A 72089-nucleotide genomic window follows, 5' to 3' on the forward strand; every position below is an offset into this window, starting at 1 on the left:
TGCAGAGTATCTCGATATGGATATAAGTCGGGGGGATTATTAGTTGAAGAACCAGAACCCCGCGATACAATAGGTTTAAATGTATATCATGGTGCGAAGGTTTTGAAGAGGCGAAATAACGTCGCAGTACAATATCATGGAAGACATCTACAGGTTGAGAGAAATCAATAGCCAGGTAATGTGGGAGGGGGAAATGAAATGACAGAAATGCAAAGGTTTATAGCTTCCCAAGGGTACGAAAATGCTAGACATCGAGCATTTGAAGATTGGCAAGTTCATCAAAACCAAATCATAGCTTATTGCCAACATATAGGTAGAAACTATATTCCTACTCCAACACCCATATTTCCTCCCTGGTCTATAGAGATGCAACCACCGTATCCTACTTATAACCCAGCTGAAGCATTTTATAACACATATGGTTATGCATGGAACCCCTTCTGGTATCAGTATCATCCCTAGTCTACTTAGTTTTATTTATTTTATTATTTGTAATGTTGATGCATTTAATACTTATGTTGGAATTGTATTAGTTTTTATAATTTACTAACTTTTATTTTTAGATTTTAATAATTTTTGAATGTGGGGTAATATACCAAACTTCAAAAATATGTATATATATTTGCAGTTTATCTTATGTACACAACAGGGTAAAACAACGTATTTTCAAAGACTGACATTAAGTTCAGCAAAAGCAACTAATTTTGACGACAAGATACAAAATATATGTGAAATAACAACAAGACGGAATGAACAAATGATGTGCACCATTTATCATTCAGTAAACAAACACCAATATGTTTGGAAACTTTGGTAAAATTTAATCAATTCTACGCTAATCACCCTCAATAATTTAAATGGTTACTGATTTCTTGCAAATGAGGGCATTGCAAGATCTTAAGTGTGGGAAGGGGTTAAATTCTTTCAGATTTTAAAATTTTTACTTTAGGCACTTGGTTACCATTAAAAATACTAGTAAAGCAGTAGTTGTATTAGAATCTAGTGCTCTCTGATAATAAAGAACAGCCCTAGTCTTATATACTGACTACCCAATTCTAGTAAAATTTTAAAAAAATTTCAATTAAATGAACTCAAAATCATGTTTATACATATTTATGAACGATAAAACAAGGTGTTAACACCGAAATTATTGTTACCTTGGAAAGGACATAAGTTGAGAAACAAACCAAAATGTTAGAATTCATTTAAGAATGGAATAGAGGACAATAAAAAGGAAAATAAAAGCCAAGTGTGGGAGATTTTCACCAAGTTATTCAAAATATATATCACATATTTTTGTACAAATAATTGAAAATACTTTTGCTTTGGACTAAACTAAATTTTTTTTACCCGATTTACTGTAAGAAAGATGGATCTACACGATGAATCAAACACCGGTGAAGGGTTATTCCGAAAAACTTATCTAGGGTAAAAACTAGATTGAATTTTCGAAAAGATCAAATGTTTTCATAAAGATCCAATTTCCTTAAAGGATCTAAATTTTTATAGTCATGTGGGACTGTAAACCATACCGTTACTACCATTGTTTATACCGCCGTAAATAAATCACTGATGTACAAAGTGGGAAGAATAAAGAAGTGATTCTAGTATTTCAAGACTATATTGCTTGAGGACAAGCAACGCTCAAGTGTGGGAATATTTGATAATGCTAAAAACGAACATATATTTCATAGCATTATTCCTCAAGAAAGACAAGCTTTTAGTTGCAATTGTCCTATTTACAAGTGATATTCGTTTAAATAATAAAAGGTGAAGACAAAAGACAGATTCGACGAATTGAAGACGCAAACGACCAAAAAGCTCAAAAGTACAAAATACAATCAAAGAGGTTCCAATTATTGATAAGAAACGTCTCAAAATTACAAGAGTACAAGATTCAAAACGCAAAGTACAAGATATTAAATTGTACGCAAGGACGTTCGAAAATCCGGAACTGGGACCAGAGTCAACTCTCAACGCTCGACGCAACGGACAAAAAATTACAAGTTAACTATGTATATAAATATAATATAATATATAATTAATTATATAAATTATATATATATATTATATTTATATAATAAACCGTCGGCAGACTAAGATCCAAATTGGAGTGAGCTGGAATTTCAAACTCCGCGACTCGCGGAGTTTGAAGAGCAAAAATGCCTCGAGTTGCGGAGCAGCCAAATTCGAAAATTCCTATAAAACCCAACGAATTCTGATCGTTTTTAATATCCAAAAATCTATCTCTCTCTCAATATAAACGTAAATATATATATATAATTTATATTTTAATTTTAATTTTAATTTTAAATCCTAATAATAAGGGTATGTTAGCGAATGTTGTAAGGGTGTAAGTCGAAATTCTGTCCGTGTAACGCTACGCTATTTTTAATCATTGTAACTTATGTTTATATTATTTTCATTAATGTCTCGTAGCTAAGTTATTATTATGCTTATTTAAAACGAAGTAATCATGATGTTGGGCTAATTACTAAAATTGGGTAATTGGGCTTTGTACCATAATTGGGGTTTGGACAAAAGAACGACACTTGTGGAAATTAGACTATGGGCTATTAATGGGCTTTATATTTGTTTAACTAAATGATAGTTTGTTAATTTTAATATAAAGATTTACAATTGGACGTCCCTATAAATAACCATATACACTCAATCGGACACGATGGGCGGGATATTTATATGTACGAATAATCGTTCATTTAACCGGACACGGGAATGGATTAATAGTCACTAGAATTATTAAAACAGGGGTGAAATTATGTACAAGGACACTTGGCATAATTGATAACAAAGTATTAAAACCTTGGGTTACACGCAGTCGATATCCTGGTGTAATTATTAAACAAAGTAATAAAACCTTGTTACAGTTTAAGTCCCCAATTAGTTGGAATATTTAACTTCGGATATAAGGATAATTTGAGGAGGACACTCGCACTTTATATTTATGACTGATGGAATTTTTTGGACAAAAACCAGACGGACATATTAAATAATCCAGGACAAAGGACAATTAACCCATGGGCATAAAACTAAAATCAACACGTCAAACATCATGATTACGGAAGTTTAAATAAGCATAATTCTTTTATTTCATATTTAATTCCCTTTATTTTATATTTAATTGCACTTCTAATTATCGTACTTTTATTTATTGTTATTGTATTTAATTGCACTTTTAATTATCGTACTTTTTAATTATCGCAATTTTATTTTATCGTTATTTACTTTACGCTTTAAATTAAGTCTTGTATTTATTTTTAATATTTTACATTAGTTTTTAACTGCGACTAAAGTTTTTAAAATCGACAAATCGGTCATTAAACGGTAAAAACCCCCCTTTATAATAATAATATTACTTATATATATATTTGTATTTTTGTAAAATAAAACTAATATAGCGTTAAGCTTTGTCTAAAAGATTCCCTGTGGAACGAACCGGACTTACTAAAAACTACACTACTGTACGATTAGGTACACTGCCTATAAGTGTTGTAGCAAGATTTAAGTATATCCATTCTATAAATAAATAAATATCTTACATAAAATTGTATCGTATTTAATAGTATTTTCCTGCTAAAATTTATAAGCTATTTTATATACACCTCGCATAACATCACACGTATTGTCATGGAACGTACCAAGATTATTATATATATATACAATCTCGGAATTAACATGTCTAAATATATATAGGATATAGGAAAAGTTAGCAAGGATATGGTTAATATAGTTTTTATAATATAAATTTTGTCCATACAACATTAATTTTAGCAGATTTTATTTTGCTCGCCAAATATTCATTACAACTCCGTTTAAAGTGAATCAAATTGCTATGGATTCCTTAAGAAGTAAATTATACAAAACCAATTCGAAAAGTTCATCCCAAGTAGTAATTTTTAGAACTTTACCCTCTTTTTGTGTCGGTGGACAGATTTAGAAAAATCCCGGCATCCACCCAATATATGATTTTTGATAAAATACTTCCACTTTGTCTAAAATCATGAAAAAAATACTGAAAGTCTTATTTATATATATTAACATATTTCCAAATTCTTAGCCTCGAACTCAAAGTCTAAGATAGGTTTTTAATTCCCAACCCAAAACAGTCCGCTTTTTACCGAATGGAGATTAAAGGATATACGTTAAGTTTCAAGGTGTTTTTCATATGTACAAGTTATAAGTTCTTATATTAACTTAATATAACATCATAATACATATAAATAAGTGTTACTAGAGTTAAGTTTTTTCAAACAAGTTTAGAATCAACTAAACTATGTTCTAGTTTATAAACTTTTATATAGATCGCTATAAACATATGAATTGAACAAGAGTTGAAGTAGAGTTTTTTTACCTCAAGTTTAGAATGTAAAGTTGCTGGAAAGAAGTAGTAGAACAAAACTTGAGAGAGTTCTTGCAAGTGTGTGTGAAAATTAGAAGTAGAATTTGGAAAATGAATGTGTAAAAATGAGTTAGAAATGGTGCTTATTTATAGGCTTGAAAATTTGGCTTTTAGTGAAAATATCTAAGATAAGTTAAAATGTATTAAGTCATGCATGAAATATTAAATTTATTAGGTCATGGATGACATATTACACAAATAATTGCATATTTCTATTGGTATATACCAATAGTAAATACTTCTAGAAACTGTGTATAATACGGGTAAAAATACCGTATGAATGCGAGTAAAATTCTTGAGGAAATTGAACAGAAATACTAGTATAGCTATCCTTTATATGTATTGGTATATTATTAAGTGTATTCAATACTTGTAAGGATGTATTTACACTCGTAATACGTTATATGTAAATACATTTTAACATAAGTTATTAAATAGTAACATATATATTGTTTGAAAATTCTTTAAATTAGTAGTATGAAAATATATATATATATAATACTTTGTTAGTATACTTAATGAGATATTTAATTACCATATTTTCAAGTTAAATATATATAAATCCATATATATACACAATAATTAAACAATTAAATAATTAAATCAAGTTATGACGTTCGTGAATCGTCGGAATAAAAGGGTGACCAAAAGCTTGTGTAAAACTCTTTCCGGAGATTCAAGATTTATTAAAAATTCATTGCTTATCAAGTCGGAATTATATAAAGATTAAGTTTAAATTTGGTCGGAAATTCCCGAGTCGTCACAGTACCTACCCGTTAAAGAAATTTCGTCCCGAAATTTGATCGAGGTCGTCATGGCTAACAATAAGAATGTTATTATGACGAATATAAGTTGATTCATAGGGTTTTATCATGATTGAGAAATATGGATAAAATAATTCGATTACTCGAAACGTATGAGTGAAGCTATCGTAAAAGAGTGAAATGAGAAAATAGGGATTCGTCTTATCTTTTGACGTCATCACGGTTGATCTCCGAATTAAAGAAAATCTTTGTAATCTATATAAGATTTGATTCTTCGGCGATTAAGAAAATTATGATCCTCTTCGATTTAATGCAATAATCTATCTCGATTTCTGTGTCGGATATTTTACTATAAATCAACCTCCTACGTTTCCTTATTTTCACATCTCCCATCTTTTATCCTTTCTTCCTTTCTTCGTACTTCCAAACATTCATCAATATTCTCCATCCAATTTTAATTCTTGATATATTCTTGACTATCACATCTGTCATTCTTCTTTTTCATCTTCCACCGGAGGAATCCGTTAATTTCTACTATGCTCTTGGGTTTATAGTGTTCTTAGTTTTTCCATGTCTTTAAATTGCTATACGCATCGATATACACAGTTTTTAATTTCTGTGTTGTCTTCGTGCTTATATTTTTCCTTATATTTTGGAGTTTCATGCTTCCGTCTTCTTTTCCCGACTTCAAGTCAAGCGAATAATGGTCTAGAATTCATAGATATGAAATTCAGAATGAACATAGCTAATGCTCTAAGAGAGAAATTGTAATAGCACAATTTGACTTATGAAATTACCAGAATCCAAAGGAAAAGATAGAACTATCAATAGAATATGTTCTTGATATGTTTAGAGATTAGATTGAATGTAGAAGTCATGTAACATGGCACATGATGACGTTATGGTCTGTAAATCGTCACGTTCCATTAGAAACTCAGCATGACTTAATATAATATAATCACATTGATCAAGTGTCATTATATTATACTAACTCATGCTTCAGTTCCCAACATTACTTCAAAAACATTCATACTTTACACTCAGAGGTTTCAGATATTTAGAAACTAAAACAGTTTTCTTTATGATGTAATACAGATAACGCGAAGGAATAAATGATTTCAAATAAGAATGGTTATGAAAATATCTTCAGACATATGAAGGATATTTATAATGGAAGATACGATGATATCTTAGAATATTTAAGATAAGAGGATGATGAAGAATATTGTACGCAAGGGTTTTAGAGTAAGGAGCAAGGTATTTGCTAAGAATTTTAGCAGACACCGAATCATTTGGATTCTTTGAAGTTAGATTTAGTCTTTGTGATTTGTCCACAGCCTCCTTCATTGTTTGCTCAATCCGTTTTCCAATTCCAAACCTTCTCTTTTTCTGAGCTTTGCCAATACACTATTCTTTATCATCAAACTTTTGACTGTTACGGTTGTCTACAGTTTTTGCTGCTTCATTCAGCTTTTTCAAAATTCAGGGTATTGATTCGTAGACTGGGTGCTTTTCAGAAATTCAGATCTGAAGATCAAAATTTCTAGGAGTTACAAATTATATGTATACATATAATTGAAGTGAAAACGCTGCAAGATTCGTGATTGATGATTGATGATTCCCGGTAATTGGTATGGTAATTATTGTTACAGGATGTAGGTGAGTACATGATGGGGTTTCATGAATAATATAGATATTTTTCAGAGAGACTAAAGCCGAAGTTGCTGGTATATCTGCTGATAATATAGTGGAATATAAAAGGCGCTCTAGTAACGATGGTGAAAGGGCAACGTATATATTGAGGTTATAATAAGGCTACACCAGATGAAAAGTGGAAGTTGTCTTTTTGGAGCTGTGACAAAATTCGCTATTTTGAAAATGGATTGTAAAGTTATTTTGGGTAATAATAATGCTAAAGGATCTGACACGGATACATGTTGAACCTTTGCTTAGGTTCAAGTGTCCTCCGAATGCATATCTATATGCATATATTCTTCGTATGTATCGTGTGATTGGTTCATTCTCTCGATTGTTCCTTAGTTGAGATGTTTTCAAGAATTTTGAAGGGTTTAGACGCAGGTTTTCATCGTCAATATCCGTATAATGAATTCGTCGTGAATCTTGAATGATACGAATATCTTTATGAGTTCTGTGAATGAAAGTGATGTTCTAGTATAGTTTAAATTTAAAGTATGATTTTGAAGGATGTAGGAATTTAAGATTGATGGCACTTCTTAAATCTTGACTTGAATTTTGATCTGTCAAAATCAGAATATGTAATTGAATTGGTATGGAAAATGGTTGTCTTGAATTTTGTGAAATGATGTATATTGCTATGAAAAGAGAGAGTATAATTAACGATTGTCGAAACATCATTGAAAATGTACAGTGTAACATATTAATGTGAACTTAAGTATTTCTCGGGTATTACCTACCCGTTAAAATAAAATTTCACAAGTAATATTTTCTACAAAAGAATTTTTATTACAGTCTTTATGAAAATATATGTATGTATATTTTCTTCAGATGTAATATGGATTTAATGAGTTAATATTATATTAATCTCATTTGGTTTACGGTTGGAACTAAAAATGAATAATCCCTAAAACTTTAGAGATTACATAATCGCTGCGGAATATTTCTTCAACGTAAATGAAATAATGAATTAATACTTCATCACTCATTATTGTTGGTATCCCTCAGTGCCTGAGGTGCGTATGGTTTTGATGCTCGTAATGCGGCTTGCGATGTTGAGGCTTGTGATGTTGTTGGTACTGCTACTGGTGGTGCTAGTAGTGGTTTGATGTGAGTATAGATGATGAGAATTTGTTTTGTTTTGTATTGTGAAAGAAGATGTTTAAAGTTTCTTGAATAAAAAGAGAGGTCAAGAGCTTTATAAAGGGAATGAAATAATGTAGGATGCACTTGCTAATGAAGTTTTGCTTTTCATGACAGTAATTTTTTTTTAATAAATAATTCACCATGCAAGATACGGAGTAAAGGTTGGATAGCCTCAATAATATTAGTAATATTATACTCGTTGCGGCATATCCTGGAAAGGAGAGAGAAAATGGTGTTACGAACGGGTTCGCCGGTAAGTGCCTCATGTTCTTCACCAAGAGGGCAATGTGGTGGATGGAAGGGATCACCTTCTTCTTGTCTCCAATGATTAAGTAGACTACGAACCCATCGCCAATTCATCCAAAATAAGTGATGGCTAATTGGTTGACCCATTCCGGTCACACTGCTTTCGGAGCTCGAGTGAAACTTCATATCGGAATTTGAGGGACTTGAACTAGTGGAGAGTTCCATTTCGTACGATTGAATAAAGGATTTTTCGATATGAAATGATTTTCGGCTATCGGATGGTATTCTAATTACATAGAATATCTATATATATATAGAACAAAAGATTTCATAGATTACGGAGGAATTTACGGAATATGTTAGGCAAAGTTTACAGTAACAGATACGCTAAGATATGAATTAGCACATACGCTAAAATATGAACTTTGTCTAGACACTATTTATGCAATCAATGTAGTAAGATGTGTCTAGACTAAGAATGATAAGCATGTAATTTTCTAAGGGTGATAAGCAGATAATTTCCGACTAGAAATGATAAGCAAAACTTTTGACATGCAGTTAAGGTCGAAGTCCAGACTCACTAATGCATCTTAATAACTATCCGTTAGACACACTAATGCAAGACATGGTTCGCTAAGACCACCGCTCTGATACCAACTGAAACGACCCGTCCATATTACTATAAACGCAGTACGTTCTCATTGGTCCCATAGCGAGGTATTTGACCTCTATATGATACGTTTTAGAAAATATTGCATTCGTTTCAAAAAAAGCACATCATTATTATACATAATGCATGTTTTAAACAAGTGGGCCATTATTTAAGAAATAATCCCCAAAATACATCGATTTCCAAATACTACACACGTGACGTAACAGTCGAATATAATACATGACGTAACAGTCGAATATAATACATGACAAAGGTTTTATTGAATGCAATACTTTATTTAAATAGAAGTATGAGACTCCATGCACAGCTTGCTCAGATAATGCAACATCGGAAGACTTTCTTAAGGACCTGAGAATAAACATGCGTAAACAGTCAACACAAAGGTTGGTGAGATATAAAGGTTTATCATTGATATAAATATAGACCACAAGATTTCATAGTTATAAATATATGTACACTCGCAAGTGTATAAAAGTATTCTATAAGTTGTTGAGCGCTTCGGTAGACATACTTAACCATTAATGTGGCATATTCCCTTTATTATGAAATCTCCCCACACTGTACCAAGTGTAGTAAAAACGAAGTACTATGCAACCATTTACGATACTAGAGCGACTAGCCCGGTTGGGGTTGTTAAACCCGATAGATCTATCAATATGATTCGCGCTTACATGTTCTTACAACATGTAAATATTAGTTACCAAGCTATTAGGGAAAAATATGCAAAGTGGTACAACTCAACGTAGAATATATTTTAAGTACTTGTGTCCATAGCTTAAAACATAAAATGCATGTATTCTCATCCCAAAATATTTTTAGAGTTTAGAAATGGGACTATATACTCACGGTAGTAAAAGTATATTAATAATAAGTTTTCAACTTATTAAAAATATGGCCGTCGTCCTTGGATTCACGAACCTATAAAAATAATAATGATTCAGATAATAATACGACATATGAAAAAAATAAGTTCATATAATACTTATATAATAATTTTTAACATTTTATGTTAGTAGTCCAAAGTAGTTCGAAAAGTCCAACAGTCCATTAATCGGTATATATATATAATCTTAGAATTATCCCACGGCGTATTATGTACGTATTGTCTTGCATCAATCCAGAGACGTGTTGTATACGTATTGTCTTAGAATTAACTAAGACGTATTGTGTACGTATTATCTTAGGATTTATCAAAACGTATTGTGCACGTATTGTCATGGAACGTACCAAGATTATTATATATATACAATCTCGGAATTAACATGTCCAAATATATATAGGATATAGGAAAAGTTAGCAAGGATATGGTTAATATAGTTTTTATAATATAAATTTTGTCCATACAACGTTAATTTTAGCAGATTTTATTTTGCTCGCCAAATATTCATTACAACTCCGTTTAAAGTGAATCAAATTGCTATGGATTCCTTAAGAAGTAAATTTTACAAAACCAATTCGAAAAGTTCATCCCAAGTAGTAATTTTTAGAGCTTTACCCTCTTTTTATGTCGGTGGACAGATTTGAAAAAATCCCGGCATCCACCCAATATATGATTTTTGATAAAAATACTTCCACTTTGTCTAAAATCATGAAACAAATACTGGAAGTCTTATTTATATATATTAACATATTTCCAAATTCTTAGCCTAGAACTCAAAGTCTAAGATAGGTTTTTAATTCCCAACCCAAAACAGTCCGCTTTTTACCGAATAGAGATTAAAGGATATATGTTAAGTTTCAAGGTGTTCTTCATATGTAAAAGTTATAAGTTCTTATATTAACTTAATATAACATCATAATACATATAAATAAGTGTTATTAGAGTTAAGTTAGAAAGATTAGATTAGTTTTTCAAACAAGTTTAGAATCAACTAAACTATGTTCTAGTTTATAAACTCTTATATAGATAGCTATAAACATATGAATTGAACAAGAGTTGAAGTAGAGTTTTTTTTTACCTCAAGTTTAGAATGTAAATTTGCTGGAAAGAAGTTGTAGAACAAAACTTGAGAGAGTTCTTGCAAGTGTGTGTGAAAATTGGAAGTAGAATTTGGAAAATGAATGTGTAAAAATGAGTTAGAAATGGTGCTTATTTATAGGCTTGAAAATTTGGCTTTTAGTGAAAATATCTAAGATAAGTTAAAATGTATTAAGTCATGCATGACATATTAAATTGATTAGGTCATGGATGACATATTACACAAATAATTGCATATTTCTATTGGTATATACCAATAGTAAATACTTCTAGAAGATGTGTATAATACGGATAAAAATACCGTATGAATGCGAGTAGAATTCTTGAGGAAATTGAATAGAAATACGAGTATAGCTATCCTTTATATGTATTGGTATATTATAAAGTGTATTCAATACTTGTAAGGATGTATTTACACTCGTAATACATTATATGTAAATACATTTTAACATAAGTTATTAAATAGTAACATATATATTGTTTGAAAATTCTTTAAATTAGTAGTATGAAAATATATATATAATACTTTGTTAGTATACTTAATGAGATATTTAATTATCATATTTTCAAGTTAAATATATATAAATCCATATATATACACAATAATTAAACAATTAAATAATTAAATCAAGTTATGACGTTCGTGAATCGTCGGAATAAAAGGGTGACCAAAAGCTTGTGTAAAACTCTTTCCGGAGATTCAAGATTTATTAAAAATTCATTGCTTATCAAGTCGGAATTATATAAAGATTAAGTTTAAATTTGGTCGGAAATTTCTGGGTCGTCACATTCCATTGGATTATCTATGTAATGTTTAACTCTGTGACCATTAACCTTAAATTCAATCTCATTTGAATTTATTAACTCTATTGCTCCGTATGGGAAAATTCTTTTGACTATGAATGGTCCACACTATCTTGATTTCAAATTTCCAGGAAATAGCTTGAATCATGAATTGAAAAGAAGAACTCGGTCTCCTTCCTTAAATTCTTTTGAACTTCTGATTCTTTTACCATGCCATTTCTTCGTTCTTTCCTTATAGATTAATGAATTTTCATATGCCTCATGTCTTAATTCTTCTAATTCATTTAGTTAACTTAACCGTAGACGTCCAGCTTCATGCAAATCAAGATTACATGTCTTCAAAGCCCAAAATGCTTTGTGCTCAATTTCTACTGGAAGGTGACATGCTTTTCCGTAAACGAGTTTAAAAGGTGTGGTTCCAATTGGCTTTTTGTAGGCTGTTCTAAAAGCCCAGAGTGCATCCTCCAATTTCATGGACCATTCCTTCGGATTTGATCCTACGGTTTTCTCTAGAATACATTTTAATGCTCGGTTGTTATTTTCAACTTGTCCACTTGTTTGTGGATGATAAGCGGTTGAGATTTTATGAGTTACTCCATATCTTTTGAGAACTTTCTCAAGTTGATTATTACAAAAATGAGTACCCCGATCACTTATTAAAGCTTTTGGTGTTCCGAACCTAGCAAAAAGACGTTTTAAGAAGTTGACTACAACTCGTGCATCGTTAGTTGGGAGAGCTTGTGCTTCCGCCCATTTAGATACATAATCAATGGCTACGAGAATGTAGAGATTATTATGAGATTTTGGAAATGGACCCATAAAGTCAATACCCCAAACGTCAAATACTTCACATACTTGAATGACATTTTGTGGCATTTCATCACGTTGACGTATTTTTCCAGCCCTTTTACAAGCATTACATGATTTACAAAGAAGGTGTGCGTCTTTGAAAATTGTAGGCCAATAGAATCCAACGTCGTAGATTTTTCTTGCTGTGAGTTGAGGCCCATAATGCCCTCCTGTTGGTCCTGTGTGACAATGGTTTAAGATTTCACTAGCTGCATCTCCGAATACGCATCGGCATATTATTCCATCAGGACAACTTTTAAACAAATGTGGATCTTCCCAAAAATAGTGTTTTATATCACTAAAGAATTTCTTTCGTTTTTGGTACGACAACCCTTTTTCAAGGAATCAACATACTAAATAGTTTGCATAGTCTGCAAACCATGGAATTTCATTATAATCGGTCCTCAATAGATATTCATCAGGAAAGTTATCTTGTATGGCCGATTCATTTAGAACTTCTAATTCGGGATTTTCAAGAAGGGAAAGATGATCAGCGACGAGATTTTCTGCTCCCTTTTTGTCTCGGATTTCAATATCGAACTCTTATAAGAGTAAGATCCAACGGATTAATCGTGGTTTGGCATCTTGTTTCGAAAATAGGTATCTAAGAGCAGAATGATCGGTATAGACCACCGTTTTTGCTAGAACGAGATATGAACGAAATTTGTCAAAAGCAAAGACAATAGCAAGGAGTTCTTTTTCAGTAGTTGTGTAATTTTTTTGTGCTCCTTGTAACGTCTTACTAGCGTAATAAATAAGTTGAAATCGTTTTTCAATCCTTTGTCCTAAAACGGCTCCCATTGCAAAATTACTTGCATCGCACATGAGTTCAAATGGTAGATTCCAATTTGGAGTTATCATGATCGGCGCATTAGTGAGTTTTTCTTTAAGAATATTAAAAGATTTGATGCATTCATCCGAAAAGATGAATGGGGCATCTTTTTCTAGGAGTTTATTCTTAGGAGTGGCAATTTTAGAAAAATCTTTTATGAGACGTTGGTAAAAACCGGCATGCCCTAGAAAACTCCTAACTCCTCTAACATTGGTGGGATGTGGAAGCTTAGCAATTACATCTACTTTAGCTCTATCCACTTCAATTCCTTCCTTTGAAATTTTATGACCAAGAACGATGCCTTCTTTAACTATGAAATGGCATTTCTCCCAATTAAGTACTAGATTTGATTGTTCGCATCTAATAAGCATTCGTTCAAGATTAACTAGACATGTTTCAAAAGTATCACCGAAGACTGAAAAGTCATCCATGAAAACTTCCATGCATTCTTCTATCATGTCGTGAAAAATCACCATCATATACCTTTGAAAGGTTGAAGGGGCGTTGCATAGTCCAAATGGCATGCGTTATTAAGCAAAAGTACCATAAGAGCACGTGAAGGTGGTTTTCTCTTGGTTCTTGAGTGCGATTTGAATTTGAAAGTATCCGGAGAAACCGTCAAGAAAACAATAGTAACTATTCCCGGCTAATCTTTCCAACATTTGATCAATGAAAGGTAAGGGAAAGTGATCTTTTCTGGTGGCGTCATTTAGTTTTCTATAATCAATACAAACACGCCATCTTGTTACAGTCCTAGTAGGAATAAGCTCATTTTTTTCATTTGTGATGACAGTCATGCCACCCTTCTTAAGTACACATTGAACTGGGCTTACCCATGGACTATCAGAGATTGGATAAATTAAACCTGCATCGAGCAGTTTAATAATTTATTTCTTAACAACATCTTTCATATTAGGATTTAGTCTTCGTTAGCGTTGCACATATGTTTTATGACCTTCTTCCATAAGGATTTTATGTGTGCAATACGAAGGACTTATACCCTTAATGTCATGAATCTTCTATGCAATAGCTGGTTTATGGGCCTTTAACACAGAAATGAGTCAAGATTTTTCATTTTCCGCAAGAGAAGACGATAATATTACAGGTAATTCAGATTCTCCATGTAAATAAGCGTATTCCAAATGGTTTGAAAGTGGCTTTAACTGTAATATCGGTGGTTCTTCTATCGATGATTTATATCGATATATGTCTTCCTCTTTTAGCATTTGAAGTTCTTCTGTTGTTGGTTCGTAATCATTAGCCATAAGTGCGGCTAACAATTCAGCTTCATTAATTGGTTCAGTTCGTTCTCCTAAAGAACATTCTCCTGTTCTTTGTAATTCTGGAAATTCTTCTAACAATTCTGCATGTGAATCTATAGTTTTTTTTTTAACGGCAAAGAATGTATTATATATATCAAAAAGAAATAATTACAATAATGTCACAATTACAATAAATAAATAAAAAAAAGGGAACTATATCTAGGAGAACAAAGCGATAAAATATAACCGAGACAGTAAGACTCCACAAGTGTGCAGGAAAACGCCTTAGTCCGTTCATTATAGTTAAGGTCTAGATTGGACTTGAGAAGAATTAACCAAACAAGCTGAAGTGGGGACAGAGCACAGTGTTGGCAATTCAACGACAAAGCACCATGATCCACCCCAAATTCTCTCGACCAAAATGACTACTCCAGGAGTGGGGCAAAAAACCTGCGTGGAGAACAATTAATTAACCTATCCCAGATCTCCTAGACAATAAAGCTAATGAATCATAAACTCGTGGATTTGCAAGCCAGACATCCCATTCAATATTGGTACCTTCGATCCTATTAGAGAACCATTCGAAGCATTTAAGTTAGATGTCTTTGAAAACCATTGCGCATGTCGGTTTTATCTTAGTGAAAGTGAAAGCGTTCCTATTTTTCCAAATCATGTATCCCGTAACCCATTTCGTAGCTTGCCACAACTGTTTTCCCAAGTCGGAGGTGAAGTTATATCCATTCCCAAGAAAAGATTCATTTATACTCAAGTTTGTAAAAGGGCCGAGCTTCCACCAATCATATACTCGATTCCAAATGTCAGAAGCGAACATGCATAAGATGATGGAGTGCTCTACTGATTCCAAACCATTGTCACAAATCGAACAATGTACATTACCCAAGTCCATACCTCTCTTGTCCAATTCAACTCTTGTAGGCAACCTTTTATGTCGAGTACACCAAATAAACAACTCAACTTTGAGGGGGACCAGTTTGTTGCGGAGCGACTTTATGCTCACGGGTGAGATGTCAGGGCTGCTCCGGATCAGAATATCCGTAAGCTTGTGAACCAAAAATGGGCCATCCTTACTCCAAGACCATGACCATTCTTCTCGACCTGAGCTGCACGGGACAAAACTAGATAAAAGATTAGTAAGAGTGGTGAGGTCCCCGGACAATCTCCCCGAGATATCACGGGACCAACACCACGTGGCATGAAAGTTCCCGCCGTCCCATCGAGCCCGATCAAGAATTGTGGCAAATTTATTTGTGTCAAGTCTATAAAGCCTATTAAATTTGTCTTTAAGAACCATTTCCCCAAGCCATAATTCATCCCAAAAACGTGTAGTAGACCCATCTACGACTCTTTTTTTGAAAGAATTAGCGAAAGCGGAGTTTGCATTAAAGATGTTTTTACCCACCTTAAGGATACACGCCCAAGTGGAAGAAGCTCGTGAGGAATGGGGAGAAAAGGGAGTGCTAAGGCCCCCATCCTCACCGTATATATTTTTAATAATAGACACCCACATGTTTAAACCGCCACCACCATTTTGCAAGTAAGGTACGATTTTTAAAAATAAGAGGGGCAATATCTAACCCACCAAATTCATGAGGCTTAAGACAAGTATCCCATTTAACCCATGCCATTTTTGAGACCTCGGAAGATCCGCCCCAAAAAAACCGACGTCTCAAACCCTCAAGTTTATCAATAACACAAGATGGGGATAAGTAAAGCGAAAAGAAATATAGAGGTAGACTAGATAATACCGATTTAATTAATGTAAGGCTACCACCATACGAGAGGGATCTAGCTTTCCAATCCGCCAGCCTCTTATCAAACTTGTCAAATACCGGATCCCATGACTTCGAGAGTTTCATCGACGATCCAAGTGGAAGCCCAAGGTAGGTAATAGGGAGTGTACCTGCTGCGCACCCAAGCCAGGCCGCCATATTTTCCGTTTATACTTTTGAGACCCCAAGTCCATAAACACAGCTCTTATGAAAATTGATTTTTAATCCCGATGTCAATTCAAAGCACTTAAGAAGTTTGGTAAGATTTTGCACATTATTCCTATCCCATTCACCAAAAAATATAGTGTCGTCTGCGTATTGCAAATGCGTGACACGTAAGTTCACCCGTCCAATTGGGATCCCTGAAAAGCGGCTATGAGGTGCAGTAGATTTAATTAGATGGTTCAAACCTTCGGCTACCATGATAAAAAGATAAGGGGAGAGGGGATCCCCTTGCCTCACGCCTTTCTGAAGAGAAAATTCTTTAGTTGGGGAACCGTTGAGCAAAATCGAAATGGAAGCAGATGAAAGACATGCGAAGATCCATTGTCTCCATCGAAGACCAAATCCCATTAACTCCATGATTTCCATTATAAAGTCCCAACTAATGCTATCAAAAGCCTTCTCAAAGTTAACTTTAAATAGGAAGCCTTTTCTTTTGGTTACTTTGATATCATGAAGGACTTCATTCGCAATTAACACGCCATCAAGAATATATCGATTCTTAATATATGCACTTTGTTCGAAACCGATAACCGAAGAAATAACCCTTTGTAGCCTTTTGGTCAAAACTTTAGATAGAATTTTATAGAGGCTCCCGATTAAACTGATTGGACGATAATCCCCAAATCTTTGTGGGTCATTCTTTTTCAGGATTAATGCAACAAAAGAGGAATTACAGCCTTTAGAGATCTCACCAACCTCCCAAAAACAAGTGAATACCGCGAGAAGGTCTTCTTTGACAACGACCCAATATTTTGAGAAAAAAATTCATGTTAAAACCGTCGGGTCCCGGGGCCTTTTCACCACCACAGTCTAATATAGCATCATGGATTTTGGAGAGTGTAAAAGGAGATTCAAGGTTCGACGCCTCCACATTATTAAGTCGTTTGTTCCGGGGGCCACGAATTTTAAAGGTATGAGAATTATGTTCACTAAAACGATTTTTGAAGTATGTGAATGCCGCCATTTTGATGTCCTCCGGGTTCTCGATCCATAAGCCATTTGAATTTATACCCCTTATGTTGTTTTTGTTTTGCCTCCTTTTAATACATGAATGAAAAAATTTGCTATTTTCCTCCCCTTCCGTAACCCATTTAATCCTTGCCTTTGGTTTTAATATATCGCCTTTCTCCCTATCTTTTTGAAACCACTTTTTTCGAGTCTAACCAAGATGCAATTTCAACTTCCGAAAGGTCACGAGTACCGATGATGTTTTCCCATTTAGAAATTTCTTTATGAAGTGAGTCGATTTCGGCATTTAGACTATTATATTTAGGATTACATTTTTCCTTCAACACCCCTTTTACGTTCTTAAGTTTATGATGTTATGCGAGGTGTATATAAAATAGCTTATATTTTTACAGGAAAAAACTATTAAATACGATACAATTTTACACAAGATATTTATTTATTTAGAGAATGGATATACTTAAACCTTACAACAATTATAGGCAGTGTACCTAATCGTACAGTAGTGTAGTTTTTAGTAAGTCCGGTTCGTTCCACAGGGAATCTTTTAATCAAAGCTTAACGCTATATTAGTTTTATTTTATAAAAATACAAATATATATATAAGTAATATTATTATTATAAAGGGGGGTTTTTTACCGTTTAATGACCGGTTTGTCGATTTTAAAAACTTAAGTCGCAGTTAAAACCAAATGTAAAATATTAAAAATAAATACAAGACTTAATTTAAAGCGTAAAGTAAATAATGATAATGAAATTGTGATAAATAAAAGTGCGATAAAATAAACTTGCGATAATTAAAAAGTACGATAATTAAAAGTGCAATTAAATACAATAACAATAAATAAAAGTGCGATAATTAGAAGTGCAATTAAATATAAAATAAAGGAAATTAAATATGAAATAAAAGAATTATGCTTATTTAAACTTCCGTAATCATGATGTTTGACGTGTTGATTTTAGTTTTATGCCCATGGGTTAATTGTCCTTTGTCCTGGATTATTTAATATGTCTGTCTGGTTTTTGTCCATAACAGTCCATCAGTCATAAATATAAAGTGCGAGTGTCCTCGTCAAATTATCCTTATACCCGAAGTTAAATATTCCAACTAATTGGGGACTTAAACTGTAACAAGGTTTTATTACTTTGTTTAATAATTACACCAGGATATCGACTGCGTGTAACCCAAGGTTTTAATACTTTGTTACCAATTATGCCAAGTGTCCTTGTACATAATTTCACCCCTGTTTTAATAATTCTAGTGACTATTAATCCATTCCCGTGTCCGGTTAAATGAACGATTATTCGTACATATAAATACCCCGCCTATCGTGTCCGATCGAGTGTATATGGTTATTTATAGGGATGTCCAATTGTAAATCTTTATATTAAAATTAACAAATTATCATTTAGTTAAACAAATATAAAGCCCATTAATAGCCCATAGTCTAATTTCCACAAGTGTCGTTCTTTTGTCCAAACCCCAATTATGGTACAAAGCCCAATTACCCAATTTTAATATTTTTAGCCCAACATCATGATTACTTCGGATTAAATAAGCATAATAATAATTTAGCTACGAGACATTAAATTAAAAAGGTTGAACATAACTTACAATGATTAAAAATAGCGTAGCATTACACGGACAGAATTTCGACTTACACCCTTACAACATTCACTAACATACCCTTATTATTAGAATTAAAATTAAAATTAAAATTAAAATTATAATATATATATATATATATATATATATATATATATTACGTTTGTAAGATAGAGAGATAGGATATATATGATACACTGAACCAACACGCGAATTTATAGGCCTTGTGATCTGAAAAAGTTGGCCATGCGATCGCATGGGATTTCTTCCTCCAGGCCATGCGATTGCATGGCCGTCGGTGACAGCTCAAAGTTCTTGTTTTCTTGTTTGTCGACGTTTTAATTAAATAAATATAATATATAAATAATTATAAGAATTATTTAAATATTATATTATATTTATGTGCATAGTTGACTTGTAATTTTTAGTCCGTTGCGTCGAGCGTTGAGAGTTGACTCTGGTCCCGGTTCCGGATTTTCGAACGTCCTTGCGTACAATTTAATATTTTGTACTTTGCGTTTTGAATCTTGTACTCTTGTAATTTCGAGACGTTTCTTATCAATAATTGGAACCTCTTTGATTGTATTTTGTACTTTTGAGCTTTTTGGTCGTTTGCGTCTTCAATTCATCGAATCTGTCTTTTGTCTTCACCTTTTATTATTTAAACGAATATCACTTGTAAATAGAATAGTTACAACTAAAAGCTTGTCTTTCTTGAGGGATAATGCTATGAAATATATGTTCGTTTTTAGCATTATCAGTTTATCACGAAATATACAATCGGCCCTTGGATTATGAATGGTAACTTTCCATGCATCTTTTATCAAATCATCACTTTTTCATCTTCGAACCAATTGTTGAAAATCCTAATAGGTTTCGGCCCGAAGTCGTTATTCACATCCTTCAAAACGATGGGGCAATGATCAGAGTAATCCCTATCGAGAGTACATGCAGAAATTCCATCCCATGATGCATAACACGCTTTCGAGACTAAGAACCTGTCAAGTTTACTATATTTCAAACCGTCGTCACTAATCCTAGTAAACTTCATTCCCCCTAATGGAATTTCAATAAGATTAGCCTTGTCAATGAAATCGTTGAACATCTTTGCTCTACTTTCGATAAATTCGCAATTTTTCCTTTCCGCTCTTCGCCTTACTTCATTAAAATCGCCACAAATAACCCAATCATCAATATCCACCTGCATAATATTGTCAAGACTATCCCCAAATTTATGTTTCAACTGATCATTATTTGGCCCATAAACGTTTAATATAATAGAGTCCGCCATTTTGCCCACCCATCGACCACGTATTCCCAAGAAAAATTCCCTTTCAACCACCCCGGACACACAAAATCTAGTAGGGTTCCAAATTAAAATTGACCCGCCCGATAATCCCACTGATGGTTTAAAGATATATTCAAAAATTTTATTTCCCCATAACAACTCAATCATAAAATCAGTAACTCATTTTATTTTGGATTCTTGAATTGCAAAAATGTCCGGATTATGAAAATGAATTAATTTTTTAATCCAATTAAAATTTTCTTTTTCAACTTTCCCAAGCCCACGTACGTTTAACGATATTATCGTCATTTTAAACACATATATAAAGAGAAAACGAAAGAAGGGTAAAGTTACTTCCCTGACGGAGCCCCGATCCACTCAAGCCCAATATCGTGGCCAAATTCTTTTAAGCCCATGCTACAATTCAAAAGCAATTGTTCGTTGCTAGAAGTAGGATTGTTTGAAGCTCTTATCCTTGAAACCTTACATTCCTTCTCATAATTGTTTGAACCGGTCCTATTGGAACACCCCTTACAGTCCTTTGCTAGATTTTGATTGACAGGACCCTTGACAGAAACATTCGGCTCAGCCTGGGCTGGAACACAATTAATATCAGTTGGAGTGTTGGTGTCGACATCTTTATTATTCTTGGTGTCAATGAGCTCGTTGTCACTTTCTTTAATTCGTTGTGCCGGGAGCCACTTATATAATTCGTGCGTATGTCGTGGGGTTGGTTGAAAACCCGGGGGGCAGTCAACATCCACATGTCCCACAACATTACCCTGAATGTTATCATTATCACCTGTAGGATTAGGGATAGAAGTGTCCTTTTTTCAACGTACGGCACATATGGTGAGTCGGGTGTGAACGTAGGAATGGGAGGAGGCCCGTCTTGAAGTTCTGGCGCGTAAGAATTGTTGGGCTGGACATTTGCATTATTCTCACCACCTTTTGGAACATTATGGGTAGAAGACGTCTGGGCCACAACATCATCGAATATTATTTGTTCCGACACAAAATTATCATTAACAGTAACATTTCCCGAACCTGTAACATTGTCGCAAGCCTTCTGGGCCAGCCCTTCAGCAGACATTTGGGCTAATCCAATATCACTCATTTTTTGGTCGACCTCATTTAAATGTTCATTAACAGAATCCTTTACATGATTATCGATATTGTTAACAGAGGATGTACCATTCACCTGTTCTTTATTAGGACCAACAAATGAGCTTTCAGCCACCCAACATTTTGAATTGTTGTCACCCGGTTCAACCTCATTAGACTTTAGATTCGGGTTATGATCAAAGAAGTCATCGGAGAAATCTGATTTTGTTTCATCATCTATATTTGCATATTCGACATTACCCGTAACTCAGACTCCAATATCCCATCACTTCCATCACTTTCCACGTGATCCGGGTTAACATTAACTTCGAAAATCCCATTGGTTTCTTCCATTACATAAGTAAAAGAGATGGAACTATCGGATTTAACACGCACAATGTCATGTACCAAGTGTGCATCACGTAACTTAACTAATACTTTTGCTACAACGAGATTTTGGTTACCTTTTAGAGAGCAATTTGAGAAGTCAATTGGTTCGCCCCACCATTTTGCGATGGCAGTAAATGTGTTTTCATTCCAAAACGGGACAGGAATACCCGTGATGTTTAACCATGTAATTCGACCTTAGTATGAGTGGTGTTCATCCCATTTGCGAATGTTGGACATCCATTTGTGGATACAATGGTGTTTCGCATTAAGAATGGATGAAGCTTGCTCCTCGGACTTAAAGATGAACATAACTTCCATCCCACCAAGGTACTTTACCTGCACATTATCCAGATTCTCCATTTCGCACAGAAATAAGATATGTTCAAGATATTCAAGTTTAAGGATGGTACCAATAATAGCTTTATTCAGGATTTCAGTGTCATTACGTCTACCCACAACAGAGATTTCTCTAAATTTACCATTGCAGTCCCAATGATTAAACCACCCGATGCTCGTTAATTCTTTCGTAATATCACTATTGTATCCGTCCATATTCCCAACCACCATGTTAAACGGACGTCCATCAGTGAACCGCTTATTCGGAATGGTATGATGATTAGGTAAAGATGATGAAACGGGTTTTGTATAAGGGGGTTATATAGGTTTATCATTTGAGGCAGAAGCTTTTCGATCAAGGGCCCTATAAGCCTTTAGCCACCCATTACCAAGATATATGGAGTTTAGACGTTTAAGCAAGAAATTAAGGTCGGTAACATCCATGAATTTAACAAAAGCGAATTTATTACCATTTCTTAATCTTTTCATGAAGGGTATGAAGATGTCGTGTACATTCCCATACCTGCTAATGAAGCAACGAAGATCAATCTTGCTCCATGAATCTGGGAATCCGAAAACCATAACCGATGTGATAGACGTTGATACCGGGATAGGTTTTGGGGTGAAAGGTTCGTGATCACGAGAACTAGTGATAGTGCTCCAAATGAACATATATTTAGTAGCAATATCCTCCCAATATGTAAATTATTTAGTTGTAATTGTCCTATTTTAAGTTGTAATCGTTTATATTAAATAAGTGCGAAGACAAAAGGCGAAAACGATGATTTGAAGACGCAAATGACCAAAAAGCTCAAATGTACAAGATACAATCCAAGTGGTTCAATTTATTGATAAGAAACGTCTAAAAATGACAAAAGTACAAGTTACGGAACGCAAAGTACAAGATATTAAATTATACGAAAGGACGTTGGAAAATCCGGAACCGGGACATGAGTCTACTCTCAACGCGCGACGCAACGGTGCAAAAATTACAAGTCAACTATGCACATAAATAAAATATAATATTTAAATAATTCTTAAAATTATTTATATATTATATTATTATTTAATTACTTCGACAAGCTAAGATCCAAAAAATTGTGAGCTGAAAAATCAAACTCCACGACTCGCGGAGTTTGAAGGCCAAAAACTCCACGACTCGCGGAGCTGTCAGAAATCAAAACGCCTATAAAAGGCCATGCATTCGTTCGATAAAAATAATAAATAATAATAATAATACTCTGTAATAAATAAATAAATATATATATATATATAATATATATAGTATAGGGTAGTTTTATATTAGATTAGTTCGGGTTATGTAAAGGTTATTTTACGGGTTTTTGAAGTCGAAATTCTGTCCGTGTACCACTACGCGATAAATAATCAATGTAAGCTATGTTCTCCTTTTAAAATTAATGTCTCGTACTTAAGTTATTATTATGCTTATTTAATACAAAGTAATCATGATGTTGGGCTAAAATACTAAAATTGGGTAATTGGGCTTTGTACTATAATTGGGGTTTGGACAAAAGAACGACACTTGTGGAAATTAGACTATGGGCTATTAATGGGCTTTATATTTGTTTAACTAAATGATAGTTTGTTAATTTTAATATAAAGATTTACAATTGGACGTCCCTATAAATAACCATATACACTCGATCGGACACGATGGGCGGGGTATTTATATGTACGAATAATCGTTCATTTAACCGGACACGGGAATGGATTAATAGTCTATGGACTTATTAAAACAGGGGTGAAATTATGTACAAGGACACTTGGCGTAATTGTTAACAAAGTATTAAAACCTTGGGTTACACGCAGTCGATATCCTGGTGTAATTATTAAACAAAGTATTAAGACCTTGTTACAGTTTAAGTCCCCAATTAGTTGGAATATTTGACTTCAGGTATAAGGATAATTTGACGAGGACACTCGCATTTTATATTTATGACTGATGGACTGTTATGGACAAAAACCAGACGGGCATATTAAATAATCCAGGACAAAGGACAATTAACCCATGGGCATAAAACCAAAATCAACACGTCAAACATCATGATTACGGAAGTTTAAATAAGCATAATTGTTTTATTGTATTTTTCATCGTACTTTTATTTACTCGCTATTTTATTTAACGTCATTTATTTATTGTCATTTATTTTTCGCTACTTTAATTATCGTCATTTATATTTTGCATTAGGTTTTAATTGTAACTTAAAATATAAATCGACAAACCGGTCATTAAACAGTAAACCCCCTTTTTATATATTATTATATATATATATATATATATATATATATATATATATATATATATATATATATATATATATATATATATATATATATATATATTGTACAAATATAGTTGTTTAAAAATATAGTGTGCAATAAGCCCGCTTCCTGTGGAACGAACCGGACTTACTAAAAACTATACTACTCTACGATTAGGTACACTGCCTATAGTGTTGTAGCAAGGTTTAGGTATATCCATTTTGTAAATAAATAATTAAAACTTGTGTAGTTTGTATCACTTTTCGTAGTAAAATATAGTACTATCACGTACCCCCACGCTACCACATCAAGTTTTTGGCGCCGCTGCCGGGGAAGTCGGTGAAACTCTATATTTTTAATTTATTTTTGTATAAATATATATATTTTTAGAAAAACAATATAAAACTTAAGTAAAAAAAAAAAACCAAAAATGCAAACTCCACGACTCGCGGAGTTTGCAGGCTTAAAATGCCGCAACTCGCGGAGCTGCTCTGACGCGCTGACAGAAACCCTATTTTTGCTTTAATTACGGAGTAATATTATTTATTATTATTTTTAAACCCTAATTACTTTATTAGTTTAATATAATTAGTTTTAATTTTTAATTAAATTGTATTTTAAATTTTAATTAGTTTTATTTATATATAAATTAATACTTTTATAAAATAAAAATATAAAAATAATATTTTTATAAAAATTGTACTTTTTACAACTTTAAGATTATTTTTATATTTTGTATCTTTTTATTTGTTTTAGCGTAATATTTGTATTTTATCGCTCGTACTTAGTTTTAAGTCATAGTTTTTGCCGTAGTTATTTTTATTTCTAGATTTTTAGGCTTTGTCATAAAATCCCTTAAGAGCTTTTTCTTTAGACTAAGATTTAGGTGCTTTAGAATTTTGCGACGCCGTTTTTATATTTTAGTACCTTTTTAAGTTATTACCATTTGGGATATAGTTTTTCTTTTAAGCTTTAATATTTTTAGACGCAACTTTTAATTCTTAGTTTTTAATTCCTTTTTAAGTTTCGAAGCGCTACTTTCTTATTTTTATTTTTCGACGCCTATTATTTTTCGACACTTTTATTTTTCGATATTTTTCGACGCACTTCTTTTTCTTTCTTATTTCTCGACGCTTTAGTTTTTTTTAGGACATAGAAATTTTCTCTATTTCTTATCTAATATCTCAAACGGAAAGAAAAATTATTTAAGTGGTTAAATTAATGGACGTTGACAATTTTCTGCTTCGTAGTAATAGTTGGATTTGTTAGTGGCTGAGTTGTGAGCTTCCGATTTAAAGGGTTCTGGCTCCCTGCTGCATCTTTTGGCTATTCGAAACGTGGGCAAAAGTAGAAAAGTCTATTAATTGGACAACTTATATAAGTTTTTCTATTTTTATAACTAATAGGATAATTAGTAAATGCACCACATTGTAGCTAAAATTTGGCCATCGCAATAAAATGGAAAATTTTGAAAACAAGGCTATGGAAACTCTTTTTGATATCCAAAATCAATTTAATCAATACTCTCAAACGGGTGTTGATGACAATTCGTTCGGTCAATCTTGGATCACGAATGACGAAACAATAACTGGTTGTGAAATTTGTGGAGATTATCACTCAACATGGGAATGTTACTATTACGTTCCTATGGAAAATTACGCACCCATGGAACCTGAATGGAATGATTACGAAGAATACAATTCAAATTGGGATTATTTCCAAGAATATATCCAAACTCAACAACCAGTAGACGAGGAAAATTACGTGTCTGAAAATTTATTAGACAATATGAAAATCAAACTCGAAGAACTCAATGCTCAAAATGAACAAATGAGAGAGTTTGTAAACCGGCAAGCTGAAACTCTATCAGACTACATACCTGTTAATCTGAGGAGTATTGTGCAATAAAATCTCATATCATCGAATTTTGATGAATTCGAGAGCTCCGAAATCACCAACTATCCCGATGATACTTTTTATTCAGCTTTACCAATTTCACAACATATCGACACATTAGCCTCTACCGACGAAATCAACGATCCATCAATGGATGAAGAAGAAGAAGAAGAAGTAAGGGTGACAAATTGGTACTCTTGGGAAAACGATAACGTTGAAAATTTTACCCCCGAGACCAAAATGGAGGGACTGATAAGGACCGTTAATGAAGAAGAATTTACTTCGATCCCGAAATTCACTATTCAACAACCTTCCAACCCAATATTCTCAATAGACGAGTCATCTACCGAAGATGAACTACGAGCTTTAATAGATAATGACACCTCGGGTTTCACCCAAATGGGTAATAGAGGTGAAAACTTTGATCCCGAGAATAAACGGAAGGAAATGTTAGGAATTGTCCACCCTATAGTATGTATGTCGGTGTATAACGATCCATTTGACCAAGAACCGGAAAAGAGACGTATCCATTTACTGAAAGCTACACTTAAAAAAGAATTAAGTAGTGACAATAGGGCGAGTCTAAACTTTAAACCCATTGATATATTATACACCACCCGAGATGTAAATAACTGGCTCACTATTCTAATTCGTGGAACTTATTCTACCGACTTCACATGTCGTCAGCTAAGTGTGGGGAAGTCTAACCCCACTTAACGATAAATTAGGGGTTCGGGTTAGTGCATAACTCGTTAATAAACATGCATAATAAGTTAGGGTAAAAGACGCATTTTCAAAAATTATCAAACAGTTCAGAAAAGCAACTGTTTTTGAAGAAAAACATGTGTGATAAAACAAGAAGGAATGAACGATGAGGCGCGCCATCTATCAATCGACGAGCTTTGTAATTACAAACTGGGTATTTTCAATCACTTTTCTACACTAATCACCCTCATGAATTTATAATTATAGTCTGATTTCATGAAAATGAGGGCATTGCATGATCTTAAGTGTGGGGAAGGGTTATAAATTCTCTCAGGTTTGCACTTAGTTTATTTGCCAAATTTTGTGAAAATTTTAAAAAAAAATTCAAATAAATGAATTCAAAATCATGTTTATACATATTTATGAACGATGAAAATTAGGTGTTAATACCGAAATTATCGTTACCTCGGAAAGGACATAAATTGAGAAACAACTAAAACGCTTGAATTTATTTATTAGGATATAAAAAGACGCATGAAAAAAGCCAAGTGTGGGGAGAATATACCAAGTTATTCAATAAAAAATTATCTATCACATGTTTCTGTAAAGTTTATTGCAGGTGCTTTTGTTTTGGACTAAATTAACTGTTTTACCCGATTTACTGTAATGAAAGATGGATCTACACGATGAATCAATTCCATCATTAAAAGGAAGTAAAGTCTTCCGAAAAAGACACGCGCTTCTTGATTTAGGTCAAGAAGTTGTCGTCCAGACCAGCTGTAGGTTGACGAAAAATCTAGAAAAGTCATCTCTAAAATCAGCAGGAAATCCACGGACCTCAGCATAAAACAGGGTCGCCAAGTGGTCAGATTTATCCTAATCATGAGAGGATCTGTCTCGTAAAATGGGGAGGGCGCCGTGAAAATTATCTTGATAAGACTAATGAATCAGATCCCCAGAAAGGATAATCTCCTTAAAGATTAAAAATCGGCATTTAAGCCTGATATTACTCAATCCTTGAGATTGATTTTAAAGATTGAGAATTACAAACTCATGGAATTCAATGATATCTAAACTCGAGCTTGAACGAGAAAATATTTTGATCAAATTAAAACCGATTTGTTTTCTGAAAACCTATTTTCAATACGTTCATTACCATTGAATGTAAAATCCTGAGAATTCATTAGAATTCATTAGGTCACTTGAACCAAATCGGGTGTCAATCGTAAGAACGGTGGTTGCATAGCATGGTCGAAGACAGGACCTTGTGCCAGACCGAAAAATTATAAGGGTGAGCTTTACTATTGCTCCTACAAAGGATAGTACTAGCATCCGACACGTTTATAGACCATAATCAAAAGCATGTCACGGGACATTGCCTTAACAGTTGCTTGTTCATCGCTTTCCTTTACAACCGGACGGTAGTTTGCCGAAAGGTAATATACGGGACAAGTAAACTGGATGTGTTGCTTTCCTAATATAAGGATAGCAAGTGGGTGACACAAAACCATAAGTTTTGAGCTAAAATTTTCAAATCTGAAACCCACAAAACCCACAAAAATATTTTGCAAAAACGGTGAAGGGTTATTCCGGAAAACTTATCTAAAAGCTAGATTAAATTTTCAAAAAGATCAAATGTTTTCATAAAGATCCAATTTCCTTAAGGATCTACATTTTCATAGTCATGTGGGACTGTAAACCGCCTTTCAAATGTGCACTTTGCTTTGGAAACCGAAAGTAAATCGGCTATTTGATTGCAAGTGTCGTTGACCTAAACCCGAGGCAACTGTGGATGACACACCCACCTTTAACCATCGTTACTACCATTGTTCATACCATCATCTCAAAATCACTAATGTATAAAGTGTGAAGAATAAAGAAGTGATTCGTGTGATGTATTATATTATTTCAAGTTATGTATTGCTTGAGGACAAGCAACGTTCAAGTGTGGGGATATTTGATAGTGCTCCAAATGAACATATATTTAGTAGCAATATCCTCCCAATATGTAAATTATTTAGTTGTAATTGTCCTATTTTAAGTTGTAATCGTTTATATTAAATAAGTGCGAAGACAAAAGGCGAAAACGACGATTTGAAGACGCAAATGACCAAAAAGCTCAAATGTACAAGATACAATCCAAGTGGTTCAATTTATTGATAAGAAACGTCTAAAAATGACAAAAGTACAAGTTGCGGAATGCAAAGTACAAAATATTAAATTATACAAAAGGACGTTCGAAAATCCGGAACCGGGACATGAGTCTACTCTCAACGCACGACACAACGGTGCAAAAATTACAAGTCAACTATGCACATAAATAAAATATAATATTTAAATAATTCTTAAAATTATTTATATATTATATTATTATTTAATTACGTCGACAAGCTAAGATCCAAAAAATTGTGAGCTGAAAAATCAAACTCCACGACTCGCGGAGTTTGAAGGCCAAAAACTCCACGACTCGCGGAGTTGTCAGAAATCAAAACGCCTATAAAAGGCCATGCATTCGTTCGATAAAAATAATAAATAATAATAATAATACTCTGTAATAAATAAATAAATAAATATATATATAATATATATAGTATAGGGTAGTTTTAGATTAGATTAGTTCGGGTTATGTAAAGGTTATTTTACGGGTTTTTGAAGTCGAAATTTTGTCCGTGTACCACTACGCGATAAATAATCAATGTAAGCTATGTTCTCCTTTTTAAATTAATGTCTCGTACTTAAGTTATTATTATGCTTATTTAAGACAAAGTAATCATGATGTTGGGCTAAAATACTAAAATTGGGTAATTGGGCTTTGTACTATAATTGAGGTTTGGACAAAAGAACGACACTTGTGGAAATTAGACTATGGCCTATTAATGGGCTTTATATTTGTTTAACTAAATGATAGTTTTTTAATTTTAATATAAAGATTTACAATTGGACGTCCCTATAAATAACCATATACACTCGATCGGACACGATGGGCGGGGTATTTATATGTACGAATAATCGTTCATTTAACCGGACACGGGAATGGATTAATAGTCTATGGACTTATTAAAACAGGGGTGAAATTATGTACAAGGACACTTGGCGTAATTGTTAACAAAGTATTAAAACCTTGGGTTACACGCAGTCGATATCCTGGTGTAATTATTAAACAAAGTATTAAGACCTTGTTACAGTTTAAGTCCCCAATTAGTTGGAATATTTGACTTCGGGTATAAGGATAATTTGACGAGGACACTCGCATTTTATATTTATGACTGATGGACTGTTATGGACAAAAACCAGACGGGCATATTAAATAATCCAGGACAAAGGACAATTAACCCATGGGCATAAAACCAAAATCAACACGTCAAACATCATGATTACGGAAGTTTAAATAAGCATAATTGTTTTATTGTATTTTTCATCGTACTTTTATTTACTCGCTATTTTATTTAACGTCATTTATTTATTGTCATTTATTTTTCGCTACTTTAATTATCGTCATTTATATTTTGCATTAGGTTTTAATTGTAACTTAAAATATAAATCGACAAACCGGTCATTAAACGGTAAACCCCCTTTTTATATATTATTATATATATATATATTTATATATTTTGTACAAATATAGTTGTTTAAAAATATAGGGTGCAATAAGCCCTCTCCCTGTGGAACGAACCGAACTTACTAAAAACTATACTACTCTACGATTAGGTACACTGCCTATAGTGTTGTAGCAAGATTTAGGTATATCCATTTTGTAAATAAATAATTAAAACTTGTGTAGTTTGTATCACTTTTCGTAGTAAAATATAGTACTATCACGTACCCCCAAGCTACCACATCAACTAGATTGTTGGTTTAGTGGAATGTTGTTAGGAAAGGTGGCTGCACTTTTAGGATTTGTAGGTTTGGTTGCTTGTTTAGGGTTTGTGGTATTAGGGTTTGTAGTATTTTCTGTGCGGTTAGGGTTAGGGTTAGCCGATGAAGATGGCACCCATTTCTGTTTGTAAACTGGATGATGTGTGTTTGGATTACCAAAATGGTGGATCAGGTTTCTTGCAAACGAGTGATTATTAGTGAGTTTTGTGTTGCCTTTTCGCCTTCTTTCAACCAAAGTCCAAACCTCATCAGCCGAGGGATTAGGAAAAGTCGATGGGGGATTGTGATTATTATGATTGTTATATTGACGGGATGATTGCGCAGGTAGTGGACGGAGACGACGACGGCGGCCAACAGTGGCCGGAGTAAAAGGCGAGGTTGGAATTTTAAACGCCATATTAGATTGGAGATAGATTGGACAAGGTTTTGATTAGAAAAAAGATTGCAGATGAAAAAAAAGATTGATTGGAAGAGATCGATTACTGTTTGAAATGGATTTAGAGAAGTTGCTTATGGTTGCCGGAAAATTTTTCTGGAAAGTTCATTGTCGCCTTGCCGGAAGAACTCAAATGTACAGATAATTGCTCAAATCAATACAGGTAATGAGGTGAGAAATTGGTTGATTGAAATACAAATCGAGAAGCCATTGAAGAAAGAGGAAAAAGAGATCTGATGATATTATTTGTTTTTTTTGTATCCACACATGGCTAACGATAACATGTAGATATTTTTTTTAAGAGGTTCTAGGAAGGAATTAAAGGAATTAAAACAAAAATTACCTGATTTGATGTACTGATTGAAATACTGAAGTTTGAAATGATGATATGGACTTACTATCAGAAACTAGAAAATGATGAGATGGAGTTAACAATCATAATTCTTAACTTGTGATTGACGATTGATCTTGTTAATCACCCTTGATTGATCTTAGATGTTAATCGGATTTGCATATACAGAGGAGATAAGATGTATGTGAATCTATAGTTTGAATATAATAACATTTATCATCTGCAGATTGCTGTTGTTGCATGGCTCTATCAACAGAAAAGGTAACACTCTCGTCCTCTATACTTAGGGTCAGTTTCTTACCAAACACGTCTATTATTGCTTTAGCCGTGTTTAAGAATGGTCTTTCTAATATGAGAGGAACTCGAGAATCTTCTTCCATGTCCAGAATAACAAAATCTACTGGAAATACTAAAGTACCAACTTTAACTAGCATGTTCTCCATTATCCCTCTAGGATATTTTACTGATCGATCGGCTAGTTGTATGCTTATTCTTGTTTGTTTCAATTCTCCAAGGTCTAGTTTAGCGTATAGTGAATACGGCATTAAATTTATAGTAGCACCTAAGTCTGCCAATGCCTCTATTGAACTAAGACTACCCAAAAAACATGGAATTGTGAAACTTCCTGGATCAGAGAGTTTTTCTGGTAGTTTATTCAACAGTACTGCAGAACAATTAGCATTCATAGTAACAGTCGAGAGTTCTTCCATTTTCTTTCTATTTGTGATTAGATCTTTCAGGAATTTAGCATATCTTTTCATTCCTGAAATCACATCAATGAAAGGAAGATTGACATTTATTTGTTTAAACATATCCAAGAATTTGGATTGCTCGGCTTCAAATCTTTCTTTTCTCATTTTACTCGGGTAAGGAAGTGGTGGTTGGTATGGTTTAACATAAGGTTTCGCCTTAACTGTGTAATCTTCATTAACCTTTTCAACTATCGGTTCTGTTTCCTTATCTTGCTCAGATTGTGGTGCATGTGTAGTAGGAATAGAGTCATCAAAAATTACAGGTATTTCAGGTGGTTTGAGTGTAATACCACTTCTTGTGGTAATGGCTTTAGCTGTTTCATTTCGGGGGTTAGCATTTGTATCGCTGGGTAGACTCCCTGGTTTTCTTTCACCTATCAACCTTACTAGGTTGCTCACTTCTTGTTCCAGATTTTGGATAGAAGCTTGTTGATTTCTAAATGTTTGAGCATTTTGTTCATTGGTTTGTTTCTGAGATGTGAAAAAATGTGTTTGAGATTCAACTAGCTTCGACATCATATCTTCTAAATTTGGCTTTTTATCATCGGTTTGTGGTGGTTTATTTGGAAAAATAGGTCTTTACTGGTTGTAAGTATTATTAGATACTTGTTGATTGGTAGGACCTTGTTGGTTGTTGTATGGAACATTTCGGTTATAATTATGATTTTGATTGTAGTTTGGTCTTGGCGATTGATAATTATTCTGATAATTATTTCCAGGTCTTTGGTTTATGTATGAAACATTCTCTCTTTGTTCCATTATTTGTTCAATACTGAGACAATCTTTTGTCAAATGTGGTCCTCTACACTGCTCACAACTAATGCGTATTGCGTGAATATCTTTAGTCATCTTTTCCATTCGTCTTTCGAAAGCATCTAACTTTGCGAAAATGGAATCAAAGTCATGGCTAGAATTGGCTCTAGCCGCTTTAGATGATCTAACGATATCTTTTTCTTGATGCCACTCATGTGAGTGGGAGGTTGTGTTATCAACAATTTTGTAAGCTTCAGTTGCGGTTTTCTTCATAATGGAACCACCAGCTGCTATGTCGATGTCTTTTCGTGTAGTAGTGTTGCATTCTTGGTAGAATATTTGTACTATTTGATAAGTGTTTAAACCATGTTGAGGACATCCTCTCAACAACTTTTCAAATCTTGTCCACGCTTCATATAAAGTTTCATTTGGCTTCTGTGTGAAAGTAACAATTTCTCCTTGAAGTCTCACGGCTTTAGATGCCGGAAAGAATCTTTTAAGAAATTTCTCAACTAAAACATCCCATGTGTCAATCGCCCCTTCAAGTAACGATTCTAACTAATCTTTGGCTTCTCCCTTTAAAGTCCAGGGAAATAACATGAGATAGATCTGTTCATCCTCAACTTCTCTGATTTTAAATAGAGTACAGATCCAATTAAAGGTACGAAGATGTTCGTTTGGATCTTCCTTCGGCGTACCACTAAATTGGCATTGATTAGTTACCATGTGTAGGATTTGTCCTTTGATTTCATAATCTGGCGCATTAATATCCGGTTGAGTAATGGCATGACCTTGGCCAGTGCGTGTGGCTCTCATTCGATCTTCCATACTTAGAGGTTCCTGATTTTCTATGATTGAATTGGTTGAATCTGAATCACTAGAGGATTCTGATTTAATGGTTTCTTCCTCGACAATCTCTGGTTGAATGATTTGTGGTTCAGGAGGAATGATTAGTGGTTCAGGATCTCTGAATTGTCCTTGAATATCCTCCGGGTTCTCAATTGTGAGGTCGGGTTCAAAATATGGATTATCGGAAATTTGAATTGGAGTACTTGGTCGACTAGATGTCGATTCTAAAGAAAAATGAACGGTGACAATATTGGCTAGATGTCTTGATCGAGTTACAGGAGCTGAACGTATGAAAGGTGGTGAACGTTTTGCTCGGTGCATTCACTGAATATCCTATTAGTTATAAAAAAAATTATATAAGTTATCAAATTAATAGACTTTTCTGATTTTGCCCACGTTTCGAATAGCCAATAAATGCAGCAGGTAGTCAGGACCCTTTAAATCGGAAGCCCACAACTCGCCACTAACAAATCCAACTATTACTACGAATCAGAAAATTTTGGATGTCTATCAATTTAACCGCTTAAAATAATTTTTCGTCAAAATTTAAAGAAAATAAAGAAAATTCTATGTCCTAGAAACTAGAGCGTCGAGAAATAAGAGAGAAAAAACGTCGAAAAAACGTCGAAAATTAAAAGGTCAAAAAATAAGCGTCGAAAAACAAAAATAAGAAAATAAAGCGTCGAAACTTAGAATTCTAAAAACTTAAGACTAAAAGTTGCATCTAAAGGTATTAAAGCTTAAAGGAATTCTATATCCAACACGGTAATAACTTAAATAGGCACTAAAATCTATTAAATATTAAAGCGATAAGTGACGTCGTACAATTCTAAAGCGTCTAAATCTTAATCTAAAGAAAAAGCACTTCAGGGATTTTATGGCAAAGCCTAAAAATCTAGAAATATAAAATAACTATGGCAAAATACTAAGTTTAAAACTAATTACGAACGATAAAAATACAAAATACAAATAAAAGATTAAAATATACAATTTATAAAAAGAGACAAAAAATGATAAAATTACTTATTTTTATAAAAATATTATTTTTATATTATTATTTTATAAAAGTATTAATTTATATATTAATAAAACTAATTAACACTTAATATACAAAATTAAATAAAACTAAAACTAATTATTAAATAACTAAACCCTAATTTGGTTTAATGATAATAATAATTAATAATACTCCGTAATTAATGCTGTACGAGGATCAGGTCAGGCGTGTCAGACCTTTCCATGCGGTCGCATGGCCTTAATACTCCATTCTCATGCAGTCGCATGAGAAGCAGGTTCAGATCAATGCAGGTTCAAATTTTGCAGGCTCAGATTTTTTTTTTTAATAATAATTTTAATAACCTATTTCTGATATTAATTTATATAAAATATTATATGACTTTACTTAAAACTAAAAAAAAATTACTTATTAGTTTTTATAACTCAAAAAAATACAAACTAAAAAAAATATAGATATATATACTTTTTCTTTTTTTTATGTTTTTGTATTTTTATATTTAAAACTTATATAAATATATTTTTACAAAAATAACTTAAAAACTAATTTTTTTATAGCGTTTCGCTTCGGCGTGGAGTGTTCTCCGGCAGCGGCGCCAAAAATACTTGATGTGTGCGAGGTGTAGTACGAAATAGATTATTTTTTACTACGAAATACTATTAAATACGATACAATTTACACAAGTTATTTATTTATTTATTGAATGGGATATACCTAAACCTTGCTACAACACTTATAGGCAGTGTACCTAATCGTAGAGTAGTGTAGTTTTTAGTAAGTCCGGTTCGTTCCACAGGGAGCTAGCTGAGTTTAACGCTATATATATATATATATATATATATATATATATATATATATATATATATATATATATATATATATATATATATATATATATATATATATATATATAAACTATATTTGTATCAATATATATATATATATATATATATATATATATATAAGTAATATTATTATTATTATAAAAAGGGGGTTTTACCGTTTAATGACCGGTTTGTCGATTTTGAGTCTTAAGTCACAATTAAAATCTAATGTAAAATATTAAATATAAATACAACTTAATTTAAAGCGTAAAGTAAATGACGATAAATAAAAGTGCGATAAAATAAAAGTGCGATAATTAAAAGTGCAATAATTTAAAGTACGTTAAATAAAATGACGATAAATAAAGTGAGATGAGATATAAAATAAAGGAATTATGCGTATTTAAACTTCTGTAATCATGATGTTCGACGTGTTGATTTTAATTTATTACCATGGGTTAATTGTCCTTTGTCCTGGATTATTCGATATGTCCATCTGGTTTTTGTCCATAACAGTCCATCGGTCATAAATATAAAGTGCGAGTGTCCTCGTCAAATTACCCTTATACCCGAAGTCAAATATTCCAACTAATTGGGGACTTAAACTGTAACAAGGTCTTAATACTTTGTTAATGATTACACCAGGTTATCGACTGCATGTAACCCAAGGTTTTAATACGTTGCTAACAATTACACCAAGTGTCCTTGTATGTAATCCACCCCTGTTGTAGTGAGTCCATTGACTATTAATCCATCCCCGTGTCCGGTCAAATGAACGATTATTAATATTTATAAATATCCCGCCCATCGTGTCCGATCGAGTGTATGTGGTTATTTATAATTACCTCAAATTGTAAATCTCTATATTAAATTAACGAACTATCATTCAGTTAAACAAATATAAATCCCATTAATAGCCCATAGTCCAATTTCCACAAGTATCGATCTTTTGTCCAAACCCCAATTATGGTCCGAAGCACAATAACCCAGTTTTAATATTTAGTCCAACATCACGATTACTTCAGCTTAAATAAACATAATAATAATTTAGCTACGGGACATTAATTTAAAAAGGTTGAACATAACTTACAATGAGTATTAATCGCGTAGTGTTACACGGACAGAAATTCGACTTACAAACTTAAAAAATTTGCCACTATAACCTTATTATTATTAACTTAATATTAAAATTATAATAAAATATAAATATAAATATATTGAGAGAGAGTAAGAGATCAGTTGATGAAGGTGTCTTGAATTCGGCAGAAAACGTTCCAATTTATAGCACTTGGCCACTCTTTTCTTCCCATGCGATCGCATGGAGATAAGGCAGCCAGGCCATGCGATCGCATGGCCTCCTGATCCAGCTCACAATCACTTGTCTTCTTGTTTGCCGATGGTTTTTAATAATATAATATAATATATAATTTTATATAATTATATATATATTATATTATATTATATTCATGTGCATAGTTGACTTGTAATTTTAGCTCCGTTGCGTCGCGCGTTGACAGTTGGTTCATGTCCCGGTTCCGAATTTTCGAACGTCCTTTCGTACAATTTAATATCTTGTACTTTGCGTTTTGCGGCTTGTACTCTTGTAATTTCTAGACATTTCTCATCAATAAATTGAACCACTTGGATTGTACTTTGTACTTTTTAGCGTTTTGGTCGTTTGCGTCTTCAAATCGTCGAATCTGTCTTTTGTCTTCACCTGTTAATAATTAAACGAATATCACTTAGAAATAGAACAATTGTAACTAAAAGCTTATCTTTCTTGAAGGATAATGCTATGAAATATATGTTCGTTTTTAGCATTATCAGCGACTGCCGACACCATCATCTTAGTACAACACAACTAACTTAACATTGGAGTTAGAGAAGAGCGTGTGACCATCAATATCCGAGAAGCTATGAAGCAACCGAGTAACACTGATGATGATGAGTGATATGCCTTTGAACATGTTGACCTTTATGTGCATGATGAACTTGAAAAACTTTTAAAGGTTGATACTTTGGAGTTCGACCAAACTTGTGATAATGAGATTGTGGATTTAGAGGCCGATTTTAAGGAACTAATGAATGTTAATGTTGATGATTTTGAAAGTAAAGATGAGACCATTCGGGAAGAGCCATTTGCGTCCATCCCTCATGAAGATAGATTTCGAATCAAGTCTTCTTGGGAGGAGCCTCAGACTCTTGAGCTTAAAGAACTCCCCGAACATCTTGAATATGCATATCTTAAGGAAGAAAACCAAATCTCGGTGATTATCTCTTCGAAACTCACCAAAGACCAAAAGACCTGACTTGTCTCGTTACTTAAGTCCCACCATAAGGCCATAGCATGGAAAACTACGGACATCCTGGGGATCAATCCATCATATTGCACACACAAAATCCTCATGGAGGAGAACTACAAACCGGTTGTCCAACGACAACGAAGACTTAACCCAAACATGAAAGAGGTTGTCAAGAAGGAAGTGATCAAAATTTTAGACGCGGGGCTTATTTATCCAATATCCAACTCGCCATGGGTGAGCCCCGTCCAAGTGGTGCCCAAAAAGGGTGGGACTACAGTGATCTTAAACGACCAAAATGAACTTGTCCCAACCCGAACCATCACGGGATGGCGCGTATGCATTGATTATAGACGTCTAAATGATGCAACACGAAAAGACCATTTCTCACTCCCCTACATCGATCAAATGATTGAACGTTTAAGCGGTAGAGAATTCTATTGCTTTCTCGACGGGTTTTTGGGATACTTCCAAATTCCGATAGACCCCGAGGATCAATAAAAGTTGACCTTTACATGTCCCTATGGTACATTTGCGTATCAGAGGATGCCTTTTGGGCTATGCAATGCCCTAGGGACATTCCAACGATGTATGCTTGCTATTTTTTTGGATATGGTTGAGATATTATGGAGGTTTTCATGGATGATTTTTCGGTATTCAGAGATTCATTCGATCATTGTCTTAAAAATCTTGATAAAATGTTAACACGTTGTGAAAATGCAAATTTGGTTCTTAATTGGGAAAAATGCCACTTCATGGTTAACGAGGGGATAGTTTTGGAACATAAAATTTCTAAGGCATTAATTGAGGTTGATAAGGCTAAAATTAGTGTGATAAAAGATTTACCTAGACCATCGGATGTAAAGGCCATCCGAAGTTTTCTTGGGCATGCGGGGTTTTATAGACGATTCATAAAAGATTTTTTAAAAATAGCCCGCCTATGACCAAATTGTTAGAAAAGGACCAACATTTCTTGTTTGATGATGAATGCATCGAGACATTCAATTTGTTGAAGGAAAAGTTAGTTAACCCACCTATTCTTATCTCTCCCGATTGGGACAAAGATTTTGAATTGATGTGCGATGCGAGCGATTATGCACTAGGTGCGGTTCTTAGTCAAAGAGTTGACCAACACTTTAAACAGATTTACTATGAAAGAAAAACCCTAAATGGGACCCAATTGAACTACACCACTACCGAGAAAGAGCTTCTTGCAGTAGTATTTGCTTTAGATACGTTTCGATCTTATCTGGTACTTTCAAAGACAACCGTCTACACGGAACACTCCGTGCTAAAGTACCTTTTTCAAAAGCAAGATGCAAAGCATCGTTTGATTCGTTGGGTGCTACTTTTGTAAGAGTTTGATATAGAAATTAAGGATAAAAAGGGAGCCGAAAATGTGGTGGCCGACCATTTGTCGAGGTTAAACAACCCGGGACTCCAACCTTTAGATGAGACCAAAATTAGGAACACATTCCTGGATGAACACTTAATGAGAATCGACCTAATTGATGAAGTCCCATGGTTTGCCGACTATGAAAACTATTTAGTGTCAAATGTTTTACGAAAAGGTTTGTCCTATCAATAAAAGAAAAAAAAATTCAACGATTTACGATATTATTTTTGGGATGACCCACACTTTTTCCGCATTGGGGCGGATCAAGTAATTAGGAGATGCGTTTATGGGCAAGAGGCCCGGGATATTTAAAGAAGTTGTCATAATGGACCAGCGGGGGGCCACTTTGGTCCAAATCACACCGTGAAAAAGGTTTTCGATTCGGGGTTTTATTGGCCCACTATCTTCAAGGATGCACACGATTTAGTTAAGCGATGTGATTCATGCCAAAGGTCGGGATCCATCTCCAAAAGGGATGAGATGCCCCAAACCAGCATTCAAATATGCGAGGTGTTTGACGTTGGGGTTTAGATTTCATGGGACCATTCCCGAACTCGAATAAGTGTGTTTATATTTTGGTGGTGTTAGATTATGTCTCGAAATGGGCCGTGGCTAAAGCCTTGCCAATAAATGATGCGAGAGTAGTTATTAAGTTTTTAAAAGGGTTGTTTGCTAGGTTTGGTGTGCCAAAAGCATTGATCTCGGATCGAGGGACACATTTTGCTAATAGCCTTATGGAGAGAGTCATGGAAAAATATGGTGTAAACCATCATTTTTCGACCCCTTACCACCCCCAAACTAGCGATCAAGTTGAGAATACTAATCGGGCCTTAAAAGGATTTTGGAGAAGACGGTTAGTAATAACCCTAAGATTTGGTCAACCAAACTAGATGAAGCATTGTGGGCGTTTAGAACCGCTTACAAGACACCCATGGGAACTACACCTTTTCGTCTAGTGTATGGGAAGGCATGTCATATTCCGGTTGAAGTTGAACACAAGGCATTTTTGGGCAATTAAGGAGATAAACCTAGACCTAGAAAAAGCTAAGGAAAAACGGGTGACGCAATTGCATGATTTGGAGGAGCTTAGGTTAGAGGCATATGACAACTCTCTAGTATACAAAGAGAAAACTAAGCATTGGCACGATGCTCGACTCAAAGTTCCCAAAGAATTTAATCTCAACGATAAGGTCTTAGTTTATAACTCCCGCTTTAAGTTTTCACCCGATAAGTTGAAATATAGATGGACGGGTCCATACATTGTTAAGAAAGCTTATCCTACGGGTTATGTGGAGTTATATGGGAATGAGAACACTTTTAAGGTTAATGGTCATAGATTGAAGTTTTATAGGGATGACATCAATGCTATTAAGCTTGATGACATCAAGCTCTACCCAAAATGACATCTTTGCGCTAAAACGGGTCAAGTGATAGACCCGTGAACAAAACAATCACGTTCGTGTATAATTGTTCATTTAGGATTGCATTTCATTTAGATTTTTATGATATTATGTTTTTCATGGTTTACATTTGCATATAGTTGCATTTCATGCATTTGGGTAAATTCGAAAAACGTCAAAATAGCTTTTGAATGAGTTGAAATGAATTTTAAAACTGCAAACTGCTTCAGGTACAAAAGCGACGCTTTTGTCAAAGGAGCGGCGCTTTTGGTCTTCCAAGAGCGACGCTTCTGCTTCAATAGCAGCGCTTTAACCTGTGATTTTGGACCAAAAATGGACAATAGCCAAGAACGACGCTTCTCTTTCTAAAAGCGACGCTTTTGTTTTCTTAAGAGCGACGTTCTAAGTTTGAAAAACTGGCGCTTTTGGTACTGAAGGAACGACGCTTTTACTTCAAAAGCCGCGCTCCTGTACCTGAGCTGTCAACTTTTAAAAAGGACTCAAACACTTCATTTATTCCACCCACTTCATTTATTCTCACACATTGCGACCCAAGCTCACCTACTTTGACCTCTAACATGAAATTATCATCTTTTGTGAAGATTTATTGCATTCTAATCATCATCCAACATGAGTAAAGTAAGATTCATGCTTTATTTACACTTACCTTCCATTATTTGCATTATTCTTGCCATGTTCTTATTTCTTCTTTTTTTCTAGATCTAGATGCAATTGATGATGATTATGGTAGATTGGTGTTGAATCCTTGTGATATTGCTCCAAACGAACATATATTTAGTCGCAATATCATCCCAATATGTAAAGTTTTTAGTTGTAATTGTTCTATTTTTAAGTTGTAATCGTTTAAATAAATAAATGCGAAGTCGAAGCACGAAGATTAAAGAATTGAAGAAAAAGTGCCACTAAAGCTGAAAAAGTGCCACTAAAGCCATAGTGCACTCAAAAGTGCCACTAAAAGTGAGTTAAAGACTTGCGCGAATTTTGGGAGTTAAGGAAAATAATTTTTTGTGCAACTTATAAATTGCGAAACATAAAGTACAATATATTAAAGCGTACGAAAAGACGTTTGAAAATCCGGAACCGAGACATAAACCGAGCATCATCGCGCGAGTCAACGGAGCTAAAATTACAAGTCAACTATGCACAAGAATATAATATAATATATATATAATTATATAAATTATATATATTATATTATATATTATATAAATCGAGCAGCCCACGTTTTAAATGAAGGATGGGTGCATGCCAGCCTGGCCATGAGATCGCATGGCTCTCAAAGTATGGTCAGGTCTATAAATTGGGCAGAATTTCGACGAATGAAACACACACCAATATCATATATCTCTCCCTATGTATAATTAATATATATATATATATATATATATACACATATATATATATACATATATATATACATATATATATATATATATATATATATATATATATAATATAGTTTAGTTTTATATTAGTTAGTTTGGGTAATGTAAAAGTTATTTTATGGGTTTTAAAGTCGGAACTCTGTCCCTGTAACACTACGCGATTAATAATCACTATAAGCTAAATTCTCCCTTTTTAATTATGTATCGTACTTAAGTTATTATTATGCTTATTTGAGCTAAAGTAATCGTGATGTTGGGCTAAATATTAAGACGGGGTTATTGGGCTTTGGACCATAATTGGGATTTGGACAAAAGATCGACACTTATGGAAATTGGACTATGGACTATTAATGGGCTTTATATTAACTAAATGATATCTCGTTAATTTAATATAGAGATTTATAATTTGACGTATTTATATATAACCACATACGCTTGACTGGGTACGATGAGCGGGATATTTATAAATACGAATAATTGTTCATTTGACCGGACACGGGGATGGATTAATAGTCAATGGACTCATTAAAACAGTGGTGGATTACATTCAAGGGTAATTGGTGTAATTGTTAACAAAGTATTAAAACCTTGGATTACACGCAGTCGATAACCTGGCATAATCATTAACAAAGTATTAAGACCTTGTTACAGTTTAAATCCCCAATTAGTTGGAATACTTGACTTCGGAAATATGGTTAATTTGACGAGCATTTTATAATTATGACCGATGGAATATTATGTGAAAAAACCAGATAGGTTTCAAATAAACCAGGACAAAGGACAATTTACTCAGGGTAATAAATTAAAATTAAAACGTCAAACATCATGATTACGAAAGTTTAAATAAGCATAATTATTTTATTTTATATTTCCTCGTACTTTTATTGTCATTTTAATTATTGTTATTTATTTTATCATTATTTAAATATCGTCATTTACTTTACGCTTGACTTAAAATATAAAATCGACAAACCGATCATTAAACGGTAAATCCCCTTTTTATATATTATTACTATAAATAATTATATATATTTTGTACAAATATAGTTGTTTAAAATATAGTGTAAAATAAGCTGTCTCCCTGTGGAACGAACCGGACTTACTAAAAACTATACTACTCTATGATTAGGTACACTGCCTATAAGTGTTGTAGCAAGGTTTAGGTATATCCCATCTATAAATAATAAAAACTTGTGTAAATTGTATCGTATTTCGTAATAAACAATAATAGTATTTCGTACGCCTCTGCTGCCTCATCAAGTTTTTGGCGCCGCTGCCGGGGAACTCGGTAAAACGCTATATTTTTAAAAAAAATATAATTTATAAAATATATATATATATATATATATATATATATATATATATATATATATATATATATATATATATATATATATATATATATATATATATATATTTTAAGAGTTTGTTTAAAATATATAAAATTATAAAGTATTACTATTTCTATTTTAGTTTTTAAAATATACGTTTTTTTATTATATAAATATTTTATATAAATCAAAAAAATATCAAATAAATAAAAAATAAGTAATTGGGCTGATCAGTTTAAAAGCCCGAAACAAATCTGGATTTTTGTCCCATGCGATCGCATGAGACTGCAGCTTTAATACCATGCGATCGCATGGGAGAGCTGGACTGAAAAACCTGGTACGTAATTAATACGGTTTAGGGTTTAATTAATTTATTATTATTAATTAGGGTTTATTTATTTAACATTTTATTAATTTTAGTTTTAATATATAATTTGTAATATTAAGTATAATTATTATTATTAATTATATAAATTAATATTTTTATAAACTAATAATATAAAAATAATATTCTTATATAAAATTTTATTTTTATCTTTTTATAATATATCTTTTTATAATTTGTATCATTTAGTACGTAATTAGTTTTAAGCTTAGTTTTTGCCGTAGTTATTTTATATTTCTAGATTTTTAGGTTTTGCCGTAAAATTCCTTAGGTGCTTTTTCTTTAGATTAAGATTTAGGCGCTTTAGAATTTTGTGACGCCGTTTTAAGTTTATAGATTTTAGTACTTTTTAAGTAATTGTCGTTTTCCATTTAGAATTCCTTTTAAGCTTTAATACCTTTGGACGAAATTTTTAATTTTTTAGACTTTTAAGTTATGACGCTTTAATTTCTTATTATTATTTTTCGATTTTTTTTTGTTTTTCGACGTTTGTTTTTTGACTTCTTATTTTTCGACGCTCTTTTTCTTTTTCACGCGCTACTTTTAGGACATAGAATGTAACACCCCAGCTTAACATGACCACAATATTGTCCGCTTTGCCCGCAGGCGCACGGCTTTTTCTTGGCGACCACACACGATAAGCACTTTCCCAGGAGGTCACCCATCCTGGTAGTGCTCTAGCCCGAGCACGCTTAACCATAACGTACTCGCACTTTTACTCAGCCTGTGATCCCAAAACGCGTTGTGTCATTTAAGCGTGGGTATTACCTTATAATCCCATGACCACTCATGTATGTGGGCGATGTGGGATTTGCCTAGGGTGTTACATTCACCCCCCCCCTCAGGGACTCATCGTCCTCGATGAGGTTTGCCCCACCACCCCCAACGGCACATGAGTGACTCTGATACCATTCTGTAACACCCCAGCTTAACATGACCACAATATTGTCCGCTTTGCCCGCAGGCGCACGGATTTTTCTTGGCGACCACACACGATAAGCACTTTCCCAGGAGGTCACCCATCCTGGTAGTGCTCTAGCCCGAGCACGCTTAACCATAACGTACTCGCACTTTTACTCAGCCTGTGATCCCAAAACGCGTTGTGTCATTTAAGCGTGGGTATTACCTTATAATCCCATGATCACTCATGTATGTGGGCGATGTGGGATTTTCCTAGGGTGTTACATAGAATTTTTAATCTTTAAATTTCGACGAAAAAATTATTTTAAACGATTAAATTAATAGACGCCAATTTTCTGGTTTGTAGTAATAGTTGCATTTGTTAGTGGCGAGTTGTGGGCTTCCGATTTAAAGGGTCCTGGCTACCTGCTGCATCTATTGGCTATTCGAAACGTGGGCAAAAGCAGAAAAGTCTATTAATTTGATAACTTATATAATTTTTAGTTTTATAACTAATAGAATAATTAGTAAATGCACCACATTGTAGCTAAAATTTGGTAAAAAAATGTATTATGAAAAATTTCGAGAATATGTTGGAAACTCTTTTTGACATGCGAAATCAATTAAATCAATACTCTCAAACGAGTGTTGATGAAAATTGATTCGGTCAATCTTGGATCACGAATGACGAAACAATAACTGGTTGTGAAATCTATGGAGATTATCACTCAACATGGGAATGTTATTATTATTACGTTCCTATGGAAAATTATGCACCCATAGAACCTGAATGGAATGATAATGAGGAATACAATTCAAATTGAGATTATTTCCAAGAATATATCCAAACTCAACAACCAGAGAACGAGGACAATTATGTGTCTGAAAATTTATTAGATTATATGAAAATCAAACTCGAAAAATTTGACGCTCAAAATGAACAAATGAGAGAGTTTGCAAATTGGCAAGTAGAAACTCTATCAGACTACACACTTGTTGATCTGAGGAGTCGTTTGCAAGAAAATCTCATATCATCGAATTTTGATGAATTCGAGAGCTCCGAAATCACCAATTATCCCGATGATACTTTTTATACAGTTTTACCAATTTCACAACATATCGACACATTAGCCTCTATCGACGAAATCATCGATCCATCAATGGATGAAGAAGAAGTAAGGGTGAAAAATTGGTACTCTTGGGAAAACGATAACGTTGAAAATTTTACCCCCGAGACCAAAGTGGTGGGACCGATAAGGACCGTTAATCAAAAAGAATTTGCTTCGATCCCGAAATTCACAATTCCACAACCTTCTAACCCAATATTCTCAATAGACGAGTCATCTACCGAAGATGAACTACGAGCTGTAATAGATAATGACACCTTAGATTTCACCCAATTGGGTAATAGAGGTGAAAACTTTGATCCCGAGAATGAACGGAAGGAAATGTTAGGAATTGTCCACCCTAAAGAAATGTGTATGTCGGTGTATAACGATCCATTTGACCAAGAACCAGAAAAGAGACGTATCCATTTACTGAAAGCTACACTTAAAAAAGAATTAAGTAGTGACATTCGGGTGCGTCTAAACTTTAAACCCATTGATATATTATACACCACCCGAGATGTAAATAACTGGCTCACTATTTTAATTCGTGGAACTAATTCTACCGACTTCACATGTCGTCAGCTAAGTGTGGGGAAGTCTAACCCCACTTAACGTTAAATTCGGGGTTCGGGTTAGTGCATAACTCGTTAATAAACATGCATGATGAGTAAGGGTAAAAGAGCATTTTCAAAGATTAGCAAACAGTTCGGAAAAGCAACCGTTTTTGAAGAAAAACATGTGTGATAAAACAACAAAAGGAATGAACGATGAGGCGAGCCATCTATTATTCGACGAGCTTTGAAATTACAAACTGGGTATTTTTAATCACTTTTCTACACTAATTACCCTCATGAATTTATAATTATAGTCTGATCTCATGCAAATGAGGGCATTGCATGATCTCAAGTGTGTGGAAGGGTTATAAATTCTCTCGGGTTTGCACTTGGTTTATTTGCCAAATTTTGTGAAAATTTGAAAAAATTTCAACTAAATGAATTCAAAATCATGTTTATACATATTTATGAACGATAAAAACTAGGTGTTAATACCGAAATTGTCGCTACCTCGAAAAGGACATAAATTGAGAAACAACCTAAAATACTTGAATTCATTTAAAATGGAAAAGAGGAGAATAAAAAGGCAAAGAAAGAAATAAATAAAAGCCAAGTGTGGGGAGAATGTACCAAGTTATTGAATTAAAAACTATCTATCACATGTTTCGGTAAAGTTATTGCAGGTGCTTTTGTTTTGGACTAAATTAACTGTTTTACCCGGTTTATTGTAATACATTTGAAAGAAAAGATATATCTACACGATGAATCAATTCTATCATTAAAAGGAAGTAAAGTCTTCCGAAAAAGACACGCACTTCTTGATTTAGGTCAGGAAGTTGACGTCCAGACCAGCTGTAGGTTGACAAAAAATCTAGAAAAGTTATCTCTAAAATCAGTAGGAAATCCACAGACCTCAGCATCAAACAGGGTCGACAAGTGGTCAGACTTATCCTAACCATGAGAGGATCTGTCTCGTAAAATGGAGAGGGCGCCGTGCAAATTAGCTTGATAAGACTAATGAACCAGACCCCCAGAGAGGATAATTTCCTTAAAGATTAAAAATTAGCTTTTAAGACTGATATTACTCAATCCTTGAGATTGACCTTAAAGATTGAGAATTACAAACTCATGGAATTCGATGATATCTAAACTCGAGCTTGAACGAGAAAATATTTTGATCAAAATTAAAACCGATTTGTTTTCTAAAAAACCTATTTTCAATGCGTTCATTACCATTGAACGTAAAATCCTAAGAATTCACTTGGAATTCATTAGGTCACCTGAACCAAATCGGGTGTCAACCGTAAGAATGGTGGTTGCATAGCATGGTCGAAGACAGGACCTTGTACCAGACCGAAAAATTATAGGGTGATCTTTACTATTGCTCCTACAAAGGATAGTAATTGCATCCGACACGTTGTGGACCATGAACATCTGTATGTCATTAGACATTGCCTTAACGGTTGCTTGTTCAACGCTTTCCTTTACAACCGGACGGTAGTTTATAGAAAGGTAATATACTGAGCAAGTATACTGGACGTGTTGCTTTTCTAATACAAGGTTAGCAAGTGGGTGACACAAACCCGTAAAGTTTTGAGCTAAAATTTTCAAATATGAAACCCACAAAACCCACACACACACACACACATACACAAAAACATTTGGCAAACACCGGTGAAGGGTTATTCCAGAAAACTTGTCTAGGGTAAAATCTAGCTTGAATATTTAAAAGATCAAATATTTTCATAAAGATCCAATTTCCTTAAAGGATCTAAATTTTCATAGTCATGTGGGACTGTAAACCACATTGTTACTATCATTGTTTATACCGCTGTATCAAAATCACTGATGTATAAAGTGTGAGAATAAAAAAGTGATTCGAGTGAAGTGTGATTTTATTTCAAGTTCTGTATTGCTTGAGGACAAGCAACGTTCAAGTGTGGGGATATTTGATATTGCTCCAAACGAACATATATTTAGTCGCAATATCATCCCAATATGTAAAGTTTTTAGTTGTAATTGTTCTATTTTTAAGTTGTAATCATTTAAATAAATAAATGCGAAGTCGAAGCACAAAGATTAAAGAATTGAAGAAAAAGTGCCACTAAAGCTGGAAAAGTGTCACTAAAGCCATAGTGCACTCAAAAGTGCCTCTAAAAGTGAGTTAAAGACTTGCGCGGATTTTGGGAGTTAAGGAAAATAATTTTTTGTGCAAATTATAAATTGCGAAACATAAAGTACAAGATATTAAAGCGTACGAAAAGACGTTCGAAAATCCAGAACTGAGACATAAACCGAGCATCAACGCGTGAGTCAACGGAGCTAAAATTACAAGTCAACTATGCACAGGAATATAATATAATATATATATAATTATATAAAATTATATATATTATATTATATATTATATAAATCGAGCAGCCCACGTTTTAAATGAAGGATGGGTGCATGCCAGCCTGGCCATGCGATCGCATGGGAATAACAAAGGAAAGCCATGCGATCGCATGGCTCTCAAAGTATGGCCAGGTCTATAAATTGGCCAGAATTTTGACGAATGAAACACACAGCAATATCATATATCTCTCCCTCTGTATAATTAATATATATATATATATATATATATATATATATATATATATATATAAAATATAGTTTAGTTTTATATTAGTTAGTTTGAGTAATGTAAAAGTCATTTTACGGGTTTTAAAGTCGGAAGTCTGTCCCTGTAACACTACGTGATTAATAATCACTGTAAGCTAAATTCTTCCTTTTTAATTATGTATCGTACTTAAGTTATTATTATTCTTATTTGAGCCGAAGTAATCGTGATGTTGGGCTAAATATTAAGACGGGGTTATTGGGCTTTGGACCATAATTGGGGTTTGGACAAAAAACCGACACTTGTGGAAATTGGACTATGGACTATTAATGGGCTTTATATTAACTAATTGATATCTCGTTAATTTAGTATAGAGATTTATAATTTGACGTATTTATATATAACCACATACGCTTGACTGGGTACGGTGAGTGGGATATTTATAAATACGAATAATTGTTCATTTGACCGGACACGGGGATGGATTAATAGTCAATGGATTCATTAAAACAGTGGTGGATTACATTCAAGGGCAATTGGTGTAATTGTTAACAAAGTATTAAAACCTTGGATTACACGCAGTCGATAACCTGGCGTAATCATTAACAAAGTATTAAGACCTTGTTACAGTTTAAGTCCCCAATTAGTTGGAATATTTGACTTCGGAAATAAGGTTAATTTGATGAGCATTTTATACTTAAGACCGTTGGACTATTATGGGCAAAAACCAAGTAGGTTTCAAATAAACCAGGACAAAGGACAATTAACTCAGGGTAATAAATTAAAATCAAAACGTCAAACATCATGATTACGGAAGTTTAAATAAGCATAATTATTTTATTTTATATTTCCTCGTACTTTTATTGTCATTTTAATTATTGTTATTTATTTTATCATTATTTAAATATCGTCATTTACTTTACGCTTGACTTAAAATATAAAATCGACAAACCTGTCATTAAAAGGTAAATCCCCTTTTTAAATATTATTACTATAAATAATTATATATATTTTGTGCAAATATAGTTGTTTAAAATATAGTGTAAAATAAGCCGTCTCCCTGTGGAACGAACCGAACTTACTAAAAACTATACTACTCTACGATTAGGTACACTGCCTATAAGTGTTGTAGCAAGGTTTAGGTATATCCCATCTATAAATAATAAAAACTTGTGTAAATTGTATCGTATTTCGTAATAAACAATAATAGTATTTCGTACGCCTCCGCTGCCTTATCACCTTGTTACTATCATGATTCTTAACATGTTTTGCATGCTTAATCTTGAAAATCTGCACTTTGAATTTCTAGGGTTCTTCCCAATTTGGGGGTTTTCAAAGTTGTTATTTATTTGAGAATGTAATGTTGAAATTGGTCAATATATGCTTCTATGCTATGTCTAGATCAAAAAGAAACCAACTTTCATGCTTGTATGCAATTAATTTGAAAATTAGGGTTTTTGATTCTTTGACTTTTGACTAAATTTGACCAATCGGGGTATGATTGCAATTGAAATTTGCTTATTGATGCTTATGCTTGCTGATTTGACTAATAGCTATACTAAAATGCATGCTCCTAGTCTTAAGTTTAATTTGACCTTTTGACTTTGACTAGAGTTGACTTTTTGCAATTAGGCCATATTGTTTATATTTGTATTTTGTGAAGCCATTGTCAAGAAACTAAATGTAGGGGGATGTCTCACCCCACCATTATTTGCATGCGATGTTTTCGATTGTTACTAATGTCACATATCCGTTTCCGCATGTATTGTTTGTTGCATCTATTGCAGGGGATTACGTCTAGAGGAGAGGAGAGCTTCACATCCGCCGATGTCCATGAATGGTTACAAAGGATCTTAAGGGATGAAACAACTCAAACTAAGATGATTCAAAGGATTCACGATTCCGTGTGCCCGACTAAGTACATCTATTGGACGAGATCGAATTGGCGGGGTTAGGTCATCAACTTAGGGAAATATTTGCGGGTGAAGAGGGAAATACGGTTAGACATCCATGGGAGATGCTCCTTTACATAAAAGAGAGTGTTTATCCATTGCTAACCCGTGAGTTCTTATCAACTCTAAGGGTTAATTTCAAGGTTACCTCACCATGGGCCCGAGATTACCTCACATTCAGGCTAGCGGGTGAAGACTGGCAAATGAACATGGCTCAATTTATAGCATGCCTTGGCCTTTACACAGATTCTCACCCCGACAACACCTTCAAGTACTTAGCAAGGTGTGAAACCTTCAACCCAAATGAGTTTGACCCCATGCAAGCATGGAGCGAGATAAGTCATGCCAAATTCACTCCCGCGAATCAAGTCCCCAATGCGCTCAATGTAGTGACCCAAACTTTTCCATGATTATATATATTAAATGAAAACTATTTTTGCATGATTAAATGTTTCCAACATGTTAAGCAATCAAACTTGTTAAGACTCGATTATTTGAAATGAGTTTCATGTAGACAATTGACCACCCGAGTTGACCGGCGATTCACGAACGTTAAAACTTGTTAAAACTATATGATGATATATATATGGATATATATATAGTTAACATGATATTATGATAAGTAAGTATCTCACTAGGTATATTAACAATGAGTTAAATACATAAAAATGAGATTACTAAGTTAAGAAACTCGAAACGATATATATAACGATTATCGTTATAACAACGTCTTACTAAATGCAAATGTATCATATTAAGGTATTGTTACACTATATTTAACATGATAAAATGATAATTGTATATATCATTATGTATGTTAACAATGAACTACATATGTAAAACAAGACTACTAACTTAAGAATTTTGAAACGAGGCATATATGTAACGATTATCGTTGTAACGACATTTTAATATATATATATATATATATATATATATATATATATATATATATATATATATCATATTAAGATATATTCATAAATCATAATATCATGATAATGTAATAATTTAACATCTCATTAGATATAATAACAATGGGTTAACAACATTAAATGAGATCATTAACTTAAAGGTTTCAAAACAACACTTACATGTAACGACTAACGGTGACTTAACGACTCAGTTAAAATGTATATACATGTAGTGTATTAAGATGTATTAATACACTTTTGAAAGACTTCATGACACATATCAAAGTAGTTATACTTAACAAAAATGCTTACAATTACATTCTCGTTCATTTTCATCAATAATTCTACTCGCATGCACCCGTATTCGTACTCGTACAATACCCAGCTTCTAGATGTATTTACTATTGGTATATACATATTTAATCATTCATTCTTAGCAGCCATATTAGAGTCAAAAACATGTGGAACCAACATTTAACAACTTGTAAGACTTATGAGCAAGAAAACAAAGTAATACATATCATATATCTATATGTATATCACGTATGTATGTATATGTTTATATATGCATTTCAATTCCATTTTAATCTTCATTCTAAACATCTCTAAACACACACTCTCTCAAGAACACAACTCAATTCAGCAAATACTCATCAAACTAGTTTCCTTTACAACCTAAAAACACCATAAGAAAAATCTTTCAAGAACATATCAAGATAATCATCCATTTCAAGAAGATTACTTTCAATCCTTTGAATCCAATCCAACAACTCTTTCAAGATAAAGAATACCCATTTCATCTCAGCAACTTTTCATTTTAAATCAAGGTAATAAACATATATAAGCTTTAATTCAATTCCTATAAACATAACTATCTTAAATCAAGTAGTAATCTTACTTGAACTTGTTTTCGTGTCATGATTCTACTTCAAGAACTTCCAAGCCATCAAAGATCCTTTGAAGCTCAAGTTATTTTCTCATCATTTCTAGTAGGTTTACCTACTAAAATTAAGGTAGTAATGATGTTCATAACATCATTCGATTCATATATATATAACTATCGTATTCGAAGATTTGAACATGTAATCACTAGAACATAGTTTAGTTAATTCTAAACTTGTTCGCAAACAAAGTTAATCCTTCTAACTTAACTTTTAAAATCAACTAAACACATGTTCTATATCTTTATTATATGCTAACTTAATGATTTAAAAGCTGAAAACACGAAAAACACCGTAAAACTGGACATACGCCGTTGTAGTGAAACCGGGGACTGTTTTGGGTTAGATAATTAAAAACTATGATAAACTTTGATTTAATAGTTGTCCTTCGGGGAAAATGATTTTTCTTATGAACATGAAACTATATCCAAAAATCATGATTAAACTCAAAGTGAAAGTATGTTTTTCAAAATGGTCATCAAGACGTCGTTCTTTCGACTGGAATGACTACCTCTTACAATTATGACTTGTAACCTGTATTTCTGACTATAAACTTATACTTTTTCTATTTAGTTTCATAAATTTCAGTTCATTATGAAACCATAGCAACTTGAATCACTCAAAACGGATTTAAAACGAAGAAGTTATGGGTAAAACAAAATTGAATATTTTTGCTTGTTGTAGCTACGTGAAATTTGTAACAAATCTATTCTAATAATAACTTAACTAACTTATATGTACTCTAACATATTATATAATCTTGATAGACTATAGACACGTATACAATGTTTTAACATATCATATCGACGTCATCTATATATATTATTTGGAACAACCATAGACACTCTATATGCTGTAATGCTAGAGTTTGTTATACAGGGTTGAGGTTGATTCCAAAATATATATACTTTGAGTTGTGATCTAGCCTGAGACTTGTATACACTGGGTCGTGGATTGATTCGAGATAATATATATTGATTTATTTCTGTACTATTAGCTATGGACAATTAGTTGTAGATTACTAACGATGGACTGCTAACTTAACAAACTTAAATCATTAAAACGTAATAAAAATGTTGTGAATATATTTCGATTATACTTTGATATATTTGTATATATTTGTTATAGGTTCGTGAATCGACCAGTGGCCAAGTCTTATTTCCAGCAAAGTAAAAAATCAGTGAAAGTGAGTTATAGTCTCACTTTTAAAAATCTATTATTTTTGGGATGAGAATACATGCAGTTTTATAAATGTTTTACAAAATAGACACAAGTAATCGAAAATACTTTCTATGTTAGATTATCGAACCGAATATGCCCCTTTTTAGCTTGGTAGCCTAAGAATCAGGGAAATGGCCCCTAATTGACGCGAATCCTAAAGATAGATCTATTTGGCCCAACAAGCCCCATCCGAGTTACGGATGCTTTAGTACTTCGATTTATCATATCCGATGAGAGTCCCGGAATGATGGGGATATTCTATATGCATCTTGTTAAGGTCGGTTACCAGGTGTTCAACATATGAATGAATTTTATCTCTATGCAGTTTGCGAAATGCCTGATATGAGATGTATATTTATAAAAAAAAATGAAATCTTGTGGTCTATTATTACAATTTGATAAATATATAGGTTAAACCTATAACTCACCAACATTTTTATTGACGTTTTAAGCATGTTTATTCTCAGGTAATTATTAAGAGCTTCCGCTATTGCATGCTAATGTATGGACAAGAGTTGGAGTCAGCATGCTTGTATAATATTGTTTAAAAACTGCATTCGAAGACTTAAGTTGATGTGTAATATTATTGTAAACCATTATTTAATAGTCGTGTGAAAACGCTATATTTTAGATTATCATTATTTGATAATCGTCGTAATATTTTTAAACCTTTATCGATAAAATAAAGGTTATGGTTTGTTTTAAAATCGAATGCAGTCTTTGAAAAACGTCTTATATAGAGGTCAAAACCTCGCAACGAAATCAATTAATATGGAACGTTTATAATCGATATGAACGGGACATTTCACTTAAAAGCCCCATTCTTCGGTGTGTTCAAAGGTTTCTCACCAAATTAGTTTTCCATCGAACGGAAGACGTTGATAAGATGACAATGTTCGATATTTGGTTGGTCAGTAATATTCGCAAGAAAACACACATTCACGTCCCCAACCTCATAGCTAGTTATCTATTCGACCCAAATGGTGAGAAGGCGGGATTACCAAGTGTTGATGGCCACTACGTAACTCGAATCGCTAAGTTCTTAAAGGTAAATTTCAATGAGTCTGAGGAGGTACCTATGGAGCGGTTGGGTTTTCAAGAGAGCATATGGAAGGGAGGCGAGGTGGCAAACAAACCAATTGTGGAATTTCGATAATTAATCTTCATCATGGTTTGTGAAACAATTTATCTTTTGAATTGGCATGTAACCTAACTAAATTTGGTATTTGTGTGTGTGAAACTTAATTTGGCCGATTCGGTGTGAGGTAGTAGACACATATTGCTACTCTCACACATGATAAATTCGATGTCTGTAATAATTATGACAATGGGCGTGTGTTAGATATTCTTGTGGTTGTTTGTATGTTCTTGCTTATTGTGGTTCTTAGTGGCAGGATACACCTTATTGATGATTGATCCAAGCCTGGCATTAAGTTCAGGTGTCAATCTCATCGACTTGCATTCATTTGGTGATTAAGTTATTCGAATGGTAACAACAAAGATCGTTTGATCTTCGCCGGTTTTAATTTCTTTCTCTCATCATTTCTATTTCAAAATGTCCCTCATTTTCACTTATTCTATCGCTTTAATGCAATGAGGGCATTTCATACGCTAAATGTAGGGGGGAAGATTTAAAATTTCGGGCCATTTTTAAACTTTTTCGAATAAACTAGTCACGTGTAATCTCCAAAGCTTAAAGCTTGCAATGTCGAACAATTTTTGGAACCAGTTTTTAACCATTACACTAAATCATATCATAAACATTTAAAAATGGTTAAAACTTGTAAAATTTTCAAACTTTTTGGAAAAGTAAAGTCTTTTCCTTTTAATTTAAACTTAAGGAAGTAAAGTCTTCCCGGTTTCACAAAGTTCGGTGGTTAAAGTCCACCCTCTCATGTTTCAAAAATAAACTTGAATGGTTAATTCACTTGGTGTAGGAGACTTCCTAATCTACACCATTTTACATTTAGCTATGCTAAGTGCTGTGGGAAAAGGAGCCACCGAGCTTCACAAAGTGCTATCCTTTTTAGGAGCAATGGCTTCGTGCTAGTGTTGCTAGACAACACGACCCATAGCCAAAAACTATGGTACCCTTGTTATTGAAATTAACCAAAAGGTAGTAACTACTTCCTACCATTTCTAAAAATAAGCATAAAAGCTTGTTATGTGGGAAGTAGATAAGCATCATCTTGTTTTGGAAGTAAAGTCTTCCAAACTTGGAAGTAAAGTCTTCCAAGTTATGTTTGTTCCAAGCTTGGGAGTAAAGTCTCCCAAGTCAAGTTTGATTGTTGAAAGGAAGTTAAAGTCTTCCTAGTACTTCAAAAATTTGGAATTGGCAGACTCTCTTATTTAGCCACGTGGGGCCCTAATTCCATGAACCTCCGTCAATGCTTTCGCCCTACTATGATAGAAACCATAGAATTGTGATAGAAAGCTTGATGAGTGCCGGTTACCCTGTGCCCGGGTAACCAAATAAAGGTGGGGTACCCAGTCCCTTACCTTTGGCACACCCACCTTAACCATATACTTGGAATTGACGATTATCAATTGGAATTGATGATATATATATTTGGAATTGACGATCATTCTTGGAATTGACGAAAAATAGGTGTTTTGGGGGCATGGAGGTGGAAGAGGGATAGCCATTGCGGGTTTATGAAGTGAGTATTCTTCTTGGAAGCGTATTCTTTACATGAGGCATTTCATGACTAGAGTTGATGTGTGCGATTTTCATGGCCCTTATTCATTTCGGGGTGCATTTTATATACTTTGGGTACACTTTGAGTTTGTTTGAGTAGGTTTGTGTTTGACATGATCGATTTGTTTGATGAGTTTATGGCTATCCCGTGAATCTTACATATTTGGTCAAGGTCAAGGAGGTTAAGTTCGAGTTTGCAATGATTTGATACTATTGTGATTGGTGTTTGATGGCATTCTCGTAGTTGAAGTTGACTTTGACCGGGGGCATGATTGTTTCGGGTAGACTTAGGCTTGAATTATGTTTATTTTAGCATTTGAGGATTGAAGATTTGAAGATACTATTTGAATGCTTGAGCTAAGCTATTGTTGGTAGAAAGAAGAGGATGATTGTGCTTGGTCCTAGCAATTGCAAGTTTTTGGAGAACGCTATTACCACCTAGTGCATATTCATGAAAGGTATTACTTTGAGCTTAACCTTCTTGCACTTTGACAATGTTCACTTATTTGTTCTCTATCTCCAAAGCTTGTTTTGTCAATTGTTTGCTTGAGGACAAGCAAATATTCAAATGTAGGGGGTTTGATATCGCTCCATTTATATATATTTTATTTCGCGATATCTACATCACTTTGCTCGGTTTTTGACTATCTCGGAGCCTAGTTAGTGTGTTATTGAGCTAATTGGTAAATTAAGGGCTAAGGAGTTGATTTGGTGTAAAATTGACCAAATCATGGGCAAAATTGGCTAAGGAAATGACAAGTGCAGGAAACAGCTCAAAAGCGCCGCTCCTGTATAGGAGCGCCGCTCCTGAAGGTCCAAAAGCGCCATTCCAGAAGGAAAAGCGGCGCTATTATGCACGAATTGTCTCCATTTTTCATCAGTGAGCAGAAGCGTCGTTCTACATGTCAAAAGCGTCGCTCCTGATCAGCCAAAAGCGTCGCTCCTCAACAAAAGCGTCGCCCCTGTTCTGAGCTAAAAGCGGCATTCCAAAGTCAAAAGCGCCACTCCTCACCAAGCCAAAAGTGCCGCTCCTGAAGTAAAACGGCGTTCCTGACGCTGTTTCAGCCAAGATTTTCAGCACTATAAAAGGAACGAGATTAGGTCATTTTTAAGAGGTATCTTTTGTAGCAGCTGCTAAAGGTCCGAATTTCACACACTAAACCCTAATTTCATCATCCATTGGTGTTTAAGGGTGGATTCAAGGAAGCTAGCTCAAGATTCATCATTGTTTAGCTTAGATCTTCATCTTCTTTACATTTTGGGTTGTAATCTTCACTTTACTTTTCATATTTAGCATTGATTACTTGTAATAACTTGAAGATGATGATGATTTACATTTCTATGCTTATTATTAGTTTAATTTTAGCCATGATTGGCTAAATCTCTTGTGTTTGCTTATCTATGAATCTCTAATGCTAGTGTTTGCCCCAATTCAATTGATTATTGTTGTTTGAATGAATTACATGATCATGTGTTGTTGAGTTGGCTAAAGATCCATTACTATGAGTTTGTTTTAGGCTTCACTTTGATTACATATGTTGTGTAGCTCTCTTAGTGATTTGAGAAGTGAATCAATATGTGCTTCAACACCTTAGGTAATCTAGACAACTAGCTTAGGAATTGCAAGTGATTGTGTTCTTAATCTAGGTTGGTTTTCAATTGGCCTCTAGTCAATATAGTAATGCCTATTATCTTAAGTGATTTCGATAGTTGGAGATTTTAAGTGATTTTAACCTAAGCTCAATCTCGATGACCAAATCATGCTTAACTCGATCTTAAGATATAAAGCTTATGTGAATTCGTGGAGTATCATTCGATTTAATGTTTAGTAGTGATGCTAAACATTTAATAGTTCTACAACTAATGAGATAGCAATATAGGCAAAGCGGGGCAAGCCAAAGCATAGAGAGGATTAGATAAGTGGACACGTCTTAGTTAATTTGTTTTAAGTCTTAATACTTTGCTACTTGTTTCTCGTTACTAGATTAATTGATAAAATTAGGTTTGTTTAACTGTGCAAGTTTTAGTTGTTAGTTTATATCAATCGAAACCCCCCCCCCCCCAAATCAAACAAACCCTAGGACAATTGATAGTTTCAAATATCCGACTTACGCCGAATCTCTTGGGACGAACTTGATAAGAATACTTACATTAAAGTGTTATAATAACCAGATTCTAAGTGCTCGTTAGTTGTGTGTGCTTATTTGTAATATTTGAATCTTGTATAAATTTAGAGGGTAAAAGATGTATTATCACGCACGCATCAATATGCAAAACTTGGCGGTATTTTTTTAAAAAAAAAAATAAAAAAAACAAAGGCCAAAAACGTACACGAGAAGAAGTTAAGAAATTTTAACGTGAGGGTTTCTAATGTTTTAGAGATCATCTCATTCGTTTTCTTAGTTTTGTGCTTTGTTTGGGTTTTGTTCCAGAGGTTGTCACTTTTGTTTTCTATGTCTTTTGTGTTGTTCAGTCGTTTGGGCTGTTTTTGCTTTGTATTTGTATTTCGAGTCTTTATTTTTTTAATGAGATTTCTCGAGTTTTATAAATTTCCAGTTTCTCGCATAAATGGTTAATTAAAATTAAGGTAGGTTGATGATAGTCATTTTCACAAAGTGAATAGTCATCGTTAATATACAAATAATTATTACATGCCTAAATTCCTTAAAAAGACATATATGACTATCATTATAAAAGTTCTTTGAGTATATTTCATAATACAAATATGAAAAATATTAAAACATGGTGTATGTATATATTAAACATGAAATTAAATATATTACAATTCAGCTGATATTACGTTTCGAAAATATTTATTTGAGAGATCGGAGTTCTTTAGAGTGTCAAAGATAGCTAAAACATAACTAATTCCTCCCGTCCCTAGCATGCAAAAAAATATAACCTACAGGGAAGAAAAAATGTGAGGGATTAGCACAATGCTAAGTGAATGAGATATCTCAACAAATATCACTATATAGTATAAATTCTATTTTTTGGGTATCATGCATTTGGTCACAAGCATAAGGACACATCGTTACACAACTATCACATAATATAGCATTGCACATTGAAACAACCCAACCCGTATTCAACCTGACTAAACTTTTTTTTTAAAAAAAAATAATAAACCATTAACGCGCCATTTAAATGGTTACATGATGTAAACCGTTCCATACCACTCGTTTAAACATACAACAAGTTTAATGTTTACATAAAGAGGCACAAAGGATTTTAATCAAATGTTTACAAGTTCGACCCATTAAATGATAGTTTTAAACCAAACAACACCCGAGCATGGTTTGGGGCTAAACTACCCAAAACATTAAGTCGACTTCCAAAAGCTTCATCTAGCAACCAACATGGGAATATCTAATTCCCTACAACCCCTATCCCTTTCTCCACGTTCGTACCTAAAAAGTAAACAAAGAGAGGGGTAAGCAAAGCTTAGTGAGTGCAACAATTATACATACACATATATAACCCATCTATTTGCAATCACACCCACCAAATACCTCATACGAGTTTATAACACAAATAGCATGCCATCATACTCATAATGCTAACAATTCGTACACTGTCACAACACCTCGTTAGCATATACTCAACACAATATATATAGCATGCTAAACAATAATCAACAAACATAATATGGTTAACCATAACGCTATGGTGCTACCAGCTCGTGGTTCACACCATACGTAATGCTATGACGCTACCGACTCCTTGGTTCACGCCACTACGTATTTTGTAACAACCCAACTTCGATATACCAAAAACACGTTTACAAAAAAATTTCTGAAGCAATACATCTGGACGGCGTCCAGTTATCTGGACGGCGTCCAGCAAAGAAGACTTGGACGGCGTTCAGAAGATCTGGACGGCGTCCAAATGAACTGCCAAGTTCTGATCTAGGTGTCCAAATTACATGAGCGGAAAACCCGCTTCCCGACACTTTTAAACGAAAACCTTTTCACAACATGTCATAATAAGTTAAACTAAGAGATTTTCATCATCAAAAAAAGTTTTACATCACCGGGCCCACATCGGCCCGAATTACACGTTTCGTACAAAAATACAAGTTTCGACCGTACTAGTTTAATTTCCAAACGACACTAGAGCATGGTTTTTGAGGGTAAACTACCCAAATCTTGGCCGAACTTCCAAAAAGCTAAAACCCCGAGAGCCACTACTATTCCAAACGAATACCTTTACCCTTGTCCACGCCAAAGCCTAAAAAGGTAAACAACGAGAGGGTAAGCTAAAGCTTAGTGAATGCAATAATTATACATATACATATATAACCTACTTACTTGCAATCACTTACACAATACCGCATACAAGCTAGCAATTCAACAACTATGCAAACATTATGCAAAAACCAATATCCGCAATTCATAATAAGCTAGCGACACCAAAAGCATATAGTTCACAATTAAATATGTTAATACAAAATTCACACAACCATGGTTAACCAATCGTACAAGGGAACGTTACTCGCTAAAGACCGTCAAAGTTCATAACATCCAATAGTGTACATACGCCGCGTAATCACTAATCCCCCGGGTGATGTCTTAAACACCGCGACAATCTCACCCCATGACAATGTGGTGTCTTGAACACCGCGATAATTCCACATGTCAATCAAACCAATGAGTGGTGTCTTGAACACCGTGACAATTCCACTCCCATGACAATGTGTTGTCTTAAACACCGCGACTATTCCACATGTCAATCAAATCAATGAGTGGTGTCTTAAACACCGCTAAAATTCCACTCGTTACGTAGAATGTGGTGTCTTGAACACCGCGACAATTCCACATTCCACGCTACACAAATAAATACATTATATACGTACACGCATAATTATTCCACTCACCTTACACATCGGTGATGATTAAACACTTCCGTACGCTTCAAAGCAAAGTACCTAATATATTAAGTACATATATCAATTATTCATTCAAGTTGGTCAACCAACTTATTTACCATACAAGTGCCATTTGGCCCATGGTGCAAACGTGACCCATTTTCACCACTCATTCTAACACTAGGTCGGGATTATGTCAAACCCTTACCAACAATCCAATTATGGTCTTAATTCACCTTTTAACACAAGGTTATCTCATTTCGCACCCATTAACCCACTTAGGTAATCAAAGACTCATTTGACCCATTTCAAGGTTAACGCACTCATTTGGGTCACTTTCATACCCAAATACACCCATTCACTTTAAACACTAAGTGTGCTAATGATTTACTAACATTTAAGACCCATATACACAATTTAACATTTCAAAACCCTAGGTTAGTCGTCTTTGATTCCTCATGACCCAAACTTACCCAAAAACCCCCCAAAACACTAACAATTGGGTTTTATGTTCATTAATAACCCAAACTCTAACCCTTAAACAATTAAAACAAGGAAATCAAGGTTAAGACTTACCACTACAATCAAAATGTAGCTAGGGACTAGATGAACAACTTTAGAACTCACACTAAGCCCCAATTCGAACTTCTTCTTCCTTGATTTGAGCTCTCTCACTCTAGATCTTTCTCTCTCACTAGAATTTAAGTGGAAAGGGATAAGGTTGGTGAAAGTGGTGTAAATGAGGCTCCCCCAATTGATCTAGTGCCTTAAATTCATTTACAAAGTGAAAATACCAAAATACCCCTTTGTAATATCTAAAAACAAGACAGCTGGCTCGCCAGTTCATCTGGACGGCGTCCAGAATTCTGGACGGCGTCCAGAATTCTGGACGGCGTCCAGAATATTGGACGGTTTCCAGCCCTTCAAATTTGGACGGCGTGCCACCATTTGGATGGCGTCCCAGCCTTCTGAGAAAACAGGATCTTACAACTCTCCCCCACTTGAACCGGATTACGACCTCGCGATCCAAGCTGCATGACAAGCAGGAAGATACACCAACATAAACTCTTCGGATTCCCACGTAAACTCGGAACCTACACTTCGACGCCATTGAACCTTAAAAGTTCTCACCTCTTTATTTCTCAATGTTTTCACTTTTTCATCGAGTATAGCAACCGGCTCCTCAACATACTCTAACTTATTGTTTAGCTCAATCTCGTCTAATGGAATCCATGAAGAATCATCCGCAAGACACTTACGGATATGGGAATCATGAAATGTATTATGGATCCCCGCAAGCTCTTCGGATAATTCCAACCGATACGCAACTTCACCAACACGTGCTAAAATCTTGAATGGCCTAATAAACCGAGGAGCTAACTTTCCTCGTTTTCGAAACCTAATAACACCTTTCCATGGAGAAACTTTAAGCATCACCATGTCACCTTCTTGGAACTTAATTTGTCGTCTACGCTTATCGGCATAAGATTTTTGTCTATCTTGAGCCTTTTTCAAATGAGTCTGAATCATATCAATCTTGCTATTCGTCTCTAAAACCAAATCGGTACTCCCGATTTCTCTTTGACCCACTTCACCCCAACAAATTGGGGTTCGACACCTACGCCCATAAAGCATCTCGTAAGGTGGCATCCCAATACTAGTATGATAACTATTATTGTAGGAGAATTCCAACAAGGGCAAGTGCTCATCCCAACTACCACCAAAATCGATAATACATCGTTCTTCCTTGTCAATTTCGTCAATGGGGAAGCAATCTTAGAAAAATCTTAGATAAACCGACGATAATAACCGGCCAATCTGAGAAAACTTTGGATTTCCGTAGGCGTAGTCGGTCGTCCCCAACTTTTTACCGTCTCAATCTTCCCCGGATCTACTTGAATACCATCCTTATTCACGATATGGACAAGGAATTGAACTTCCCTTAGCCAAAATTCACATTTGGAGAATTTTGCATACAATTTCTCCTTCCGCAACGTCTTCAACACACCACGCAAATGATGTTCATGTTCCTTCATACTCTTCGAATAGACAAGTATGTCGTCAATGAACACAATCACCGACTTGTCCAACATAGATTGGCCCACTCGGTTCATAAGATCCATGAATGCTGCCGGTGCATTCGTAAGACGTAGCTCAATAGTCGATTCAACACTTTTACGCTTCGCAATCGTTCTCCTATGGAACGACTTCCGTTTGTCTGCACGATCATGTTCACTATTTAAGGACTACGCCGTGATCTTTGGTAGCTAACTCCCCCACTTAGGATCTTTAATCCCGTACCATCACCGCCAAGATCATCGCATCTTGTTAAATCTTAGCTTTCCGAACTACAAATGACCGGTCCCAACGTTGATCACTTTCATCACCTTTTCACTAACAACTCGTTAGGTATTCGGACCTCGACGTCTCAACTAAGTCTAAACTTTGGAGTCCACTAAACACCATCACCAACATCGTCGTGCTTTCGGGTTTCTCGTCGGTATCCTAGTACAAAGCAATCACACCATCGGAGTCAAACATTACACTAGCAGGTATAAAAGGGGTACCTGACGCAGTGTAATGTAACCCCCGCCATGACCATTGAGACTTCAAATCTTATCCTTTCGGAATCCACACTCGATGTAACACGTCATCTGTCACCTCAAAATAAAACGAACATCGTAGCTCATTGCCTACAACTCCCTAAAAGTCAGCAACTAGTCACACTCTAATTAGGCCGCAAAGCGAGCCTAGTTGTAGTGACCCGAACTTTTCCATGTTTATTTATATTAACTGAATTTGATAATTACATGATTAAGTGTTTCCAACATGTTAAGCAATCAAACTTGTTAAGACGTGATTAATTGAAATAGGTTTCATATATACAATTGACCACCCAAGATGACCGGTGATTCACGAACGTTAAAACTTGTAAAAACTATATGATGACATATATATGGTTATATATATAGTTAACATGATTTTATGATAAGTAAGTATCTCATTAGGTATTTTAACAATGAGTTATATACATAAAAATGAGACTATTAAATTAAGAAACTCGAAAACGATATATATAACGATTATCATTATAACAACGTCTTACTAAGTACATATGAATCATATTAAGATATTGATACACTTGGTTAATTATGTTAAATGATAAGTAAATATATCATTAAGTGTATTAACAATGAACTACATATGTAAAAATAAGACTACTAACTTAATGATTTCGAAACGAGACATATATGTAACGATTATCGTTGTAACGACATTTAACTGTATATATATCATACTAAGATATATTATATATCATAATATTATGATAATGTAATAATTTAACATCTCCTTAGATATAATAAACAATGGATTAACAGCATTTAACAAGATCGTTAACCTAAAGGTTTCAAAACAACATTTACATGTAACGACTAACGATGACTTAACGACTCAGTTAAAATGTATATACATGTAGTGTTTTAATATGTATCCATACACTTTTGAAAGACTTCAAGACACTTATCAAAATACTTCTACTTAACAAAAATGCTTACAATTACATCCTCGTTCAGTTTCATCAACAATTCTACTCGTATACACCCGTATTCGTACTCGTACAATACACAGCTTTTAGATGTATGTACTATTGGTATATACACTCCAATGATTAGCTCTTAGCATCCCATGTGAGTCACCTAACACATGTAGGAACCATCATTTGGCAACTAGCATGAAATATCTCAAAAATTACAAAAAATATAGTAATCATTCATGATTTATTTATATGTAAACAAAATTACACATCCTTTATATCTAATCCATATACCAACGACCAAAAACACCTACAAACACTTTCATTCTTCAATTTTCTTCATCTAATTGATCTCTCTCAAGTTCTATCTTCAAGTTCTAAGTGTTCTTCATAAATTCTATAAGTTCTAGTTTCATAAAATCAAGAATACTTCCAAGTTTGCTAGCTTACTTCCAATCTTGTAAAGTGATCATCCAACCTCAAGAAATCTTTCTTTTTTACAGTAATATATCTTTCTAATATAAGGTAATACTCATATTCAAACTTTGATTCAATTTCTATAACTATAACAATCTTATTTCGAGTGGAAATCTTACTTGAACTTGTTTTCGTGTCATGATTCTGCTTCAAGAACTTTCAAGCCATCCAAGGATCCTTTGAAGCTAGATCTATTTTTCTCATTTCTAGTAGGTTTATCCACAAAACCTAAGGTATTAATGATGTTCATAACATCATTCGATTCATATATATAAAACTACCTTATTCGAAGGTTTAAACTTGAAATCACAAGAACATAGTTTAGTTAATTCTAAACTTGTTCGCAAATAAAAGTTAATCCTTCTAACTTGACTTTTAAAATCAACTAAACACATGTTCTATATTTATATTATATGCTAACTTAATGATTTAAAACCTGGAAACACGAAAAACACCGTAAAACCGAACATACGCCGTCGTAGTAACACCGCGGGCTGTTTTGGGTTTGATAATTAAAAACTATGATAAACTGTGATTTAAAAGTTGTTCTTCTGCGAAAATAATTTTTCTTATGAACATGAAACTATATCCATTAAACTCAAAGTGGAAGTATGTTTTTCAAAATGGTCATCAAGACGTCGTTCCTTCGACTGAAATGACTACCTCTTATAAAAATGACTTGTAACTTATATTTTCGACTATAAACCTATACTTTTTCTGTTTAGATTCATAAAATAGAATATGAAACCATAGCAATTTGATTCACTCAAAACGGATTTAAAATGAAGAAGTTATGGGTAAAACAAGATTGGATATTTTTTGATTGTTGTAGCTACGGGAAATATTGTAACAATTCTATACAAATCATATCCTAGCTAACTTATATTGTATTATACATGTATTCTAATATATTATGTAATCTTAGGATACCATAGACACGTATGCAAATGTTTTGACATATCATATCGACCCATGTATATATATTATTTGGAACAACCATAGACACTCTATATGCAGTAATATTGGAGTGAGCTATACAGGGTTGAGGTTGATTCCAAATATATATATACTTTGAGTTGTGATCTAGCCTGAGACGTGTATACACTGGGTCGTGGATTGATTTAAGATAATATATATCAATTTATTTCTGTACATCTAACTATGGACAACTAGTTGTAGGTTACTAACGAGGACAGCTGACTTAAAACATCAAAAAGTATTAAAAATGTTGTAAATATATTTTGAACATACTTTGATATATATATGTATATATTTTTTATAGGTTCATGAATCGACCAGTGGCCAAGTCTTACTCCCGACGAAGTAAAAATCTGTGAAAGTGTGTTATAGTCCCACTTTTAAAAACTAATATTTTGGGATGAGAATACATGCAGTTTTATAAATGTTTTACGAAATAGACATAAGTAAATGAAACTACATTATATACGTGAATGATCGAAGCCGAATATGCCCCTTTTGCTTGGTAACCTAAGAATTAGTAAACCGATCTACTAATTGACGCGAATCCTAAAGATAGATCTATTAGGCCTAACGAACCCCATCCAAAGTACCGGATGCTTTAGTACTTCGATGTTGTTTTTATCATGTTCGAAGGATTTCTCGGAATGATAGGAGATATTCTTATATGCATCTTGTTAATGTTGGTTACCAGGTGTTCACCATATGAATGATTTTTATCTCTATGTATGGGATGTATATTGAAATATGAAATCTTGTGGTCTATTATTATGATTTGATAATATATAGGTTAAACCTATAACTCACCAACATTTTTATTGACGTTTTAAGCACGTTTATTCTCATGTGATTATTAAGAGCTTCCGCTGTTGCATAATAAAATAAGGACAAGATTTGGAGTCCATGCTTGTATGATATTATGTAAAAACTGCATTCAAGAAACTTATTTTTGATGTAATATATTCTTATTGTAAACCATTATGTAATGGTCGTGTGTAAATGGTATATTTTAGATTATCATTATTTGATAATCTACGTAATGCTTTTTAAACCTTTATAGATAAAATAAAGGTTATGGTTGTTTTAAAAATGAATGCGGTCTTTGAAAAAATGTCTCATATAGAGGTCAAAACCTCGCGACGAAATCAATTAATATAGAACGTCTATAATCAATATGAACGGGACATTTCAGTTGGTATCAGAGCGTTGGTCTTAGAGAACCAGAAATTTGCATTAGTATGTCTTATCGAGTTTGTTAGGATACATTACTGAGTCTGGACTTCGACCGTGTTTTCTTTAAAAATGATTGCTTAACACTTTTGTTGGAAACTATATATTATTAACATGTAAATATTATGTGATATATTAACCTCTTAATGTGTTTGATATTGTGTGATAGATGTCTACCACTAGTACAAATCCCATCGATTCACCTAATAATAATGAAGAGTCGAATATATTTTGGGACATTCACAAATTCCCGAAGAGGAACCAGAAGAAGAGGAACCGGAAGAGGAAGAACCGGAAGAAGAGGAACCGGAAGAGGAGGAACCGGAAGAGGAGGAACCGGAAGAGGAGGAACCGGAAGAAGAAGAGGTTTCGGAGGAAGAAATATTGATACCTATAGTAAATCGATTAAATAAAAGAAAATCCTCAACCAACGGACCAAAGTTAATAATGGTCAATGGTGTTTCCGCTGAGGAAGCAAAATATTGGGAAGATTAGCAATTTTCCGATGAATCGGATCCCGATGAGGATTCCGATGATGTTATGGAAATTACCTCGACCCAATTTAATAAAGCGAAAGAAAATAATAAGGGAAAAGGTATAAAAATAGAGAAACCCGATTCCAACCCCGATGAACTTTATATGTATCGGCAACATCCGTATTTCCTAAAATGTAACAATGACCCGGGAACCTCTAAACCACCAGGTTTTTCTAAACCATTGTGGAAAACGACGGCTCGTATTAGAGGAACACCATATATTCCTAGAAAATTAGGAAAACGAACCAAGTTCGAAGAAGAAGAAACCAGTGATTCAGATTAGAGGGTTGTAATCATGTTGTGTATTATATGTATTATTGTGTGCTTGTACTTTTATGTTCTATGTAAAAATTGCTTGTATTGTTTGTTAATTATCTTTTACGAATCTAATCCTTGTCTATTTTACAGTATAAAAATAAAATGGACGTTAAGGGTAGACAACCGAATATTTTAGAAGATCTACCAGAGGATATGATTGAGGAAATCTTATCTAGAGTCGGTCAGAATTCATCAGCACAATTAATTATGGCAAAATTAACTTGTCAAACATTTGAAAGACTTTCCAGAAATGCCTTAGTTTATCAAAGGCTTTCCTTTGATAGGTGGGGTATATCACATTGGGGAGACCGTAAGTTACGTCGTGTTTTCTTTAAAGTGTTAAATGCGGGGAACCCAAATGCAATTTTACGCTACGGGTTAAGAACCTATTTTGACTCAACATATCCCAACATAGGATTTCGTGAATTAGAAAGAGCTTCTAACATGCAACATAAAGAAGCATGTTATGCTTACGGGTTAGTGATGTTCGCTTCTTACTAAAGTGAGAAAAAGAACATCGGATTGCAGCTTTTAAATAAAACATTCCCACAAGTGACGGATTCAGTAGTTGGGGTGAGAAACAAGGTTTTTAGATTATAACGGGGCTATTGGACATTACGAAACCCTCGTCCTTTTGACAACATTACAACATGCTGCCTAGCTAATGGTCATAACGGTTATTTTCCACAAGACCAAGGATGGGAAGTCGTCTTAGTAAAACCAGAATGCATGACTTGTTTCTGGACTTATGAATTACGTGTCTTTATTTCCTTTGCTGAACAACTTGCCTATTAACTAGATTTATCTTCAAAACTGTCCTGTATCAAAGTGTACTATATTTCATGTTATATGTAATATAGCGATGTTGTAAGTTTGAAGAATATTTATATGTGATATATTATTATAATCAGTTTTACATATGGAATTGTAATAGTTGAATTGTATATTAGCTACTAAGTATGAACTTAACGGGTAGGTAGTACCCGAATTTAAACTTATAAAACGCTAATATGAAGAAAAAGCTTTTATAAATGATTTCATATTATGCTACGAAATACTATTGACTACTCTTAATATTCTGTATGATTAACTCGATTTAGTTAGATATTTTGAAGGAAATGGCACTGACTACTCGACACACCATGAATATGAGCGAAGAGGAATTTTGTACCTTTCTTGCTGCAAACATAGCCGCAGTACAGGTTGCGCTACATACCAATAATGACTCTGAATCTAGCAATGCAGCTAACGATGCAAGAAATCGTGTAGGATGCTCCTACAAAGAATTCACTGCCTGCAAACCTTTGGAATTTGATGGAACCGAAGGACCAATTAGATTGAAACGGTGGACCAAGAAAGTCGAATCGGTGTTTGCCATAAGTAAGTGTACTGAAGAGGACAAAGTTAAGTACGCTACGCATACCTTCACAGGTACTGCGTTAACGTGGTGGAACACCTATCTTGAACAGGTAGGACAAAATGCTGCTTACGTACTACCGTGGTCGGCATTCAAGTAATCGATGAACGAGCAGTACCGTCCTAGAAACGAAGTCAATAAGCTCAAGGTAGAGCTTAGAGAGTTACGAACACAAGGGTTCGACATTACCACATATGAACGACGATTCACAGAGTTGTGCCTATTGTGACCGGGAGCGTTCGAAGATGAAGAAGAGAAGATCGACGCGTTTGTAAAAGGGTTACCAGTAAGGATTCAAGAAGATGTGAGTTCACACGAGCCCACTTCCATACAAAAGGCAAGTCGAATGGCTCATAAACTCATAAATCAGATTAAGGGAAGAATTAAAGAGCAGGCGGCCGAAGAAGCCAACAGGAAATAACTCAAGAGGAAGTGGGAGGAAAACGGTGACAAGAGTCACCAGTACAACAACAATAACACTTACAACCACAATCGCAACAACTATCCCAACAACTGCAACAACAATCGCAACAATAACCGCAATCCTAACAATAACAACTACAATAACCGTTTCAACAACAATAACAATCCCAACAACAACCTCAATAACAACAACGGCAACAAAAACCAAAAACAGCCATGTCATAGGTGTGAAGAAAATCATCAGGGGTTTTGCACGACATTTTGCAACAGGTGTAAAAGAAATGGTCATAGCGCGACAAAGTGTGAGGTCTACGGACCAAAGTTTAACAGAACTAAAGGAACAAATAGTGTCGGAACAAGTAATGCTGGAACGAATAGTGTCGGAGCAAGTCATACCAATGCTGTTTGCTATAAATGTGGAAAACCAGGCCACATTATTAGAAATTGCCCGAATCAAGGGAATACTAATGGGCAGGGCCGTGGAAGAGTTTACAATATTAATGCGTCAGAAGCACAGGAAGACCCGGAGCTTGTTACGGGTACGTTTCTTATTGACGATAAATCTGCTTATGTATTATTTGATTCAGGTGCGGATAGAAGCTATATGAGTAGAGAATTTTGTGCTAAATTAAGTTGCCCATTGACGCCTTTGGATAATAAATTTTTATTCGAATTAGCAAATGGTAAATTAATTTCAGCAGATAATATATGTCGGGATAGAGAAATTAAACTGGGTGATGAAACGTTTAAGATTGATTTAATACTAGTCGAGTTAGGGAGTTTTGATGTAATAATTGGTATGGACTGGTTGAAGAAGGTAAGAGCAGAGGTCGTTTGTTACAAAAATGCGATTCGCATTATGCGTGAAAAAGGAAAACCTTTAATAGTGTACGGAGAAAAGAACAACGCGAAGTTAAATCTTATTAGTAGCTTGAAGGCACAAAAACTAATAAGAAAAAGTTGTTACGTCATTCTAGCACACATCGAGGAAGTTAAACCTGAAGAAAAGAACATCAGTGATGTTCCCGTCGCAAAAGAATTTTCCGATGTATTTCCGAAAGAATTACCGGGTACCAGGAGCTGCACC

General features: G+C 34.0%; 1 protein-coding gene and 1 non-coding gene across 2 annotated transcripts; one reads left to right on the top strand and one right to left on the bottom strand.

Annotated features, from left to right (window-relative positions):
* Positions 1 to 20079: 20079 nt before the first annotated feature.
* On the bottom strand, positions 20080 to 20547 carry LOC139874906 (uncharacterized). The gene has a single exon (XM_071862296.1). The coding sequence runs from the start codon at positions 20545 to 20547 to the stop codon at positions 20080 to 20082; it is 468 nt and encodes a 155-aa protein (XP_071718397.1).
* A 13241-nt stretch (positions 20548 to 33788) lies between these two features.
* On the top strand, positions 33789 to 33895 carry LOC139878888 (small nucleolar RNA R71). The gene has a single exon (XR_011769749.1). It is a non-coding gene; the product is annotated as a small nucleolar RNA R71 (small nucleolar RNA).
* The last annotated feature ends 38194 nt before the right edge of the window (positions 33896 to 72089 follow it).

Source organism: Rutidosis leptorrhynchoides, chromosome 11 (assembly GCF_046630445.1).
Source record: "Rutidosis leptorrhynchoides isolate AG116_Rl617_1_P2 chromosome 11, CSIRO_AGI_Rlap_v1, whole genome shotgun sequence".
Lineage (NCBI taxonomy): Eukaryota > Viridiplantae > Streptophyta > Magnoliopsida > Asterales > Asteraceae > Rutidosis > Rutidosis leptorrhynchoides.

What these genes read in the sequence shown, in the direction of transcription:
- LOC139874906 (XM_071862296.1), bottom strand. Translation starts at nt 20,547, where the DNA reads ATGGCGGACTCTATTATATTAAACGTTTATGGGCCAAATAATGATCAG.